This window comes from Gymnoscopelus braueri (assembly GCF_963280865.1).
Source record: "Gymnoscopelus braueri genome assembly, chromosome: 23".
Classification (NCBI taxonomy): domain Eukaryota; kingdom Metazoa; phylum Chordata; class Actinopteri; order Myctophiformes; family Myctophidae; genus Gymnoscopelus; species Gymnoscopelus braueri.
In genome coordinates this window covers 31,222,859-31,294,947 of record NC_137625.1, presented here as the reverse complement: position 1 = coordinate 31,294,947, position 72,089 = coordinate 31,222,859, and the positions used below count along the sequence as shown (strand labels likewise).

The window sequence follows — 72,089 nt, the reverse complement described above, 5'->3', positions numbered from 1 at the left end:
TTCTGCGTGAGCCTCGGTCGTTTACTACTGTAAACTGTTCTACTTGATTTAGCTTCATATTATATCATCGATCTACTTTGTTTTCTTCGGAAGACTTTCATTTCGTCGTCTTTTGTCTGAGGTGAGTAATATTACTTTATTTATACACTTTTGTTTCGCTTTTTTTGGTTTATAACTCTTGATAGCCTTGGATCACACGACGGTCATGGATGAACTTCAACCTGGTGTTTGCACTTTCTCCCTTTTTGGACCCTACATCTACTTCAACGTTCAGATTTCAAACAAAGTTTTTACCCCATGGCCACGGATGTTATAATTATGTATGGGCCCTCAGAAGTAGCCGTATCTTCCGTATTGTTCAATAAAAAAACATTTTAATCCGATCGCTGGCCATTTTCTCATAGTTGGCACACTCTATCAGAGTGCAGTACACCTACCAACCGATGGGGCCGCGTAGTTGAAAGCATGCGGACATGCTGAGAAAATGGCCACCGATCGGATTAAAATGCTTTTTATTGAACAATACTGAAGATACGGTTACTTCTGAGGGCCCGAACAGAATTGGCACATCCGTGGCCATGAGTTAAGAACTTTATATTTGAAATGTGAACGTTTATGTACATGTACGGGCCGTGCAATCGCCAGGTTAAGTTTGTTTCAGGCCCCAGGACTCTGGGTGACTTTGATTTCATAAAATCATGTCACAATTTTGACCTGTCCATAACAATTCATTATATAACGCAGAATGCAGCTTTTAATCAACATTGCATTTGTATATATTTTGTCTGTTAACATTGAGCTTGTAGATCTGCTAAAACTAACTTTAAGCAGCGATCGTTGCTCTGAAACTGGGTTAAAAACAACAAGGATTCGTAAGCTAGGCTAACTGACGCTAACGGCTATAAACGTGTGCTTACTACTTCCGCATGGCAGTGACGTCACACACAGCTCCTTGGAGCTTTGTTTGTGTCTGTCTCGACACAGACAGTTGGCAGGATAGATAGACAAATTGTACGTGTACTTCTATCCACTACATTTCAGAGGCAAATATTGAACTTTTGATCCACTACAATTATTTGAAAACTTTAGTTACTCTGTAGATTTTGATTATTATTTAAAAAACATTGGCTACATTAACAACTTAAGCCCTACTTAAACTTTTGGCTAAACTTTGGCGAAAATGGCAGATCTACAAGCTCACAATGCTATGCGTTGTGAGCTTGTAGATCTGCTATTTAACAATTAGCTCTAAAATTGGCAGCCATCTGTAGCCATGTGATAACAAGGCATTATAATAGCAGATCTACAAGCTCACTGTAAACGTGTAGGCTTATTTTAAATAGCCAATCTACAAGCTCACTTGTCAGCTTGTATACCACTTGTGAGCTTGTAGATCTGCTATTGTTTATTGATATGCATGTACTTTCATAACTTTGTGTCTAAAATATTGTATCACCTTTTTTTTTACAGCTCTGGCTGTGTGGACCCAGGTGACAGGCACACCATCCCAGACCTACTGCAAGGTGTGTAACATCCTGATCCTATTTTAGAAGTAACTATCTAATGTTGGCTTATTGACATTGTCTTGGGGTCAAATACTAGGTTATGGGGGTCTGTGGTCTAATGCATAGGCTAAAACATTGAAGCTCTTTGACATTACAATAGTTTGAGAACCACTGTTCCATGTGACAAGTATGTGTTGCTTCAAGTTTCTATGGAGTTGTCAGCTGACTGAAAGGTGATAATAGGGGTGATTAGAGGTGTGGTTAGGGGTTGAATAAATTACCCATTTTCTGAGCTTGTAGATCTGCTATTGTCCCTATATTGACATGCTCACGCCCTTGTGTCTGTCTATCTGTGTACATTTGCCGTGTGAGTACTGTACAGTGTTGCATTGCTGATTTGGTATGTTGGCAAATGGCATAGATAGACAAATATTGTACTTGTAATCCACTACAATTATTTGAAAACTTTAGTTACTTTGTAGATTTGGATTATTGTTTAAAAAACATAGGCTACATTAACCACTTCAGCCCTATTTAAACTTTGGCAGAAAATGGCAGATCTACAAGCTCACAATGCAACATATTGTGAGCTTGTAGATCTGCTATTTTCCAATTCTCTCCTAAATTGGCAGACATCTGTAGCCATGTGATAACAAGGCATTATACATATTTGAAAATAGCATATCTACAAGCTCACTGTGAGTTTAATGTTTGGAAAATAGCAGATCTACAAGCTCACTGTAAGCTTGGTGCCTTGTTTAAACTAGAACTTCGGCCGCGCTGCGCGCGGCCTCAGCTCTATCGCCCGCGCCCACATAGCACCCGCGCCCACACAGCGATCTGTGCGCCCGCCCTGCACCCCTCCTCCTCCCCCAATGTGCAGTATTGAGAGCCCTGACGTCACAACATTTGGAGTGATGGCCACTGCACTCTGGTTGGTTGGAATACACCTAGGGCCCAGGTACAGCTGAGATGAGAGAGGAGATGTGCATGTTAGACACAATATGACTCTGAGCAGGCATCACAGTGTTTAAATTGCATCTGGTGAAGAAGAGACTTTATTTTCCTATGTAGGTAGTATTGTGTAAATACTGTATGCTTTATTGCGACGATGACACACACACACACGATCCGATGGATGTGGGAGGGCTATTTTTTTTTTTTTTTTCATAGAGCTGGTGGCGTAGTTGTCTCGCGCAATGTGGCAACCTGGTCTGACTTATAGGCGTTTGTACGTGTTTTCATTAGAGCTGGGTTCTTATGTGTGTAGCAAAATCAGTGTAAATGTCCAGTAATGTGCAACTACTACCACTGCTTTTGTATTTGAAACGTTACATTTCTCTAAATATTATAAAGTGTCAGGACAGCCTAATACAAATATAATGTATGTAAAGGCTAGTTAGGCTACTTTTTTTGGACTGTCTTGGTGATTATCTGGCACAGTAGTTGTGAATTAACAAAGTGGACATTTAGACTGAATGTTTCCTTTCCGTTGTCCGTCAACAGCACAGTAGTCTGTGCCTTGACTTCAGTACACTGACTCTCTCCCCCCCGGCCCCCCCCCCCCCCCCCTTGTGCTTCAACTACACGGCAAAAGGCCGTGCGTGGTTTCTGCGGAGGGTGTTATGCAGGAATGTGTGACCCTGTACAATCTGGTCAAAATGGCCACTGTTTGTGTGTTTTTGCGACACGTTGTGGACATACTGACCTACCAACGGATATGTGTTAGAATGAATTCGATGTTTCGGTGGAGGGTGTTATACAGAAAAGTGTGACCCTGTTCAAACTGGTCAAAATGGCCACTGTGTTTTTGCGACGCGCGACACACACACACACACACACACACACACACACACACACACACACACACACACACACACACAGTTTCTTGACGTTGCGTGTGCGTTCGCTCAGCATAGTTTTTCTGCGTGCCATGGCTGCGTGCAAAGTTTTGTGTAGTGTGTCTCTCTCTCTCTGTCCCCCTCTCTGTCTGTCTGTCTCTCTGTCCCTACCTCACTCGCGGCTGTGACCGCTGTAGAGGAAAACTTTCGTGTTGTCTCTTTGTGTCTCTGTCCCTCTCTCCATGTCCATGTGTGTCTATCTGAAGCTTGTAGATCTGTTGTCCAAAAGATGGTGTGGATTTCTCCCCTCACTCGCTCGCGGTTGTGACCGCTGCGCTGTGTTGATGGACTGTGTGCTCTGCAGGGGGAGGGGCTGCTGGCAGTACATCTGATCTACAAGGCAACAGCGTGTCGACGAGCGAAGCGTTGTTGGCTTGTAGATCTGAGGGGGGGGAGGGGGTGAGCTGCATAGACCAAGGCAGCGCTTGTTTCTGTGTGCTCTGCAGGGGAACGAAGGTGCTGAGGTTTTGTGGCAGATGATGATGATTGGCTGTTAAAAGAACCCTCCGGAAGTAAATTGCAGCTGGCGAAGTGATTTGCATAAGTATTGGGGCATAATGCGTTTCATATAATTGTGCATCCTGCAAGTACAGTAACGGTGTGGGAAGCAGGTATGCAGGGAGGCAGAATATTGAGGAATTTTTGTGAAAAGTTTGGAGTTAGTTGGGCCATGGGTCTGCTTGGATGCCCTCCACATGCAATCATTTCGTCTCCATGAGTTTGCTTGTCAATTATAGTGGGAGGATAGCCGATCGACAAGCTCACTTGTCAGCTTGTAGATATAACTTGTGAGCTTGTAGATCTGCTATTCACTATATTTATATAGTGACAAATATATATTTGTGTCTAAAATACAGTATTTTTGCTTGAAATTTTCAGCTGTGGCGTGGCTGTACACCGGACCTGATATCTTGGCCAATACAGCTGTGGACTGAGGGGACCATCCCAGACTGCACTACTGCAAGGTTTGTTTAACCTAACATGACACATATGCAAATCAAAGGGTTTTAGATCTAACTATCTAATATTAGCATATGGAAATTGTCTTGGTGTCAGTCCATTGTCCGTTTTTAAGGAGGCATTGCCAATATATATACTCTGAAGTGTGCCACTGCTGCCAGCAAAAACAGTGATTTTACTGTACCTTTGAAAAATCACGGAATCATCTCTGTGACTGCCGTCCTCACGGAGATCTGCACATTACATGCAGAGGGTTATCAAGATTCCCACAGGGGTCCCCAAATTATTTTGTTGGTCCCCAGATTATTAGCTTAATTGAAACACATTTTCTTTCTTTTTAAATGCCAACTATAACCTATTATTTTAGCTTATTTTGCACACTTTATTGTCTCCACCAGGCCGGAATGCATGGCTGAGACTATGTTTTGCACTCTGTCCGTCCGTCCGTGTGTGTGTATGTCATTCTGTCTGTGGACAGCCGATCTCTGGTACCGTTGGCTTGATGGTAGTGAAACTGTGCACACACGCTCCCTGTATGCTAGAGCAGAATTCTGCCCCAAATTAGTCACATGGGGCTCCTGGTTGTGCCACCAGGAGGCCGATTTTAGCAAAACACACTTTTGACCGTGCTCTACACATGTTGGCCAAACATCACGCTAATCGGTACACAGTATCTCTATTGTCATTAAACGAAACGGGTCTTTCAGATTTTTTATATTCCATCCTGATTGGCTGAGATTGGCTTCCAAAGTTTGCAGGAGTGCTCCGTTTTGAACAAAATGCCTCAAATCATAAACACGGCGTGCAATTTCTTTGACATTTTGCACGCACATTCCCACTAGGCAGAGGAAGAATTGCCACTTGAAAAATGTCAAGTCAGCCTCATGGTGGCGCTATAGCAGGTCGATTCATGTTTTTAAATATAACTGCACTGATCTGTGTAAAACTTTGTATGCACACTCCATAGAGGCCAAGAAAAAGCCTTTGCCCTGCATTTTTCACATCTGCCATAAGCGCAATCAGGTGACTGACTTCTGTAAAACTATTATTTTTCATATTCCATCCTGATTGGCTAAGACTGACATCTAAAGTGTGCAGGAGTGGCCTATTTTGAACAGATAACGCAAATCCTTATAGCACTGTCTTATTGCGGTGAAACTTTGCACGCACATTCGCACTACTTTGAGATACAAATGCCACCCTCTTAAAGGAGAATACCGGACAAATTAAGTGTTGTCTTTGATGTCTCGTTACTCACCTACCGACGTGAAAAGTGGCGTTCTTTTTTTCCATAGATTCCCCTGTCGTCATTTTTTAAACCCCCTCCGTTGTCATAATGGGAGCGCGTGGGTTAGGGAGATTCGTCTATTATAACCGATGCAAAGTTGTTTTTTTCTCTACTGCTAGTCATTGTGGAGTCTCATGATAGTCAAACATGCGCTGAAACTTCCTGCGAGCCCACCGTTAATGGCGAACGACTTAACACTGGTTGCTTGTTTCCAGAACCTGGCAACACGAGTTGCCAGGTTCTGGAAAGAAACAAGCATCCAGTGTCCGGTATTCTCCTTTAACATTGCCTTATTATAGCTCCATCAGGAGGCAGATTTTTGCAAAACAATAGTTTTTATATTAGCCCCACTAATGTTGTCCAAACGTCACGCAAATCGGTACACATTATCTTTATAGTCAAGTGATCAACTCTCCAGTTTTTCATATTCATCCTGATTGACGAATTCCAAACATTGCTGGCCCACAATAACTTACCTGACCTGGTGGAGACCTGTGCTGGGCCCGAGCACTGCACAGTAGTGCAAAGCCCTATTGAAACTCCAATGATTATTATTCCCCCAAATGAATTGGGAAAATGAGGGCCTAAACGTACACAAAAAGTTGTGCAACTTTGCACACACATCACAAGTAAAGAAAAATTACGTATTTTAATCGTTTCAAAAAGGGGCGTGGCCTATTGGCTCAATAGCGCCCCCTACAAAAGTTCATGCTTCAAGCCCGACAATACGGCGCTCACCTACATGCATGAAAATTGCAACCAAACAGGAAGTCGGCCATTTTTAATTGATAGAGTTTTTGTTTTTTCACGGGTTGTACTTTAACAAACTCGGATCCGCCTCAAATTTGCTCGGAGTACACAAAAGACGGTAACGATGAAAAGTTATCAAAAGCTTGAGTTTTCATAAAACGCCAAACAGGAAGTGAAAATAGCCGATCTACAATTCCTATTGGCTGGCCTTTAAACAGCCATAACTTCGGTTCGCAGCATGCTACCGAGTTCAAATTTGGTATGTGGACTAAGACCACCAATAGGGACGAGCTGTAATTTCTGAAGCCCCACCCCCTCTGTCTTCCTATTGGCTGGCCTTTAAACAGCCATAACTCGAGTTTGCAGCATACTACCCAGTACAAATTTGGTATGTGGACTTAGACCACCAATAGGGATGATCTGTAATTTTTGAAGCCCCGCCCCCACTGTCTTCCTATTGGCTGGGCTTTATACAGCCATAACTCCAGTTCTCAGCATCGAATACCTACGAAATTTGCTAGGTACACTTAGGTGGCCAATAGGGACAGGCTGAAATTGCTTAAGCCCCGCCCCCTCTGTGTCCCTATTGGCTGAGTTTTAAACAGCCATAACTCTGGTTCCCAGCATCGAAAACCTACAAAACTTCCTAGGTACACTTTGACGGCCAATAGAAACAGGCTGAATTTGCTCAAGTAATTTAGCCTAACTTTTCAGCTGATTGCCTTACAGGCTTGTATCTTAGACAGAACGTCGAGGGCCCGGCCATCGCTGCTTGCAGCTTTAATTCTAGTTACATTCTGTTTCCACACATTTTAAAAAGGTCACGACTATGTCATGACTATATAGGATCCAATTTAGTCAAAGCTGTCAGCCATTCTTATTAAAAAAATTCTAATGAAATAAAACAAAATGGTCACACCATTACTCTACAGATAAATGGTAACATTAGTGTTTGCAACAGTAAACTTATGAATTAATGCATTATTTTCCCATACTGCTATACCTAATATAAACTATGCTGATAATATGAGTGCCGTACTTCAATTCTATGGTGTACTCATCATATACATAATCTTTGGTATACATATATTCTTATGTAATACTTTCTCTCTTTAGTTATACTTTTCAAAATGTTTTGGTTAATTTTGTATAAAATCTTGAATAGTTAAAGTTCAACAAGGGAATGTAAGCTATTACAAAACTCAAGTCTGTTATAGCCATAATGGCATTAATTGTAGATGGATATGAATAAAATAAGCCCCATACATACAAATGCAGCTGCTATATTGTTAACATACCAATAATGCACATTATGAAAGATGAAAAAACTCAACAGTCAGAGAAATGACTTCATATATACCGATACTTGATCATAGACAAAGATTTTCATAAAAAAATTGCCCTTTAAACAGCCATAACTCCAGTTCCGAGCATGCTTAAATTAACGCCCCAAACTTGGTAGGTGCTATAACAGTGTAAAACACTTCAAATGGCCATGCTTCAGTGACCAATGCTCTTAGCAGCGTAACATAGGACTAGGTTTGAAGGCTGCGCAGCGGCCTGAAAATCTACTGTCATAAAATGGCACACACGGTTTTTACACAAGAATATAACGGTAGAAAAAAATAATCTAACAAGTAATTATATTGTAAAACTAGCGCTAGTCTGAAATTGTTCTCTTTTTTTATTCTAGTGTTCATCAGATCGAAACAGCTCCTCTGGTGACTTTTTAACGGTAAGTAAGTTGATTCTTGATGCTTGAGTGATTTGTGACTAATGCTACACTAGTTTTGAAGGTTGTGTTTTGGTAAAGAGTGTACATTTTCATAAAAGTTCAGATCTAAAACTTGGTGACATCATGCCTCGTCGTGGGAAAAAATCTATCGCTAAAAAGAAATGCTGGGATGCTAAGTTGGCCCATACAGATTCACCAAACAGTTGCACAGAGGTCGATGAAGGGACACAAGAGACATTTAGTCCAGCCATGGAGCCTTTGGTAGAAACAGCTCAGCAACATGCACAGTTTGATGTTGAAGAACAAGAAAACATTGGCGAGGCCATGGACCTTTCCAACAATGACCCGGTACTGCAAGCATGCACCTTGCACCCCTCTGTGAAAGCTGTGCAGGCATCCAAAAGCCAAGATCATCATGCATTTTCAGATATGTCAAAGAATCGGCAGTGTACATGCATGGCTCTGACATTTCTGGCACACCAACATGAAGGTCTTGACTTCAAGATGGATGATCTTGACAAGATACTGGACATGGGAGTCTGTATAAAAGAACAATAGCACAACTAAAAAGACAAAAGCTGTTTAGGTTATCCCTGCTGACAATGGAGGAAACGCCCCTCAAGGTGGAAACCAAACACAATACGTACTCTGTGACAAAAGGTAACATAGATATGGGATATATGAGAGCTGAGGGAGAGCCTCACCAACGGCATTGGTGGCTGAAGCTTCAGGAAAGACTTCAATGTCTGTCTGAAGATGTCAAATATGCACTCCTAACAGTATCACCACACACCATTGCCGTTTTTAGGGACGGGTCTGGAAGATATGGACTGTTTGACTCTCATCAAAGAAGTGCTGATGGCCTACCTTTGTCTGGAGGAAAATCTGTAATGATGACCTTCTCTCAGTTGGATGATCTGTGGGCTAAGATTGACCAGGTAATTGACTTCTCACATTCACGGAATATTGACAAAATGCAGTTTGACTTCATGCCAGTGACATTCAAACAGACAAATGCACGGTCACCCCATCTGTCAACAACACAAGTTACTCCTGACAACCTGCATCAAAAAGAGCCTGTCGATCTAACTAGCCAGGATGGAACAAACACTGGACCTCCAATGACCACACATTCTCTGCAGGCAGGCCATGCACCATCAACAAAGGTAAGTTCAGACACTAAAGATTATGGAGCCAACAAAGTGAATAAACAACGGAAACAGAAAATGATGAGGAGACAAATAAAGGATCAACTGCAATCTGATAACAAGGACAAACATTGGACTACGAGGAAGGAATACATGAACAAATACATTGCCATGAGATGTATAACAAATGCAAAATTCAAGGAACAGCAAAACAAATTCAAGAAGGCATGTGCCAACAGGAGAATCAGTCAAGATGTAGTGTTCAGTTGGATGAAAAAGGCATATGGCAACAGGAGGTACAATAAAGATGAGAAGTTCAGACGACAGCATCAGGTGAAGCAGAAAGAATATGAGAAAATGAGGAGGAAAGATGAGGAATTTAGAGAGAAGAAACAGGCTTATGACAACAGGAGGTACAATAGAGATGAGGTGTTAAGAGGGAAAAAGAAGGCTTATGTAAACAAGAGGTTCAGAGAAGATGAGGAGTTCGGGGAAAAGGTTAGGGAACACATGAAGTCCTACATGGCCTGCAGATGCAAAACGGACCCATTCTTCAAGATGCGCCGTGACATCCGACGTTCAATGAGAATAAGAAATAGATACAAGGACTTATGTGATGAACTGCGCAAACGGAGCATTGCTGTAAAAGCGATGAAAGATTTAGATACTGCGAGGATAGATTTAGCTCCCGCACCCCAACAGAATGAGCTACTACAAGGCGCTATAGCGAGTTTCCAGAAAGTCATAAAACATGGACCAACTTTTGTGTGCACAACGTGCCATCGGACTCTTTTCGCTGGTCAAGTGAATGTTTGTCATCGGTCAAATTACACGATCAAACCCGCCGTGGTTGCTGCCTGCTTAACAGGCAAATACCTTCATTCGTGTGATGATCAATGTGGAGGGCCGGAAGATTGCACTGTACCCGAAGAAAGGCGAAAAGAGTGGATTTGTCAATGCTGTCACAAAAGTGTAGTAGCAGGAAGAATGCCACGCTTGGCTGTCGCAAACAACCTGGAACTTGCACCCATTCCTCCAGAGCTCCGCCAACTCAATGTGCTGGAAAGACAATTATCGGCAATAGACATACCATTTGCCAAGATTCTCACACTTCCTAAAGGCAAACAGAGTGCTATATATGGTGCTGTGGTGTGCGTGCCAGCAGACGTGGAAACCACAGTAAACACCCTACCCAGAAGGCTCGACTCATCCCGTTTGTACAGGGTGAAACTGAAGAGACGTCTGCGGTACAAAGGCCATCATTTGTTTCACACTGTCAATATGACCAATGTCTTACTGGGCTTGAGGAAACTCATCGAGACACACCCCGACTACAAAAACATCACAATCCGAGATGATGAGAGCATCAACGATGAAAATGTGGAGGGCCAGCTTGAAGACCTACCCACTGTTGAACTTGAAGACCTACCCACTGTTGAACAGACAGGCACAGACGAAGTCATGGACAGTTGTGACGACGCCGAAATGATGGAAGTAGCCGATGCGACTGAATCTCTCGACCCGTCACAGAGAGTGGATCAACATCCACCCACTGCCCAAGATGAGCAAGATGCGCTGAGACCTGGACATGGCCTGGACAGTTGCTTGGAACCGGATGACATTGGACAAGAGACAATGACATACGGAGATGGCATATTCTGCATCGCCCCAGCTGAAGGAAACAGGCCTGTCAGCTATAGCACAGCCCCTAACCTCGAAGCAAGGGCCTTCCCTACATTGTTTCCAACTGGAGAAAACACGTTGGATCGTAAGAGAAAGCTCAAACTGACACCAAGCAGGTACTTCAACGCAAGGCTTTTCAATGTTGATGATCGTTTTGCGAGAGACCAAAGCTATCTCTTTTTTGCCCAGTTTGTTACAGAGACCCACTTGGCAAAAAACACCATCTCAATTCAATTGAGGAAGGGCAAACCCTTTACCAAGGATGGTCGCAGGATCTCCAACAAGATGTTGCAGGACAAGCATGAAGTTGAGAGACTGGTCAGAAACCGGGATGCAACAAGGTTCATGCAACCCCTGAGGGGGACGCCAGCCTACTGGCAGAAGACCATGTATGATTTATTTGCCATGGTCCGTCAGTTAGGCCCACCTACCTTCTTTTTGACCTTAAGTGCTGCAGAATTCAGATGGCCAGAGGTCATAACGGCAATAAAAGCACAGCAAGGCCAAATTGTGGATTTTGACAAGCTGGACTGGAATGAGAAGTGCGACATCCTCAGAAGCAACGCAGTGACTACCATGCGAATGTTTGACAAGCGAGTTCGTTCTGCGTATACAAAACTGCTGTTGTCTGATGCTTGTCTGATGCTCGCCCTATCGGTCACGTCATAGATTATTTCCATAGAATAGAGTATCAAAACCGGGGTTCGCCGCATGTTCACGCCTTAATGTGGGTAGCCGACGCCCCCAAACTTGGAGAAGACTCGGACGAGAAGATATGCGAATTTGCGGACCGCTACATTTCGTGCCAGCTGCCTGATCCAAACGAAAATCCTGTGCTTCACCGAATTGTCCAAGAAGTTCAGATGCACAGCAAAAACCACACAAAGTCCTGTAAGAAAGGTAACAAGACATGTAGGTTTGGATTCCCCAAGGCACCAGTAGACACAACCTGGTTAACTAACCCAACGCCAGTTGATCCAATGGAGGAAGTCATGGATGAAGAAGAAAGGGGCGCAACAGGAGGAAATGAAGGAGCAAACGAAAGTGCAAAGAAGAGTACAGAAGGCATAGGCAAACAACAGAGGGCAAGAGCACAAGCTGCTTTGGCCAAACTCAAACCTCTGTATGATCTACTTCTGGACTTGCCATCAGAACTGACCGACCTCTCAGAGTTGCTGGCAAAGTGCAATTTGACTCACGAAGAGTACGACAGCTATCTTGAAGACTTGAGGAATGTCCAAGTCCTCTTGATGAAGCGTGGAGTCAAGGACTGCTATGTGAACAACTACAACCCAGTTTTGCTGGAGGCCTGGAATGCCAACATGGATATCCAGTTTGTCCTGGACCACTTTGTTTGCATCTCATACATGCTGTCCTACATATCCAAGGCCGAACATGAGATGGGTGAGCTTCTGAAACAAGTAGTCGAAGGCATAGACCCCACAAAAGTGACCGAAAGGGGTGCAATGAACGAACTTGTTCACGCATATGTGAAAAACAGACAGGTTAGCTCTCAGGAGGCAGTGGCCCGAACTTGCAGCTTGCAATTGAAGAAATGCTCCCGCGAAGTTGTCTTCCTCCCGACGGATGACAATGCAATGAAAATGAGCCTCCCGCTCAGCTTGCTGCAGAAAAGACCAGCCGATTCGAACCAAGTGTGGATGTCAGGGCTTCTTGACAAATACAACGCCAGACCCAAAACACTGGTGTTTGACAACATGTGTCTAGCAGAATTTGCATCCGAGTACAGGATTGTGTATGGTAGCGAAGCAAAAAAGCCAGATTGCCTGAAGCTGTCTGACAACATGGGAACCATTAAGAAGCGCTCGACGGATGGCCGACCCGCAGTTATCAGATACGCGAAATTCTCGGAACAGAAGGACCCCGAGAAATACTTCGGCAACTTGCTGAAGGCTTACCTTCCGCATCGCTATCAGAGCACACTGAAAACCGCAATCTTCCCCACCTACAAGGAGTTCTACGACTCTGCGTCTGTGAAAATACCTGGACAAAAATGGACATGCCGCGCAAATGCCATTGTTGATGAGAACAAAATGAGGTATGAAAAACACAGCAAATCGATGGAAGAAGCATTAGAGGAATTCATGAAGCATGGCCCTGCGGAAGATGCGTGGGCCAACATTGCCCCAGAAAATGAGCTTGAGAGGATGGAATGTCTTGCCGAACAAGATCAAGATCCACAGGCAGACGACGAACGAGACGACGTCCCAGAGTTCAGTTGTCAAGAGGTGGGTACAATTGTTGGTCACAGGGTATCGGCTCCGCAAATGAGCCTCGATTATCTGCGTTCAATGTGTCGAAACCTCAACCGGACTCAAGCCTCCATCTTTCACTCTGTACGTGAATGGTGCTTCAAGAGCGTACTCGACCAGAAACCCGAACCCTTCTTCTTCTTTGTCACTGGGGGTGCTGGGACTGGCAAATCACACCTGATCAAGTGCATCTACGGTGAGGCAACAAGGATTCTCCGTCGACTCCCCAGACTGTTTGAAGAGACGGATGCATCCATGCCCACAGTGCTGCTGTCTGCGTTTACAGGAACTGCGGCATACAACATCGCGGGAAACACACTGCATTCCCTGTTGAAGTTGCCAAGAAAACTGAAACCACCCTACATAGGACTGGGAAACAAATTGGATGACGTGAGGGCAAAGCTGGGAAATGCGGAGATCATCGTCATAGATGAGGTGTCGATGATTTCAAAGGCTATGTTTATCTACATCCACTGGAGACTGCAGGAGATTAAAGGCAGTAAGAGGCCATTCGGCGGCATGTCGGTACTTGTAGTAGGCGACTTTTACCAGCTCCCTCCAACGTCAAGTGGGAAACCGCTCTGTGTGCTCGAGGAAGGCCAACCGGACCTTCTGCTCGAACACTTTCAGATGATCACGTTGACCGAGATCATGCGACAGAAAGATGATCTGCCCTACGCAGAGCTTCTGAATAGGTTGAGAGTCAAAGCGAAGAAGGATCCGCTGAGTGACACAGACAAAGCACTCCTTGCTCAGAGAGTGACTGTGCGTGACCGTTGTCCTAAGGATGTTGTGCACATCTTCGCAACCAACAAAGAGGTGTCCGAACACAACGCCAAATCTTTGTCTGCGCTCCACAGCCACATCGTCAACATACCCGCGGAAGACTACAAGCAAGTCCATAACCACAAGACTCGCCTTGCCAGTCCCTGTACAGGAGAGCAGAACGATCTTCTTGACAACTTGCAGGTTGCAGAAGGCGCCCCAATCGTGATCATCAGGAACATAGATGTGGAGGATGGCCTTGTGAACGGGACATTTGGCAAGATGGCTAGTGTAGAGATGCACGTAAACGAGGACGGGAGTAGAGTAGCCAAGCTTTGGCTTGTAGTAGACAAGCCTGAAGCAGGACAGAAATACCGGAAAACTACACCTGGCAGTACACAAGTGTACGTCGAGAGATATGAGGAACACCTGAGCAATAACACGCTTCGTAGGCAATTTCCCATCAAGTTGGCATATGCTTGCACAGCTCACAAAGTCCAAGGCATGACTACACAATCTGCTGTGGTTTCCTTGAAACGGATCTTCCAACCAGGCATGGCCTACGTTGCCCTCAGTAGGACAACGTCATTGCAAGGATTGCACATCATTGACTTCGATGCAAAGAAAATCTATGCTGATCCTGCAATCACAGCTGCCCTGGAATCCATGAAGACCGCCTCACTGGACAGTGTTATGCCACTGTTGAAGTATCGAGAGACGACAGGCCAGGCGCAAACACTCGCGATTGTCCATCACAACACGCAAAGTTTACCGGCACACATTCAGGACATCAAAAAACATCACGAACTGACCCATGCAGATGTCCTGTGCTTGACCGAGACGCATCTCACCGGCTCCTTTGTGGCTGACAGTCTCCAATTGGATGGATACACCATGTTCAGCCGCAACAAGCACATCTCGTACACCAGCCGTCCTGAACGTGCAGAACAGAATGGCGGTGGCGTCGCTGTGTATGTGAAGGACCATTTCCAGGCATGTGAAAAGCGTTACCTACACAATGTGACAAACCTCGAGTTTGTGGTCGTCAAGATAGAGTCCCCTGTCAAGCTTCTGATCGCTGCAGTGTACAGACCACCACGTTACGATGACCCGTTCATGGAAAATCTGAAGGCGCTTCTGGACTCCTTAGAAGTGATGGACCACCATCCCATCGTAGTCTGTGGTGATTTCAACGAAAATCTACTGGCCAGTGTAGGTACTCCGATAGCGATGCTGCTCGAGTCCAGAGGATACACACAACTGATCAAGGAGAAGACTACTGACAAAAACACGCTGTTGGATCACATTTACATCTCAAGACCAGAGCAATGTCTACAGTCTGGAGTACTACGTACGTACTACAGCTACCATGATCCTGTGTATTGCGTATTATCCTCCGATCAGGACTAGTGCACAGCCTGCAAGACAAGCTTGCAAACACTGGAACCATGTAGACCTTAGTTTCAAGGACATCGTGCTCTTTCCCACCAAACGCATTCTGACCTGCTCTTATATATCACATCTGCCGCACTCAATAACAAAAGGATTACGAACAATGGAACCTCTTGATCACCAACCCTGTCATTGGATATATCACTGGAACATGTGAATCAGCTGCCCAAATAGTGGTCACCAGAGATGATCGTTTGACGGTATGAACTATTCATAGCCAACGCTACATCATTCTCTGGTGCCACTCCAGCGCAAAGTCTCATCTGCCACACTAAATAACAAACGGATTGCGAACAATGGAACCTCTTGATCACCAACCCTGTCATTGGATATATCACTGGAACATGTGAATCAGCTGCCCAAGTAGTGACCGGGCCTCATCGTAGCCGCACCTATACTTTGGAATCTCCCATTACGCAGCAGCCAAATCTCACCTTTTTTCTCTTGTCACTAGTATTATTCATATTGTAGCATTGTTTTGTCTTTTTTCATAACTACTGATTGTGAAGCATTTGTTTGAAAAGAACACTAACACTTGTTTCCCTGTTTTTCAGAAGCCGTCCAGCACTGATATTTGTTTTGCCTTTAACCTTTTTCTACATTTCAGGAATGTTCTTTGTGAATAATTGTCATATTTCTAATTGTCATTTATGTTGTGGCTCGTGAACCGGTAGTACCCATTTTCTATAAACACAATATTGGCCATCCCTGAATTTAATAACAAACTCACACATAAAATGATCAATTCTAAAAAATGCATAACAAACTATTTTGGATTGTATACTGCCTTTTCATGACCCACTACCTTATATTTACATGTGCATGTTGTAAATGTTTTAACTCACCATTTGTTTTTAGGGCTGTAAGACTGTAACACTTATTAGGACTAAATTATTTTTTAATAAATGTTGTCAAAAAATTTAATTTTATTCAAACAGCCAATATACAAGCATTAAAATAGGACTTAATTTCTTAATTAAACTAATAAATGTAATCCCAAAATAATTATGGAAAATGTTACACATTGATTCATTGATAAATACAAAATTAGATATCTACAAAATACACTTTGAGATAATTCACTTAATCAATATAGTTGCAGCCCTAAAAGTTTTACTTATTTTTCAGAATGTTACATTTATTAGTTTGTTTAATATATTTACCAGGAGCTTGCTTGATCGCCTTTTTTAACAAAGGGGTCGGTGCAAGAATTTTTTTCCCCGTGCACTCCTAAATTGGCTGAAATAGGAGGCGGGTTTTTTGCTTCACCCTGGAAAATATTGAAATTACTTAAAGGTTAGAATATAATTTTGGACAATAACAGTAATAGTAGTAATAATAATAACCATTATAGCATCAATAATATATCTGTCAATAATAAACTGTTTACAGGCATTGTAATAGTTATCATAAAATATAATTGTTTAATTGTCACTAATAACTCATATTAACCTATATATAGAATCATAAAATATGACCATAATTACATATATAATCATAATAACTATAGTAAAAATAATTGATAGGACATTATACCAAATATATTAATGGTGTTGCTTACAGTAAAGGTACCAATAATACAATTGTGTTAATAAATACTTTAAACTATATCTGCTCTGCTTTGTCTCTACTTATTTTTCTTTTTGCCTTGTGTTTGAAAAGTGAATCTATATGTTTGGTAATGTATTTAGTCACATGTATTTAACATTTACAATGAATACAGATGTGTTTTTTTTTAAATTTTATTACTATTCACAATCAGAAGGGTTCTTCACTACTAAAGCTGAACAAAAAGTGAAACTTTGGAATGTAACATGTCATTAATGCCTAAACCCATACACATATGAACATAATATACACAAGTTGTTCGTTTAACTGACAATAATTCTTGCCTTCTATAATTTGGTGTTTTAAGCTTGTAATTGAAAGTGTCAGACTATAATCTCTGCCTGCTGGACAAAATGGACTTCAATCCCTCTACTGTGTGTAAAATTGTGAAGCAATCTACATGGACATTAGAGCTTATCCAAAACTCCTGCCTGGTGATGACAAGTCTGTCACAATGTAGGCTAAACAATAGTTTTTCATTGTGGTATTGACACCTTAAGTAACACTGATGTGCCTGCTGCTGGGGAGTATCTATCTTACAATATACAAAATGGTATGGCTACTAGCCAGGTCGACAAGTATCGTAATGGTTCCACATGTATTATATGGTGAGACATTCACAAGTACATTACAAGGTATTTAATATCTATTATCAGGCTGGGGAAAAAAAGGTGCTGAATCTTATACTAAAAACATGACATAATATAAGTGTGGGGAAAACGTGAAATGTCTTCTGAGTATTTACAACTTGTTTGCAAATCGCAGATATGCCATTTACTCTATATACACAGGGTATTTTCTCCTCACAATGTCTCAGATCAGAACAATAAGGTAAAAACAATGGCAAGTCTGCTTTAATAATTTATTTTGAGACCTATAACACCATCTGTTCCACTGGGGACTGAACTGTGAACTACTATGTGACGATGGATTCCTTGGACCCCCATGGCCACAACCCAGAACTCTGCGTCGGCGCAACCACACTTTGCAATTGCCCTGAATTGCGACGCGTCTAGTTAGTGTGGTTGCCCTAACAGGGCAACCAGACTATAGTACTTGATGAACTTTATTTCTAGATAAACAATACTTTAGACCGCTTCTCCTCCCACAGTTTTTATCCCCCAATGTTGTGCCATATCTCAAAATGACCGGCTTCACCGGGAATCGTGTGCTTGTATTTTGCTAAGAGATTGGTTGCATAGTTTTATTGATATTGATTTATTAGTGCATTAAATTTCCCCATCCGCTTTAATGGAAAAGTGAAAAAACTCAAATTCAAGTATTTTTTTCTCAAAGACCGTAAGGGCTAGAGTTACAAGATTTGGTGGGTAGGTTCAATATTTAGTGCAAAATTATTGGAAAAATAATTACACCAATCGGCCTCATGGTGGCGCTATAACATTCCCCTTTACGTTTTGGCCTATAACTCTTGAACCGTAGGTCGTAAAATCAAAAAATATATTGATTTATTAGTGCATTAAATTTCCCCATCCACTTTAATGGGAATTGCAAAAACTCCCATTCAAGTATTTTTTTCTCGGAAACCATAAGGGCTACAGTTACAAGACTTAGAGGGGAGGTTAATAGTTTATTGCAAAATTATTTAAAAAATAATCACACCAGTCGGCCACATGGTGGCGCTATAACAGCCCCCTTTACGTTTTGGCCTATAACTCTTGAACCGTAGGTCGTAAAATCAAAAAATAATTTTCCCCTGGATTCCTTGGGTCATGATGCAACTCCCCATATAGGCCACGCCCATTTGCGTCAAGATACATTTTCCGCCATTTTGAATTTTCTTCAAAACACACTTTTTACTCCTTTTCCTACAAATTTTGTCCAAATCTCACACAAATCGGTACAGGTCATCTATGGACCCATGCGATAAATATATCCGAACGGCATTTTGATAGTCTTTACCGTTCGTCCATAATTGGCTTCCAAACTTAGTGGGAGGGGCCCGTTTTACCAAAAATGCCAAAAATCACGAACAAAACGCCCAATCGATCCCAAATTTAAATAACATGTCGAGGGTGGTTTACTCAACAAATCACCAAAAGCATTTCCACTTTGATCCATAGGGGGCGCCACAACTGCGCAAAACGTAACCGTTTGATGCAAAAACATGATTTTTGGGGGGATCACTCCTCTCAAAATGAAAAGCAGGTGATCTCAGGAGTTACAGGACGATGTCATTGGCCTGCTACATTTGTGGGAGGGGCCTATTTATATAGTGGGAGGGGCCTATTTCTTAAAATCAAAACGCCATGTATCACGAACGCAGGATCCAATCAGCACCAAATTCGAATGGCACGTCGCGCGGCTTCCGACGGTATTCCTCCAAGCGTATTCCTCAAGTCCCGGCGGCGGCGACCTGCGACCGGCGTCGGCGCAACCACACTTTGCAATTTCCCATAATTGCGACGCGTCTAGTTAGTGTGGTTGCCCGAATGGGCAACCAGACTATTGTTTTACAGAAACTTTATTCTCTCTAGATAAACAATATTTCAAACCGCATCTTCTCCCACAGTTTATTTTTCCCAATTTCGTGCCATATGTCAAAATGACCGGCTTCATCGGGAATCGTGCACTTGTATTTTGCTAAGAGATTGGTTGCATAGTTTTATTGATATTGATTTATTAGTGCATTAAATGTCCCCATCCACTTTAATGGAAAAGTGAAAAAACTCAAATTCAAGTATTTTTTTCTCAGAAACCGTAAGAGCTAGAGTTACCAGATTTGGAGGGGAGGTTCATAATTTAGTCCAAAATAATTGAAAAGATAATTACACTAATCGGCCAGATGGTGGCGCTATAACAGACCCCTTTACGTTTTGGCCCATAACTCTTGAACCGTAGGTCGTAAAATGAAAAAATCTTTACCCCTGGATTCCTTGGGTCATGACGCAGCTCCCCATATAGACCACGCCCATTTGCGTCAGGATAGATTTTCCGCCATTTTGAATTTTCTTCAAAACACACTTTTTGCACCTTTTCCTACAGATTTTGTCCAAATCTCACAAAAATCTGTACACATGATCTCTGGACCCATGCGATAATCTGGATGAAACAGAATTTTGATAGTCCATACCGTTCGTCCGTAAATGGCTTCCAAAGTTAGCGGGAGGGGCCCGTTTTACAAAAAAGCCCACAAATCACGAACAAAACGTCCAGTCAATCCCAAATTTGAATCACATGTCAAGTGAGCTTTACTCAACAAATCCCCAAAAGCATTTCCACTTTGACCCATAGGGGGCGCCACAAATGCGCAAAATGTAACCGTTTGACACAAAAACATGATTTTTGGGGGGATCAGTTCTCTCAAAAAGAAAAGCAAGTGATCTCAGGAGTGACATGAAGATGTCATTGGCCCGCTACATTTGTGGGAGGGGCCTGTTTCTTTAGTGGGAGGGGCCTATTTCCTCAAATCAAAACGGCACGCGTCACGAACGCGGGATCCGATCGGCACCGAATTCGAATCGCACGTCGCGCGTCCTCCGACGGTAATCCTCCCGGCGTAATCCTCGCATCCCGGCGGCCGCCCGCGACCGGCGTCGGCGCAACCACACTCTGCAATTGCCCTGAATTGCGACGCGTCTAGTATTAACATTGTTCTTGAACAATGTTAATAAACAATATTTCAAACTGCATCTCCTCCCACAGTTTTTATTCCCCAATTTCGTGCCATATGTCAAAATGACCGTCTTGACTGGGAATCGTGCGCTTGTATTTTGCTAAGAGATTGGTTAAATAGTTTAATTGATATTGATTTATTAGTGCATTAAATTTCCCCATCCGCTTCAATGAAAAAGTGAAAAAAATCAAATTCAAGTCATTTTTTCTCAGAAACCGTAAGAGCTAGAGTTACCAGATTTGGAGGGGAGGTTCATAATTTAGGCCAAAATTATTGAAAAAATAATTACACTAATCGGCCACATGGTGGCGCTATAACAGCCCCCTTTATGTTTTGGCCTATAACTCTTGAACCGTAGGTCGTAAAATCAAAATGTATTTTTCCCTAGATTCCTTGGGTCATGACGCAACTCCCCATATAGGCCACGCCCATTTGCGTCAGGATAGATTTTCTGCCATTTTGAATTTTCTTCAAAACACACTTTTAGCTCCTCCTCCCACATATTTTCTCCAAATTTCACAAAAATCAGTACACATGATCTCTGGACCCATTCGATAATCTGGACCGAAACAGAATTTTGATAGTCCATACCGTTCGTCCGTAAATGGCTTCCAAAGTTAGCGTGAGGGGCCCGTTTTACAAAAAAGCCCACAAATCACAAACAAAACGTCATGTCAAGTGTGGTTTACTCAACAAATCCCCAAAAGAATTTCCACTTTGATCCATAGGGGGCACCACAAATGCTCAAAATGTAACCGTTTGATGCAAAAACCTTATTTTGGGGGGATCAATCCTCTCAAAATGAAACGCAAGTGATCTCAGGAGTGACGTGACAATTTAATTGGCACAGCCTCCGACGGTATTCCTCCCAGCGTATATCTCGAGTCCCGGCGGCAGCGACCCGCGACTAGCGTCGGTGCAACCACACTCTGCAATTGCCCTGAATTGCGACGCGTCTAGTTAGTGTGGTTGCCCTAACAGGGCAACCAGACTATAGTTCTTGATGAACTTTATTTCATGTTCTAGATAAACAATACTTTAGACCGCATCTCCTCCCACAGTTTTTATCCCCCAATGTTGTGCCATATCTCAAAATGACCGTCTTGACCTGGAATCGTGCGCTTGTATTTTGCTAAGAGATTGGTGAAATAGTTTAATTGATATTGATTTATTAGTGCATTAAATTTCCCCATCCGCTTTAATGTAAAAGTGAAAAAACTCAAATTCAAGTATTTTTTTCTCTGAAACCGTAAGAGCTAGAGTTACCAGATTTGGTGGGGAGGTTCATAATTTAGTCCGAAATTATTGAAAAAATAATTACACTAATCGGCCACATGGTGGCGCTATAACAGCGCCCTTTACGTTTTGGCCTATAACTCTTGAACCGTAGGTCGTAAAATCAAAATTTCTTTTCACCTGAATTCCTTGGGTCACGACGCATCTCCCCATATAGGCCACGCCCATTTGCGTCTGGATAGATTTTTTGATATTGATTTATCAAAAAATATTTCCCCATCCACTTTAATGGGAATTGCAAAAACTCCCATTCAAGTATTTTTTTCTCGGTAACCATAAGGGCTACAGTTACATGACTTGGAGGGGAGGTTAATAGATTATTGCAAAATTATTAAAAAGAAAATCACACCAGTCGGCCACATGGTGGCGCTATAACAGCCCACTTTACCTTTTGGCCTATAACTCTTGAACCGTAGGTCGTAAAATCAAAATTTATTTTTCCCTAGATTCCTTGGGTCATGACGCAACTCCCCATATAGGCCACGCCCATTTGCGTCTGGATAGATTTTCCGCCATTTTGAATTTTCTTCAAAACACACTTTTTGCTCCTTTTCCTACAAATTTTGTCCAAATCTCACACAAATCGGTACAGGTCATCTATGGACCCATGCGATAAACATATCCAAACGGCATTTTGATAGTCCTTACCGTTCGTCCGTAATTGGCTTCCAAAGTTAGTGGGAGGGGCCCGTTTTACAAAAAAAATCCAAAATCACGAACAAAACGTCCAATCGATCCCAAATTTGAATCACATGTCGAGGGTGGTTTACTCAACAAATCCACAGAAGCATTTCCACTTTGATCCATAGGGGGCGCCACAAATGCGCAAAATGTCACCGTATGATGCAAAAACATGATTTTTACACAGACGGAGGGGGCGAAGGACATACGGATGGACGGACAGACAGGGTGCAAAACATAGTCTCGGTCATGCCTTTTGGCCTGGCCCAGACAACAACAAAGCATCATGCTGTGTAAAGAAAAAAAAATCCTAATTCAGGTGCCCACTCGTCCAGGTGCCCAGTTGTCCACGTGCCCACGTGTCGCTAGTGCCCTCCTGTCCCTAGTGCCAAGATGGTTTTGGTGCCCAGTTATCCCTAGTGCCTGATGCGTTGTAAGCTTGTAGATCTGCTATTTTCTAATGATACATTTTGAATACATTTTATGCATTTGAAAACTTAAAATAATTACTACTTTTACTTCTGGTACTTAAAGTATATTTTGATGCCGATACTTTTGTACTTTTACTCAAGTAAATTTTCATTACCAGACACAGTGTTTCTACAATTGCATTATTGATATAATTGATTAATTGATATTCATTGTAAAATAAATATTATTATATATAAATTAGGAATGTATATTATGTACATTACATGTACATTACATTATATTATTATAATGTACTGGCTTCTCTGTTTTTTTTCTTATTATTATTATTATCATTATTATCATTATTATTATTATTATTGCTGTTATATATTTTGCTAACTTCTTTTTAATTTTTAAATTAGTCAAATTACGTTTGCATTGAAATCAACCAATGACGTTTGCATTGAAAACAACCAACAGCTGCATATCCGGTTTAGAAGGGATACGGAAATGGTTTACCTAAGTGTGTGTGTGTGTGTGTGTGTGTGTGTGTGTGTGTGTGTGTGTGTGTGTGTGTGTGTGTGTGTGTGTGTGTGTGTGTGTGTGTGTGCGCACGCATGCGTGTTCTTGCGTGTTCTTGCGTGTGCGCATGCGCGCGCGTGTCTGAGTGTGTGTGTGTGTGTGTGTGTGTGTGTGTGTGTGTGTGTGTGTCTGTGTCCTCGGTGTTGGAAACACTGGTGACGCGAGGTTCGTGGGGGGGGAGGGGGGAGGGGGTGCGAGAGGGCTTGCCCGGGCTTGTTCTGATCATAGAGTTACCTCTTGCCTGAGCAGACCAATCACAGCTCTTGCTAAGTTTGACCCTCCCCTTAGACTCACAGCACTAACATGCCGCCCTCTCACAAATCAAAATTCTGCGTGAGCCTCGGTCGTTTACTATTGTAAACTGTTCTACTTGATTTAGCTTCATTTTATATCATCGATCTACTTTGTTTTCTTCGGAAGACTTTCATTTCGTCGTCTTTTGTCTGAGGTGAGTAATATTACTTTATATATACACTTTCGTTTCGTTTTTTTTTGTTTATAACTCTGATGGCCTTGGATCACACGACGGTCATGGATGAACTTCAACCTGGTGTTTGCACTTTCTCCCTTTTTGGACCCTACATCTACTTCAACGTTCAGATTTCAAACAAAGTTTTTACCCCATGGCCATGGATGTTATAATTATGTATGGGCCCTCAGAAGTAGCCGTATCTTCCGTATTGTTCAATAAAAAAACATTTTAATCCGATCGCTGGCCATTTTCTCATAGTTGGCATACTCTATCAGAGTGCAGTACACCTACCAACCGATGGGGCCGCGTAGTTGAAAGCATGCGGACATGCTGAGAAAATGGCCACCGATCGGATAAAAATGCTTTTTATTGAACAATACTGAAGATACGGTTACTTCTGAGGGCCCGAACAGAATTGGCACATCCGTGGCCATGAGTTAAGAACTTAATATTTGAAATGTGAACGTTTATGTACATGTACAACCTGTGCAATGTGCATGTACAACCGTAACCTGTGCAATCGCCAGGTTACGTTTGTTTCAGGCCCCAGGACTCTGGGTGACTTTGTTTTCATACAATCATGTCACAATTTTGACCTGTCCATAACAATTCATTATATCACGCAGAATGCTTTTAATCAACATTGCATTTGTATATATTTTGTCTGTTAACATTGAGCTTGTAGATCTGCTAAAACTAACTTTAAGCAGCGACCGTCGCTCTGAAACTGGGTTAAAAACAACAAGGATTCGTAAGCTAGGCTAACTGATGCTAACGGCTATAAACGTGTGCTTACTACTTCCGCATGGCAGTGACATCACCCACAGCTCCTTGGAGCTTTGTTTGTGTCTGTCTCGACACAGACAGTTGGCAGGATAGATAGACAAATTGTATGTGTACTTCTATCCACTATTGTATCCACTACATTTCAGAGGCAAATATTGAACTTTTGATCCACTACAATTATTTGAAAACTTTAGTTACTCTGTAGATTTTGATTATTATTTAAAAAACATTGGCTACATTAACAACTTAAGCCCTACTTAAACTTTTGGCTAAACTTTGGCGAAAATGGCAGATCTACAAGCTCACAATGCTATGCGTTGTGAGCTTGTAGATCTGCTATTTAACAATTAGCTCTAAAATTGGCAGCCATCTGTAGCCATGTGATAACAAGGCATTATAATAGCAGATCTACAAGCTCACTGTAAACGTGTAGGCTTATTTTAAATAGCCAATCTACAAGCTCACTTGTCAGCTTGTATACCACTTGTGAGCTTGTAGATCTGCTATTGTTTATTGATATGCATGTACTTTCATAACTTTGTGTCTAACATATTGTATCCCCTTTTTTTTTTTACAGCTCTGGCTGTTTGGACCCAGGTGACAGGCACACCATCCCAGACCTACTGCAAGGTGTGTAACATGCTGATCCTATTTTAGATAATATATAATAATAGATAATATATAAGAAATACTAGGTTATGGGGGTCTGTGGTCTAATGCATAGGCTAAAACATTGAAGCTCTTTGACATTACAATAGTTTGAGAACCACTGTTCCATGTGACAAGTATGTGTTGCTTCAAGTTTCTATGGAGTTGTCAGCTGACTGAAAGGTGATAATAGGGGTGATTAGAGGTGTGGTTAGGGGTTGAATAAATTACCCATTTTCTGAGCTTGTAGATCTGCTATTGTCCCTATATTGACATGCTCACTCCCTTGTGTCTGTCTATCTGTGTACATTTGCCGTGTGAGTACTGTACAGTGTTGCATTGCTGATTTGGTATGTTGGCAAATGGCATAGATAGACAAATATTGTACTTGTAATCCACTACAATTATTTGAAAACTTTAGTTACTTTGTAGATTTGGATTATTGTTTAAAAAACATAGGCTACATTAACCACTTCAGCCCTATTTAAACTTTGGCAGAAAATGGCAGATCTACAAGCTCACAATGCAACATGTTGTGAGCTTGTAGATCTGCTATTTTCCAATTATCTCCTGAATTGGCAGACATCTGTAGCCATGTGATAACAAGGCATTATACATATTTGAAAATAGCATATCTACAAGCTCACTGTGAGTTTAATGTTTGGAAAATAGCAGATCTACAAGCTCACAATGCAACATGTTGTGAGCTTGTAGATCTGCTATTTAACAATTATCTCTAAAATTTGTAGCCATGTGATAACAAGGCAGTATAGATATTTGAAAATAGCAGATCTACAAGCTCACTGTAAACTTGTAGCCTTATTTTAAATAGCCGATGTACAAGCTCACTTGTCAACTTGTAGATCTGTTATTTTTACTCTTATTGTGTGCCACTCTTGTATGATGAAGTCAGTTTGCATAGAAAAATACTGTACTTGTACTAATATCCACTACAGCTCAGAGGCAAATATTGTACTTTTAATCAACTACAATTGTTAGAAAACTTTAGTTACTTTGTAGATTTTGGTTATTGTTTAAAAAACATAGGCTACATTAACCACTTCAGCCCCATTTACACTTTGACTATTTGAAAATGGCAGATCTACAAGCTCACAATGCTAGACATTGTGAGCTTGTAGATCTGCTATTTAACAATTATCTCTAAAATTGGCAGACTCTGTAGCCATGTGATAACAAGGCATTATACATATTTGAAAATAGGAGATCTACAAGCTCACTGTAAACGTGTAGCCTTTTTTAAATAGCTTATCTACAAGCTCACTTGTAGATCACTTGTGAGCTTGTAGATCTGCTATTGTCTATTGATATGCATGTACTTTCATAAGTCTGTGTCTAAAATATTGTATTTTTTTTTTAGAGCTCTGGCTGTGGACCCAGGTGACAGACAGACCATCCCAGACCTACTGCAAGGTGTGTAACATCCTGATCCTATTTTAGATGTAACTATATAATGTTGGCTTATTGACATTGACTTGGGGTCAAATAGTAGGTTATGGGGGTCTGTGGTCTAGTGCATAGGCTAAAAATGGAAGCTCTTTGACATTACAATAGTTTGAGAACCACTGGTATCCAGGTGACAAGTGTGTGTTGCTTCTAGTTTCTATAGAGTTGTCAGCTGACTGAAAGGTGATTAGAGGTGTTGTTAGGGGTTGAATAAATTGTGTGTGTGTGTGGTCAAACATGGTCACACCACTTAACCTTTATTTAAAATAGCAGATCTACAAACTGATTTTTTGAGCTTGTAGATCTGCTATTGTCCCTATATTGACATGCTCATGCCTTGTGCTCAGACTGTGTCTGTCTAATCTATCTGTGTACATTTGCGGTGTGAGTTTGTAATGTTTGGAAAATAGCAGATCTACAAGCTCACTGTAAGCTTGTTGCTTCATTTTAAATGGCCGATCTACATAGCTCATTGTAGATCACTTATGAGCTTGTAGATCTGCTATTGTCTATTGATATGCATGTACAGGTGACAAGTATGTGTTGCTTCAAGTTTCTATAGAGTTGTCAGCTGACTGAAAGGTGATAATAGGGGGGTGATTAGAGGTGTGGTTAGGGGTTGAATAAATGACCCATTGTCGATGCCCTTTAACAGGCCCTGTGTCTCATCTGTGTCTGTCTTATCCATATGTGGCCAATTTTTCAGCACACTGACTTGTCTGGTTCAATTTTCAAGATCTATCTTGTGTGTGTGTGTGTGTGTGTGTGTGTGTGTGTGTGTGTGTGTTCACACATGGTCACACCACTTAACCTTTATTTAAAATAGCAGATTTACAAGCTGATTTTCTGAGCTTGTAGATCTGCTATTGTCCCTATATTGACATGCTCATGCCTTGTGCTCAGACTATGTCTGTCTAATCTATCTGTGTACATTTGCGGTGTGAGTACTGTACAGTGTTGCATTGCTGATTTGGTATGTTGGCAGTGATAGACAAATATTGTACTTGTAATCCACTACAATTTTTTATCAATCATGAGTTACTTTGTAGATTGTTGTTTAAAAAACATAGGCTACACTAACCACTTCAGCCCTATTTAAACTTTGGCTATTTGAAAATGGCAGATCTACAAGTTTTTAACTGTAGAGAGTGTATAAATGTAACCCTTGGATACAATATAAATGTCCATTTGGTTACATGTGAACACACTCAGAGTTACTAGGTTATGGGGGTCAGTGGTCTAATGCATATCATTTTAGGGGTCCTTCACATGGAAAAGTGGAGCACCAAGGCACGTTGGAAGCTTGTAGATCTGCTATTTTTACTCTTATTGTGTGACACTCTTGAATGTTGAAGTAGGGCAGTGGTTCTCAAGCTTGTTAATTTCAAGGACTTTATAATGTTGATGTACAGGCCGTAAATGGATAAAGTGCAAACACCAGGTTGAAGTCATGTTTCAGCAGCCCTATTTAAACTTAGCCTATTCGATCTAATGTTGGCTTATTGACATTGACATGGCATGAAATACTAGGTTATGGGGGTCTGTGGCTAAAAAATGGAAGCTCTTTGACATTACCATAGTTTGAGAACCACTGGTATCCAGGTGACAAGTATGTGTTGCTTCAAGTTTCTATAGTTGTCAGCTGACTGAAAGGTGATAATAGGGGGGTGATAAGAGGTGTGGCTAGGGGTTGAATAAATTACCCATAGTTGATGTCCATTAACAGGCCCTGATTGTGTCTCATTAATGTCTGTCTTATCCATATGTGGCCAATGTTTCAGCACAATATGACTTGTCTGTTTCAAATTTCAAGATCTATATTGGCACTGTTTCTTTGCTATTGTCCAGTTTATAGAAAGCTATATGCTGATAGCCATCATTGCTTTGTGTTTGTTTAGTAACAGGGAACACCCCGTCTCTGCAGGTCCTTTTTAAACAGAAAATAAAGGGTTGGTTGGCAATTTCATCCAATCATAATCAATAACTTGATTGTATAGGCTGTGTCCTGTATGAGTTCTCCCTCCTGATTGGATGAAATTGGTCTCTCAAAATCACAATTTTCGTTTTAAAGGCAGTTACTCTGTCATCCAGAAGGAGTATACTAGCAGTAGCACCCCTACTTAAGTAAGACTGTTTGCATTCTGGTACAGTGGTGTAGTTAATTGGTATGGTTGCTGTGTTTTCACGTCGTGGATGCAATATATCATTTAGTATATTCATTTCCATTTGAAAGTATGCTTTAATAAGTACCTGACAAACAAACATGCCCACTTGTGTGTGCCTAAGTGTCTTTGGGTCAATCCAGGGCCAGTGTTTAAGGAGGCATTGCCAATATCGATAGCTTGATTTACATTTATATTGTGATAAGTGATAGGCCTGCCTGAATTTTGTATTAACCCTTTAAGACCGGGATTGCTCTCGTTTTAGATTGATTTGGCCATTCAAAAATAGCAGATATACAAGCTCATAGTGCAGCACCAAGTGAGCTTGTAGATCTATTTTTGAAAAATCTTGAAAGTTTGCAAACATTTTTAACTCTGATCGTGCTTCTGGGGGTCCCTGGAACAACATATTTTGACAAAGTTCTATGGCAAAATACATATCATTTTGGGGGTCCTTTGCAAACATTTTTAACTCCCATATGTGCTTCTGGGGGTCCCTGGTACAACATATTTTGACATAAAGTTCTGCGGCCAAATGCATATCATTTTGGAGGTCCTTGACATGTAAAAGTGGAGCACCAACACACGTTGGCAGCTTGTAGATCTGCTATTTTTACTCTTATTGTATGCCAATCTTGTATGATGAAGTAGGGCAGTGGTTCTCAAACTTGTTAATTTCAAGGACTTTTATGTAGATGTACAATGGATAAAGTGCAAACACACAGTTGAAGTCATGTTTCATAGCTAGCTCTGTAAGCTACATCATTGTTTTTCATAACATCGTGTCACAATCCACCTATTTGTAACAATTCATTATATAACACAAAATGCAACCTTGCATTTGTTATATATATTCTGTGAAAAATTGTGATTAATAAACACAAACCACTAGCCACTAACAGGAGAAAGTAGGGCTGAGATGAGGTGGGTGTGTGGGTGACATATGGTCACACCACTTATTTAAAATAGCAGATCTACAAGCTGATTTTCTGAGCTTGTACATCTGCTATTATCCCTATATTGACATGCTCACGCCCTTGTGCTCAGACTGTGTCTGTCTATCTGTGTACATTTGCGGTGTGAGTACTGTACAGTGTTGCATTGCTGATTTGGTATGTTGGCAGTTGGCATAGATGGACAAATATTGTACTTGTAATCCACTACAATTATTTTAAAACTTTGCTACTTCTAGATTTTGATTATTGTTTAAAAAACATAGGCTTCATTAACCACTTCAGCCATATTTAAACTTTGGCTATTTGAAAATTGCAGATCTACAAGCTCACAATGCGATTACATCTGCTATTTTCCAATTATCTCACAAATTGGCAGACATCTGTAGCCATGTCATAACAAGGCATTATACATATTTGAAAATAGCAGATCTACAAGCTCACTGTAAACTTTTAGCCTTATTTTAGATAGCCGATCTACAAGCTCACTTGTCAGATTGTAGATCACTTGTGAGCTTGTAGATCTACCAATGTCACTATATGCATTTACTTTTATCAATTTGTCTAAAATACAGTGTTTTTGATTGGAATTTTCAGCTGTGGCGTGGCTGTACACCGGACCTGATATCTTGGCCAACACAGCTGTGCACTGAGGGGACCATCCCAGACTGCACTACTGCAAGGTTTGTTTAACATAACATGACACATGTGCAACTGCAAATCAAAGCCTTTTAGATAACTATCTAATGTTGGCATATGGATATTGTCTTGGGGTCAATCCATTCTGTTTTTAAGGAATCATTGCCAATATATTTACTCTATGTAGCTTAAAGGAGTAGTTCATCCCCAAAATAACTTTTTTTCTATGGATTACTCACCCCATGACTGGGGAGTGAATGGAGCCTTGAATTCATGGATATTTTTTTGTTGTAGTCGCATTCCTTCCTTTATTATTTGATTATAATAAATTTGTCCCCATTGATTCCGGTAGGAGACACAAATGCATTTGTGTCTCCTACCGGAATCAATGGGGACAAATTTATTATAATCAAATTATTGGCTTAGGAATGTGACAAAAACTAAAAAATATCTATGAATTCAAGGCTCCATGGGGTGAGTAATCAATAGAAAAAAAGTTATTTTGGGGGTGAACTACCCCTTTAACTCTTTGACTGCCATATCAATAGTGTGCCAGTGCTGCCAGCAAAAACGGTGATTTTACTGTACCTTTTGAAAAATCATGGAATAATCTCTGACTGCCGTCCTCACAGAGATCGGCGCATTACATGCATGGGGTTATCAAGATTCCCAGAGGGGTCCCCAAATTATTTTGTTGGTCCCCATATTATTAGCTTACTTGAACACATTTTCTTTATTTTTTAAATGTCAACTCCTATTATTTTAGCTTATTTTGCACACTTTAGTGTCTCCGCCAGGCCGGAAGGCATGGCTGAGACTGTTTTGCACCCTGTCCGTCCGTGTGTGTGTGTCATTCTGTCTGTGGACGGTCAATCTCTGGTACCGTTGGCTTGAACGGTACCACAGTTTCACTGTGTGTGCACAGTGAAACTGTACACATACTCTCTCTGGATGCCTGAGCAGAATTCTGTCCCAAATTAGTCACATGGGCCTCTAATTGTCCCACCAGGAGGCCGATTTTTGCAAAACACACTTTTGACCGTGCTCCTACACGTGTTGTCCAAACATGACGCTAATCCGTACACAGTCACTATTGTCATTAAACAAACTGGTATTTCAGATTTGTCATATTCCATCCTGATTGGCTAAGATTGCCGTCCAAAGTTTGCAGGAGTGCTCCGTTTTGAACTAAATGCCTCAAATCATGAACACGGCGTGCAATTTCTGTGACATTTTGCAAGCACATACCCAGGCAGAGGAAGAAATGCCACTTGAAAAATGTCACGTCAACCTCATGGTGGCGCTAAAGCAGGTCGATTCATGTTTTACCTATAACTGCACCGATCTGTGTAAAAATTTGTATGCACACTCCCTAGTGGCCAAGAAAAAGCCTTTGCCCTGCATTTTTCACATCTGCCTTTTATAGCGCCATCAGGTGGCTGACTTGTGTAAAACGTATTTTTGATATTACTCATTCAGATTTGATCCAAATTGCACGCAAATAGTCATGTGATCAAGACGGACCTGTTGGACCTTTCATATTCCATCTTGATTAGCTAAGATTGACATCTAAAGTGTGCAGGAGCGGCCTATTTTTAACAGAATACCGCAAATCATTATAGCACCGTCTGATTGCGGTGAAACTTTGCACGCACATTCGCACTACTTTGAGATACAAGCGCCACCCTCTTAACATTGCCCTATTATAGCTCCATCAGGAGGCCGATTTTTGCAAAACAATTGTTTTTAAATTAGCCCCACAAATGTTGTCCAAACATCACGCAAATCGGTACACATTATCTTCATAGTCAAGTGATCAAAAATAAATCTGTCCAGTTTTTCATATTCATCCTGATTGACGAATTCCAAACATTGCTGGCCCACAATAACCTGCTCCCTGGTGGGATCTGTGCTCCTGAGGAGCACTTTCTCTAGTTACATTCTGTTTCCACACATTTTAAAAAGGTCATGACTATATAGGATCCAATTTAGTCTAAGCTGTCAGCCATTCTTAATCTAAAAATTCAAATGGAATAAAACAAAATGGTTACACCATTACTCTACAGATAAATGGTAACATTAGTGTTTGCAACAGTAAACTTATGAATTAATGCATTATTTTCCCACACTGCTATACCTAATATAAACTATGCAGATGATATGCGTACTTCAATTCTATGGTGTTCTCATCATATACATAATCTTTGGTATACATATTCTTATGTAATACTTTCTCTCTTTAGTTATACTTTTCCAAATGCTTTGGTCAATATTGTGTAAAATCCTGAATAGTTAAAGTTCAACAAGGGAATGTCAGCTTTGTCTGTTATAGCCATAATGGCATGAATGGTAGATGGATATAAATAACCTTACATAAATAACCACCATACATACACATGCAGCTGTTAGATTGCTATCACACCAATAATGCACATTATGGAAAGATGAAAGAACTCAACGCAGTCAGAGAAATGACTTCATATATACCGATACTTGATCATAGACAAAGATTTTCATCAAAAATGTGCCCTTTAAACAGCCATAACTCCAGTTCCGAATATGCTTAACGCTCCAAACTTGGTATGTGCAATAGCAGTGTATAACACTTCAAATGGCCATGCTTCAGTGACCCATGTTCATAGCAGTGCAACATAGGACTAGGTTTGAAGGCTGTGCAGCGGCCTGAAAATCTACTGTCATAAAATGTAATTATATTGTAAAACTATAGCGCTAGTCTGAAAATGTTCTCTTTTTTTCTCTAGTGTTCATCAGATCGGAACAGCTCCTCTGGTGACTTTTTAACGGTAAGTAAGTTGATTCTAGAGGCCTAGAGTGATTTGTGACTAATGCTACACTAGTATTGAAGGTTGTTTTTTGGTAGAGAGTGTACATTTTAATAAAAGTTCAGATCTAAAACTTGGTGACATCATGCCTTATCGTGGGAAGAAATCTATCGCTAAAAAGAAATTCTGGGATGCTAAATTGGCCCATACAGATTCACCAAACCGTTGCACAGAGGTCGATGAAGGGGCACAAAACACATTTAGTCCATGGCCAGCCATGGAGCCTGTGGTAGAAACAGCTCAGCAACATGCACAGTCTGATGTTGATGAACAAGACAACATTGTCGAGGCCATGGACCTTTCCAACAATGACCAAGCATGCACCGTGCCACCCTCTGTCAAATCTGTGCAGGCATCCAAAAGCCAAAATCATCATAAGTTTTCCCAAATGTCAAAGAATCGGCAGTGTACATGCATGGGTCTGACATTTTTGGCACACCAACATGAAGGTCTTGACTTGAAGATGGATGATCTTGACAAGATACTGGACAAGGGAGACAGTCTGTATAAAAGAACAATAGAAACACTAAAAAGACAAAAGCTGTTTAAGTCATGCCAGCTGACAATGGAGGAAGTACCTCTCAAGGTGGAAACGGAACACAATACGTACTCCGTGAAAAAATCTAGCGTGGACATGGGATATATGAGAGCTGAGGGAGAGCCCTACCGACGGCATTGGTGGCTGAAGCTTCAGGAAAGACTTAAGTGTCTGTCTGAGAATGTCAAATATGCACTCCTAACAGTATCACCACACACCATTGCTGTTTTTAGAGACAGGTCTGGAAGATATGGACTGTTTGACTCTCATCAGAGAAGTGCTGATGGCCTACCTTTGCCTGGAGGAAAAGCTGTAATGATGACCTTCACTCAGTTGGATGATCTGTTCGCTAAGATTGACCAGCTAATTGACTTCTCACACTCATCAAACAAGATTGACAAAATGCAGTTTGACTTCATGCCAGTGACATTTGAACAGACAAATGCTAGGTCACCCCATCTGTCAACAACACAAGTTCATGCTGACAACCTGCATCAAAAACTGCCTGTCGATCTAACTAGCCAGGATGAAACAAACACTGTACCCCCAGTCACGAAGCATTCTCTGCACACAGACAATGCACCATCATCACAAGTGATGTCACCCACTACAAGTGAAAACATCAACAAAATGAGTAAAGCACGGAAAAAGAAAATAACGGAGAGACAAAGAAAGGATAAACTACAATCTGATACCAAGGAAAAACCTAGGACTATGAACAAATACATTGCCATGAGATGTATAACAAATGAAAAATTCAAGAAACAGCAAAACAAATTCAAGAAGGCATATTTCAACAGGAGATTCAGTGAAGATGAGGAGTTTAGAGAGAAGAACAAGGCATATAGGAAAAGGAGATTACATGAAGAGGAGTTTAGAGAGAACAAGAAGGCTTATGAGAACAAGAGGTACAAAGAAGATGAGGTGTTTAGAGGGAAGCGGAAGGCTTATGGGACCAAGAGGTTCAAAGGAGTTGAGTTCAGCGAAAAGGTTAGGGAACACATGAAGTCCTACATGGCCCGCAGATGCAAAACGGTCCCATTCTTCAAGATGCGCGTTGACATCCGACGTTCAATAAGAATAAGAAATAGATACAAGGACTTATGTGATATCCTGCGCAAACGGGGCATTGCTGTAAAAGCGAGTAAAGATTTAGATACTGTGAGGATAGATGTAGCTCCCGCACCCCAACAGAATGGGCTACTACAAGGCGCTATAGCGAGTTTCCATAAAGTCATAAAACATGGACCAACTTTTGTGTGCACAACGTGCCATCGGACTCTTTTCGCTGGTCAAGTGAATGTTTGTCATCGGTCAAATTACACGATCAAACCCGCCGTGGTTGCTGCCTGCTTAACAGGCAAATACCTTCATTCGTGTGATGATCAATGTGGAGGGCCGGAAGATTGCACTGTACCCGAAGAAAGGCGAAAAGAGTGGATTTGTCAATGCTGTCACAAAAGTGTAGTAGCAGGAAGAATGCCACGCTTGGCTGTCGCAAACAACCTGGAACTTGCACCCATTCCTCCAGAGCTCCGCCAACTCAATGTGCTGGAAAGACAATTATCGGCAATAGACATACCATTTGCCAAGATTCTCACACTTCCTAAAGGCAAACAGAGTGCTATATATGGTGCTGTGGTGTGCGTGCCAGCAGACGTGGAAACCACAGTAAACACCCTACCCAGAAGGCTCGACTCATCCCGTTTGTACAGGGTGAAACTGAAGAGACGTCTGCGGTACAAAGGCCATCATTTGTTTCACACTGTCAATATGACCAATGTCTTACTGGGCTTGAGGAAACTCATCGAGACACACCCCGACTACAAAAACATCACAATCCGAGATGATGAGAGCATCAACGATGAAAATGTGGAGGGCCAGCTTGAAGACCTACCCACTGTTGAACTTGAAGACCTACCCACTGTTGAACAGACAGGCACAGACGAAGTCATGGACAGTTGTGACGACGCCGAAATGATGGAAGTAGCCGATGCGACTGAATCTCTCGACCCGTCACAGAGAGTGGATCAACATCCACCCACTGCCCAAGATGAGCAAGATGCGCTGAGACCTGGACATGGCCTGGACAGTTGCTTGGAACCGGATGACATTGGACAAGAGACAATGACATACGGAGATGGCATATTCTGCATCGCCCCAGCTGAAGGAAACAGGCCTGTCAGCTATAGCACAGCCCCTAACCTCGAAGCAAGGGCCTTCCCTACATTGTTTCCAACTGGAGAAAACACGTTGGATCGTAAGAGAAAGCTCAAACTGACACCAAGCAGGTACTTCAACGCAAGGCTTTTCAATGTTGATGATCGTTTTGCGAGAGACCAAAGCTATCTCTTTTTTGCCCAGTTTGTTACAGAGACCCACTTGGCAAAAAACACCATCTCAATTCAATTGAGGAAGGGCAAACCCTTTACCAAGGATGGTCGCAGGATCTCCAACAAGATGTTGCAGGACAAGCATGAAGTTGAGAGACTGGTCAGAAACCGGGATGCAACAAGGTTCATGCAACCCCTGAGGGGGACGCCAGCCTACTGGCAGAAGACCATGTATGATTTATTTGCCATGGTCCGTCAGTTAGGCCCACCTACCTTCTTTTTGACCTTAAGTGCTGCAGAATTCAGATGGCCAGAGGTCATAACGGCAATAAAAGCACAGCAAGGCCAAATTGTGGATTTTGACAAGCTGGACTGGAATGAGAAGTGCGACATCCTCAGAAGCAACGCAGTGACTACCATGCGAATGTTTGACAAGCGAGTTCGTTCTGCGTATACAAAACTGCTGTTGTCTGATGCTCGCCCTATCGGTCACGTCATAGATTATTTCCATAGAATAGAGTATCAAAACCGGGGTTCGCCGCATGTTCACGCCTTAATGTGGGTAGCCGACGCCCCCAAACTTGGAGAAGACTCGGACGAGAAGATATGCGAATTTGCGGACCGCTACATTTCGTGCCAGCTGCCTGATCCAAACGAAAATCCTGTGCTTCACCGAATTGTCCAAGAAGTTCAGATGCACAGCAAAAACCACACAAAGTCCTGTAAGAAAGGTAACAAGACATGCAGGTTTGGATTCCCCAAGGCACCAGTGGACACAACCTGGTTAACTAACCCAACGCCAGTTGATCCAATGGAGGAAGTCATGGATGAAGAAGAAAGGGGCGCAACAGGAGGAAATGAAGGAGCAAACGAAAGTGCAAAGAAGAGTACAGAAGGCATAGGCAAACAACAGAGGGCAAGAGCACAAGCTGCTTTGGCCAAACTCAAACCTCTGTATGATCTACTTCTGGACTTGCCATCAGAACTGACCGACCTCTCAGAGTTGCTGGCAAAGTGCAATTTGACTCACGAAGAGTACGACAGCTATCTTGAAGACTTGAGGAATGTCCAGGTCCTCTTGATGAAGCGTGGAGTCAAGGACTGCTATGTGAACAACTACAACCCAGTTTTGCTGGAGGCCTGGAATGCCAACATGGATATCCAGTTTGTCCTGGACCACTTTGTTTGCATCTCATACATGCTGTCCTACATATCCAAGGCCGAACATGAGATGGGTGAGCTTCTGAAACAAGTAGTCGAAGGCATAGACCCCACAAAAGTGACCGAAAGGGGTGCAATGAACGAACTTGTTCACGCATATGTGAAAAACAGACAGGTTAGCTCTCAGGAGGCAGTGGCCCGAACTTGCAGCTTGCAATTGAAGAAATGCTCCCGCGAAGTTGTCTTCCTCCCGACGGATGACAATGCAATGAAAATGAGCCTCCCGCTCAGCTTGCTGCAGAAAAGACCAGCCGATTCGAACCAAGTGTGGATGTCAGGGCTTCTTGACAAATACAACGCCAGACCCAAAACACTGGTGTTTGACAACATGTGTCTAGCAGAATTTGCATCCGAGTACAGGATTGTGTACGGTAGCGAAGCAAAAAAGCCAGATTGCCTGAAGCTGTCTGACAACATGGGAACCATTAAGAAGCGCTCGACGGATGGCCGACCCGCAGTTATCAGATACGCGAAATTCTCGGAACAGAAGGACCCCGAGAAATACTTCGGCAACTTGCTGAAGGCTTACCTTCCGCATCGCTATCAGAGCACACTGAAAACCGCAATCTTCCCCACCTACAAGGAGTTCTACGACTCTGCGTCTGTGAAAATACCTGGACAAAAATGGACATGCCGCGCAAATGCCATTGTTGATGAGAACAAAATGAGGTATGAAAAACACAGCAAATCGATGGAAGAAGCATCAGAGGAATTCATGAAGCATGGACCTGCGGAAGATGCGTGGGCCAACATTGCCCCAGAAAATGAGCTTGAGAGGATGGAATGTCTTGCCGAACAAGATCAAGATCCACAGGCAGACGACGAACGAGACGACGTCCCAGAGTTCAGTTGTCAAGAGGTGGGTACAATTGTTGGTCACAGGGTATCGGCTCCGCAAATGAGCCTCGATTATCTGCGTTCAATGTGTCGAAACCTCAACCGGACTCAAGCCTCCATCTTTCACTCTGTACGTGAATGGTGCTTCAAGAGCGTACTCGACCAGAAACCCGAACCCTTCTTCTTCTTTGTCACTGGGGGTGCTGGGACTGGCAAATCACACCTGATCAAGTGCATCTACGGTGAGGCAACAAGGATTCTCCGTCGACTCCCCAGACTGTTTGAAGAGACGGATGCATCCATGCCCACAGTGCTGCTGTCTGCGTTTACAGGAACTGCGGCATACAACATCGCGGGAAACACACTGCATTCCCTGTTGAAGTTGCCAAGAAAACTGAAACCACCCTACATAGGACTGGGAAACAAATTGGATGACGTGAGGGCAAAGCTGGGAAATGCGGAGATCATCGTCATAGATGAGGTGTCGATGATTTCAAAGGCTATGTTTATCTACATCCACTGGAGACTGCAGGAGATTAAAGGCAGTAAGAGGCCATTCGGCGGCATGTCGGTACTTGTAGTAGGCGACTTTTACCAGCTCCCTCCAACGTCAAGTGGGAAACCGCTCTGTGTGCTCGAGGAAGGCCAACCGGACCTTCTGCTCGAACACTTTCAGATGATCACGTTGACCGAGATCATGCGACAGAAAGATGATCTGCCCTACGCAGAGCTTCTGAATAGGTTGAGAGTCAAAGCGAAGAAGGATCCGCTGAGTGACACAGACAAAGCACTCCTTGCTCAGAGAGTGACTGTGCGTGACCGTTGTCCTAAGGATGTTGTGCACATCTTCGCAACCAACAAAGAGGTGTCCGAACACAACGCCAAATCTTTGTCTGCGCTCCACAGCCACATCGTCAACATACCCGCGGAAGACTACAAGCAAGTCCATAACCACAAGACTCGCCTTGCCAGTCCCTGTACAGGAGAGCAGAACGATCTTCTTGACAACTTGCAGGTTGCAGAAGGCGCCCCAATCGTGATCATCAGGAACATAGATGTGGAGGATGGCCTTGTGAACGGGACATTTGGCAAGATGGCTAGTGTAGAGATGCACGTAAACGAGGACGGGAGTAGAGTAGCCAAGCTTTGGCTTGTAGTAGACAAGCCTGAAGCAGGACAGAAATACCGGAAAACTACACCTGGCAGTACACAAGTGTACGTCGAGAGATATGAGGAACACCTGAGCAATAACACGCTTCGTAGGCAATTTCCCATCAAGTTGGCATATGCTTGCACAGCTCACAAAGTCCAAGGCATGACTACACAATCTGCTGTGGTTTCCTTGAAACGGATCTTCCAACCAGGCATGGCCTACGTTGCCCTCAGTAGGACAACGTCATTGCAAGGATTGCACATCATTGACTTCGATGCGAAGAAAATCTATGCTGATCCTGCAATCACAGCTGCCCTGGAATCCATGAAGACCGCCTCACTGGACAGTGTTATGCCACTGTTGAAGTATCGAGAGACGACAGGCCAGGCGCAAACACTCGCGATTGTCCATCACAACACGCAAAGTTTACCGGCACACATTCAGGACATCAAAAAACATCACGAACTGACCCATGCAGATGTCCTGTGCTTGACCGAGACGCATCTCACCGGCTCCTTTGTGGCTGACAGTCTCCAATTGGATGGATACACCATGTTCAGCCGCAACAAGCACATCTCGTACACCAGCCGTCCTGAACGTGCAGAACAGAATGGCGGTGGCGTCGCTGTGTATGTGAAGGACCATTTCCAGGCATGTGAAAAGCGTTACCTACACAATGTGACAAACCTCGAGTTTGTGGTCGTCAAGATAGAGTCCCCTGTCAAGCTTCTGATCGCTGCAGTGTACAGACCACCACGTTACGATGACCCGTTCATGGAAAATCTGAAGGCGCTTCTGGACTCCTTAGAAGTGATGGACCACCATCCCATCGTAGTCTGTGGTGATTTCAACGAAAATCTACTGGCCAGTGTAGGTACTCCGATAGCGATGCTGCTCGAGTCCAGAGGATACACACAACTGATCAAGGAGAAGACTACTGACAAAAACACGCTGTTGGATCACATTTACATCTCAAGACCAGAGCAATGTCTACAGTCTGGAGTACTACGTACGTACTACAGCTACCATGATCCTGTGTATTGCGTATTATCCTCCGATCAGGACTAGTGCACAGCCTGCAAGACAAGCTTGCAAACACTGGAACCATGTAGACCTTAGTTTCAAGGACATCGTGCTCTTTCCCACCAAACGCATTCTGACCTGCTCTTATATATCACATCTGCCGCACTCAATAACAAAAGGATTGCGAACAATGGAACCTCTTGATCACCAACCCTGTCATTGGATATATCACTGGAACATGTGAATGAGCTGCCCAAATAGTGGTCACCAGAGATGATCGTTTGACGGTATGAACTATTCATAGCCAACGCTACATCATTCTCTGGTGCCACTCCAGCGCAAAGTCTCATCTGCCACACTAAATAACAAACGGATTGCGAACAATGGAACCTCTTGATCACCAACCCTGTCATTGGATATATCACTGGAACATGTGAATCAGCTGCCCAAGTAGTGACCGGGCCTCATCGTAGCCGCACCTATACTTTGGAATCTCCCATTACGCAGCAGCCAAATCTCACCTTTTTTCTCTTGTCGCTAGTATTATTCATATTGTAGCATTGTTTTGTCTTTTTTCATAATTACTGATTGTGAAGCATTTGTTTGAAAAGAACACTAACACTTGTTTCCCTGTTTTTCAGAAGCCGTCCAGCACTGATATTGTTTTTGCCTTTAACCTTTTTCTACATTTCAGGAATGTTCTTTGTGAATAATTGTCATATTTCTAATTGTCATTTATGTTGTGGCTCGTGAACCGGTAGTACCCAATTTCTATAAACACAATATTGGCCATCCCTGAATTTAATAACAAACTCACACATAAAATAATCAATTCTAAAAAATGCATAACAAACTATTTTGGATTGTATACTGCCTTTTCATGACCCACTACCTTATATTTACATGTGCATGTTGTAAATGTTTTAACTCACCATTTGTTTTTAGGGCTGTAAGACTGTAACACTTATTAGGACTAAATTATTTTTTAATAAATGTTGTCAAAAAATTGAATTTTATTCAAACAGCCAATATACAAGCATTAAAATAGGACTTAATTTCTTAATTAAACTAATAAATGTAATCCCAAAATAATTATGGAAAATGTTACACATTGATTCATTGATAAATACAAAATTAGATATCTACAAAATACACTTTGAGATAATTCACTTAATCAATATAGTTGCAGCCCTAAAAGTTTTACTTATTTTTCAGAATGTTACATTTCTTAGTTTGTTTAATATATTTACCAGGAGCTTGCTTGATCGCCTTTTTTAACAAAGGGGTCGGTGCAAGAATTTTTTCCCCGTGCACTCCTAAATTGGCTGAAATAGGAGGCGGGTTTTTTGCTTCACCCTGGAAAATATTGAAATTACTTAAAGGTTAGAATATAATTTTGGACAATAACAGTAATAATAGTAATAATAATAACCATTATAGCATCAATAATATATCTGTCAATAATAATAAACTGTTTACAGGCATTGTAATAGTTATCATAAAATATAATTTGTTTAATTGTCACTAATAACTCATATTAACCTATATATAGAATCATAAAATATGACCATAATTACATATATAATCATAATAACTATAGTAAAAATAATTGATAGGACATTATACCAAATATATTAATGGTGTTGCTTACAGTAAAGGTACCAATAATACAATTGTGTTAATAAATACTTTAAACTATATCTGCTCTGCTTTGTCTCTACTTATTTTTCTTTTTGCCATGTGTTTGAAAAGTGAATCTATATGTTTGGTAATGTATTTAGTCACATGTATTTAACATTTACTATCAATACAGATGTGTTTTTTTTTAAATTGCTATTCACAATCAGGGTTCTTTACCACTTAAGCTGAACAAAAAGTGGAAACTTTGGAATAAATACAACAACTCATTAATGTGTAAGCACATACATGAACAGAATATACTAAAGTTGTTTGTTTAACTGCCGAAGATTCTTGCCTTATAGAATCTGGTGCTTGAATGAATTTTACACACTTAGTCATTTATGGTTCGATGCTTGCAAGATTCAAAGCTTGTAATTGAAAGCGTTGTGTGAGACTATCAAATCTGCCTGCTGGATGGAATGGACGTCAATCCCAGTACTATGTGGAAGATGGTGAGGCAATCAACATGGACATTAGGGTTTATCCTAAAATCCTGCCAGGGGATGACAAATCTCTCACAATGTAGCCTGAACATGGTATTGACACCATTCAGTAATAATGATGAGCCTGAAATGCTGAAGTGTATCTATAATACAATGAATATACAAAATGGTATGGCTTCAACCCAGCTCCTAACCAGGTTGACATTAATCAACAATGATTCCAGTATTAGAAGGTGTGACATTCCCAAGAACATTACAAGGTACTTATAATATCTATCATCAGGCTGGAAGAAAAAAATGTGCTCAATCTTGTACTCACTTGACATGACAAAAGTGTGGGGAAAACAATCTTCTGTATACATATTGTCTTGTTTGCAAATAGTATATATTCCAGATACTCTACATACACAGGTACTTTTCTCCTCAGAATATCTCAGGTCAGAACAATAAGGTTACAAGATGGCATGTTTGCTTTAATAATGTATTTTGAGGTCTACTAAACCAGCAGTTCCACTGGAGACTGTATAATTGCATATGTATTAACAAACTGGATTATAATTAAAACCAAAACGTTCTATTTAACACCATTAAAATTATTGGCCCACATCAGCGCTGCCAACACTCCTGGATCCTGCAAGAATCTCCTGGTTTTGACCACGTCTCCAGACACTCTCCTGGATCATAATTTCTTCTGTTTTTCTCCAGGATTTGTTATCAATGTCTCAAAATTCACCAGAACACAAGAAATTACATCTATGTTCAAAAGTCTTCGGGGGTGTGGTCAGTGCATGCCATCCAGTGTTGCTATGCTCATATGGGATGTGATTGCACTGTATTTTAATGATGTGACGCGCACGTCGCTTAACACCTACACTATAGGTCACACAATGGACCATTGATATGCATCTAGGCTAATTCCTATGTTAATGTGCCTGGCGTGAGTCAGGAGCCTTTGTAAGCTTTGTTGAAGTGTGAATTTAAAGTAGTTTTAAATCTATGCATGTGCGTGCTCCTGGTCAAATAGGTTCTTGCACGCCGTGCAAGGCCGTCCAGTGACATTGCACCCCTGATGCCATCATACAGAGATATTGACTTTTAAGTTAATATCACATACCACATAGCGCATCAATATTGTTATATATCTACCAATAGTACTGTACTAAACCAACTACTAATAGTACTATTACCATACCAGATATTAATGTACTTTTTAATTGCATATCCAATTTGCATACCTACGACTGCCCGGCTTTGTCTGTTATCGCTCAATAAGATCGAACTTTTATAGTACACGTGTTTAATCTATCTGTCTGTCTGTCAATGGATGGATGGAACTGAAATATGAGTAGATACAGATTACACAATGGACAACTATGATCAGATGTGTTTTAGGAAGCATTGGCGCAGCGTTCAGCAGTTGGTATTAAATAGAGTTGAATTCAAACCTTTACTTAAAAGGATAGTTCACCCCCAAAATCACTTTTTTTCTATCGATGAGTCACCCCATGGATGGAGATCTGTTTGTTTTTGATGCATTCCCAAGTCAATAATTTGATGACTGGCAGGTAGGAGACACAAAGAGTCTCCTTTGAGTCTCCTACCGGATAAATTAGCATCTTTCCACTGGTCATCAAATTATTGGCTTAGGAATGCGACAAAAACAAAAAAATATCCACGAATTCAAGTCTCCATGGGGTGACTGACTAATAGATAGAAAATAAGTTATTTTTGGGGTTATTACCCTTTAATACCACAGTGACCTCTGCTGTCGAAGTGAATATTTTTCATATAATATCTGCCAAGACAACTAATAATCACAACTACTGCTAGTACTATACACTAATTAGTAATAAAATTAACAACATACTATAATTGATATTACATTATACCACACATTGGTTAAATGTATCAAGAAAAAATGCATTGTTTTAAGTATAACGTTTGTAAACTATGACTGCTGTACTTTGTCTATTCTTCTATTTAACATGTCTATGAAATCTGTGAACAGTATGTGTTTGTGAGCTATATCTGTTTGTTTGATAAATCTATTTGGGTTAACATTTGTATTGAATACTAATGGGTACTTTGACTGTGTAATTACCATGTACAATAATAGTTTTTCAGACACTTACACGAAAGTAAAAGTAGAAAGGGGTACTATCAAATGATTAATGCTAAAAACCTACATGAGTATACTATGGCTGATTCAACAGAAGGCTTCCTTGAACAATCGCTTGATTCATTTATTCAATAATATACACACATCTCAATAATCATCAATTTCGAAGAAATATATAGATTGCATAATTCATATTAACACTAGGAAAACGGGTGAAATCATGGGGAGATAACAATATATACATAGATAAAAAAAATCATTATCCTATCGCCTGAAGTTGAAACTGGCTAAGCAAGTAACAGGTAACAATCTAAATACACATTATAGATAGATTGGCACAGATATCAACACGTTTTAACAAAGGCAGTTGAATGATTCGATCATTTGCTTAATACCACAGAGACCTCTACTGGTGAAGAGAAATACTGCACTGACTACAAATTGAGCGATTGAGACACCCAGAAGAACATTTACTTCCTCATTTGGGTGCCCAAATGAAAGACTTGAGCACTGAGCAGGCGCACTGACGTTACAGACGACAGAAGCATGCGCAGTAGCGTTTTAAATGCAGAAATGACGCATTCTTAGATTTGACCACCAGGCAAGAGCCGCACATAGAGGACCGCTTCCCTGGTCTATCGTGGCACAGGGGGCTTGATCTATCCCCTAGGTTTGTGAAGACATTTCAATGTAGGCGGAGGTGGTAGCGATCGACGCAAGGAGGGGGGAGGGGCTTTCGCAAACGATAATGGAGATGGTGCTGGGTACGGTGCGGTAAATGATTTACTTGAGTAAAAGTACAAAAGTATTGATATCAAATGTACTTAAAGTACCAAAAGTAAAAGTACTAAATTGTTTGAAAATAGCAGATCTACAAGCTTCTACAAGCTTGTAGATCTGCTATTTTCAAATAGCCTATATAGGTATAAAAAAGTAGTAGTAATGTAATGATTTAAATCTGCAACGTCACTAGTAACTAAAATATCTAAATAATTGTAGTGGAGTAAAAGTACAATATTTGACTCTGAGATATAGTGGAGTAGAAGTAAAAGTATAGACAATTGGAAACACACCGCAAAAATTGTACTTAAGTAAATTGTACTTAGTTACTTTACACCACTGCTTGTTATAGAATGGATTTCAGCAATAACTTAACTTATACTAACATTATAATACCAGAATCAATCTTAAATGAATTTGTCACATCACATTACAAGTAATGTATTGGTTAAATGTATCAATAAAAAATGTATTGTTTGAAGTATAAAGTTTGTAAACTATGACTGCGGTGCTTTGTTTTTTCTTGTTCTATTTACCATGTCTATATAATCGATGATCTAGCAAAGTACCGTATCCATTAGTCCTTATAGCTCAATAAAAAAAATGCTTCATGGTTTTTATAGTGTATTCCTGCAATAACTTATGACTGTTTTTATACTAACGTTAAAATACACGAATCAATCTTTATTGTCACATCACATTACAAGTAATGTATTGGTTAAATGTAACAATAAAAATGTTTTAAGTGTAAAGTTGGTAAACTATGACTGCGGTGCTTTGTCTATTCATCTTCTATTCAACATGTCTATAAAATCTATGAACTGCTTGTGTTTTTGAGCTCTATCTGTATGTTTGATAAATCTATTTGTGTTAACATTTTTATTGAATACTAATGGCTACTTTGACTGTGTAATTACAATGTTTTCAATGTAAAATGAAAGTTATATTAATATTATATAAGTTATCCACACACTTAGACGAAACTAAAAGTAGAAATGGGTATCAAATAATTAATGTTTAATACATGCTTATAATAATATTCTCATATACTAATAATGCTTATAATAGACCAATTATTTGTTTACTAACATTGAGACTGGACGCACAGGTGATTGTTTCACGCAATCAATTCCCAACCTGTTGTTTTGGGGTGTACTGGTTTCAGCACACCCCAACCCTCTCTTGTGTGTTGGCTAGTGAGGCGCGTACTAGCGAGACCTGGTAAAATGGGTTTCATTGCGCGCATAATGGTTGCACGCATACTGGTTCTTATCAATGTGACGTCGTCTGTTAAGGTGTCTATAAGATAATACAGCTAGTCCATAGGGTTATAATATATCCAGAGAACGGACAGCCCCGAACCCACAGATTCATTTCAATGAAAGTTGCTCACAATTGCATGAAGCACCCGAAACTACTTCTACTTCCTATAATGACTAGAGAAGTGTTGCTATCCCAGATTTGACCACCAGGTGACGGCAGCTTCACTGCTTTACCGGTTCTGGGGGCTTGAGCTACTCAGTTAGCTCCGTTATGTTTCTTATGGTAGATAAGTGTGTTTCCTTCATTAAAGAAAATAAATGCTTTACATGTTTGAAAGTGCACTGTTATTGACAAATATGCTTTTTAAGAAACCCATAAAAGTCCCCCCACAAACACACGTATTATTCTTATTCTTATATCTTATGCTAGATGTGCTCCCATTTCTGCTCAACATTATAACAGGGCCTTTTATTTAAAGGGATATATTTTTACCACTATAGACTATAATGTCTTTAGCATGAGTGTTTAGCAAAATGTCATGATTCCCAACTCATACCCCATCAACCAAGACAGAACATGAAGATTATATTATTGAGCATTGGAACACACATTGTATTTATTTTTAATATAACAAAATGATTATAATGATTTCACGTACTATATTCAGAATCTCAGTTTATCAGTTTTTAGAGCATCTTATGTTATGGGGACAGAGCATAGAGTAATATAATAATAAAATATAATATAAGGGACAGCACCCTCTATGTATCGTCCACCAGACTGCAGATTTTCCCTTCAGATATCTTCCCAGATCTCGCGAGAGTGTGTTGTGCGGATAGAGAAAAGTCGTAAACAAAGTTGATTTTCTCCTAATTTGTGTCTCTGAAAAAAAAACTATTTTTGTATGAAAATCTTGTACATATTATGTGTCTTATGACGATCGGGTCCAATATTTTGTTCAGTAACCATGGAGTTAAAAATTGTTTAGAAGCTGTGTTCATATTCACTCTTCCATTGGAAACAACAGCCTCAAAGCTGCTTCCTGTCTTGCTTGGACGACGCCCACCGACCTCACGTCCCGTGACATTAAAATGCAACCAATGGCATTTGAACAGATTGACCTAGATACTGACGTATGAGATTGGCGCAAAGATTTGAAAATCCCAATTGGCAACCGTTACCTGGGCAGCAGATCAAACTACACGTTCGCCATATGCCAGCAGCTGCAAGAAACACCGATAGCAACACAGTAGCGACTTCTTGTTGAACGTAAGTAGACTTCAATAAATATGCTACATAAACATAGGCTATACTACATTTCCAAACAATAAAGACAAGATGGACGAAATAAACATGGGTCGAAACATTATCTGTTCTGACATGTTTTCTCCCTCATAAATAACATTACCTCAACAACTCACTGCGATTTGGAGTAACAGAATTCACGCATTATAAGTAGCCCAAACGTTCTTCATTAGCCTAACTCTCAACCTAACAATATTGAAAACTATTTCAACAAAAGCTACTACAACAAAACACCACATTTACATATTTTTTATAATGGCCACATTTCATATTCAAACGGCACTCGAAAACATTTAAAATTCGTCACAACTTCCCAAAAAACATTCGACCTAAACACGTTTGTGATAAATTGTTTAGTATCAATGCATGACATTGTTGTACCAACTTATCATAATCTAATTCTTTTCAGTATAGGCTGGTTGCTATATTAAGATTACGATCCTATGCAATGTCATTTACCACAATTTAGTGGTTTACATAATGTAACCGTTAATACAAACTAAGACCTACTTATCCATTGTGTATACACCTATAAATGCACACAATATATATATACCGCATTATTTGTGTCCAATGAATTACATGGTATTACTAACTCTAAAGCAGGGGTCTTCAACAGGGGGTCCGGGACCCCTAGGGGGGAGTTACTACAGGGGGTCCCCCAAATCTTTGTGTGAAATGATTATTTGTTATTACATTAACCACTTGAACTCTAGTGTCCCTTTTCTGAGGAGAACTTTAGCCAAAAATAGCAGATCTACAAGCTCGGCTATTTTTGGCAAATAGTTATACAGTAGGTGTGTAGAGGGGAAAAATTGCAGCAAAAGTTGATCTGAAACACAATTTTATACAATATAGAGGGGGTCCCTGTTACCTCTCTCTCACAGCTAAGTGGTCTTTGGCCTGAAAACGTTGAAGAGCCCTGATCTAAAGTCATTACAACACAATGTGAGCTGCATCACTTAACTATAAGATTTCATGAAGTTGGTAAAATATGAAAGTAACCATTACACCTCTAAATAATTTTACATACTCTTGACATGGTAAACTGACTTGTACTTCTATGTCTCATAGATACCATTATGGATGGCCTAACATCTGTTCCATCTACATCTGTTCAAAGGCAGAATCCAGAAAGGAGTAAGTATGGAAAAAATCAAACTATCTTTCATGTACATTATTTAAATACACAGAAAACAATCTACTCAAACATATGACCATAACAACCGTAAAACACGGTGGTTAATGTTTATTGATCTATCCAGGTAACAATTCTAGAACAATAATTATATATAAAGATTGAATCATGTTATTTCTTCTAATCATATTGCAAATGCCTACCATCATTGTCTGAACAGCTAAATCTATCTGGATTGGGGGGTCGAGTTTAGTGACTAGGGCCTATCCTTGAACTATCAAAATCCAGTTAACTATTCCAAAACAATTTTCGTATATTATATTACAGATTGAATCATGTTATTTATACTAATCATATTGCAAATGTCTACCATCATTGTCTTAACAGCTAAATCTATCTGGATTGTGGGGTCCAGTCTAGTGGCCAGGGCCTTCCCCAGAGCCCAACAGACCTTGGGGAAAAACCTACGCCTCCAGGCAGCCATAACATGGTTTGGAAGAGGAGGAATGGTTTGGCGAGACGTCCTCCCAAAAATTCATAGTATCCTCGCCACCCAAACCCCTCCTGACATCATAGTCCTCCACGTTGGAGGTAATGACCTGGCCAAAACAGCACGGTTAACACTTTTGCAACAAATGAAAAAGGACATGATGTGCATTAAAAATACCTGCCCCAACACCAAGATCATCTTCTCAGGCATAGCAGCAAGACAGCGGTGGAGAGGTGCCAGAAACATCATGAAAGTGAACAAAGCCCGTGTCTGGATCAATTCGCAGATAAACAAATTTATATCGCAGATTGATGGTGCCATGATTCCCCACAATAACATCACATGCAAAGATGAACGGCTATTCCTGCCTGATGGTGTACACTTCACACATTTGGGAAACGACCTGTTCATTGGTGACCTGCATTATGGCCTTAAACAATGCTTGCATTAATAAAGATGTCTACACTAAAACTTCTCTTTCTTAAAATGCCATGATCAATACTTCAAAAAGGTTTATACATTGTGTCAATATGGTAACTTTAAAAGGTCTGCATACATTTTAGATGACAACCAAATAAATGCATCAATTTGACATAATAGAAACAAGCAAATAACACTGTAACTATGAAACTTAGGCAAGATTTATTGACTATTGACTAATCCACAATGCTTAGACTAACATTTTAAGGTAGTTACTATTGCATGAAATCATTCCAATCATTCCATAACTATTGACTACAGTGATAAGACAAACATAAGATGCTCTACTATTGCATCAAATAGATACATGAATAGATATCAATGAACAGCCTAAAACTGAAACAGATACTCTGATACATCTTGAACAACACATCTGTCTTGTAAACTATGTCCTAAAACAGATTTTTACTGTTGTGTGAGTCATGTTTTTGACACTTGGTGGCAGTAGAGAGCCAGCAACATTCCACGTGAAGCTAAGGTTATAATTACGAAATAACTTGGTACACACATAAACAAAGAATATGTTTTTTTATGTCTCATAATTAATAATGAACGGAGACATGATGTAATATCAACATTCAACAGACTTGATTGATATGGGATGTGGGATCCATTGTTCAACCTATATGATAAACTCTTTAGAGTGTTTAGTTTGTTAAAATAGATATGTCATGGACATATTTTCTCAATACATATGGATGAAACTCACATGCAGCTCAGGTGATGTTAATAACACTAATGACATGAATCGTAATGAAAAAAATAAAGTGTGAGATAATGGTGTGGACATGAATGCATATAGTGGTTACTACAGATAAATAAAATGAGTCACAGTGCATAATAATATCATTGGGGCTCCTTTGACCATAATAACAACTCAATTCTATATTTAATATCATTTTAAATGTATTTAACATTCTTATTATTACAGTTTAATATTATATAGACTCTGTATCGTTGCACTCAGACACCTATTCCTTAAACAATAGTTATTTAACATAACAATGCAACTTGTTAGTAGTAATGTTCCATAGTGTTTAATGAATACAGTCTATTCATATTTTAATCGATCTCTTACACGCCTCTAATCTTGGCGTGATGAGGCATGTGACACGAACAACCTATAAGATTCAAACAGACTATCCAATGAACAGGTAGCCTTGACTGACACACCCGCAAGCAATTATTTTCAAAACCCAACCACCAACTCCACTCCACCCGCCTTCATTCATTCCAACAAGGAAACAGACAACAGAGGACATCACACAGAGACAATGGACTCTCCCAATAAGAACAAAATCCGAGACAAATTTGAGCTGTTAACAGTAAGTTTAAACATTTAAACCTATTAACGTTAATTCAAAAATAATTTTGTATTTAAGGGAAACGAAGCTGACCGTTAAAACCATGCCTTAACCGTGTGTTTTGAATGCGGTGACTAATTATTATTATTGTGATGTTTTTTTGTTTCAGTACGCCTGTAACGATCCCATGGTCGAAAAAGAGGCACTACAGCCCGAACTGGAAGAGTTGGGGACCATGGCCGTAAACTATGCTAACCAACTGGGCCGTCAGACGGTCCAGTTGGTTAGCAACATAGAGAAGATGGCAGAGAAAAACAGGAACCTGGCCAGAAACATCAGCCATCTTCAAAAACGCAAGCCTCATCCTGAGAAGACCAGCTGTGAGGCATGTGAGGCGTTCTTTGGTGAAGGTAAGATATTCTTATAATTCATTCATAGCCTATCTCTTAATATATTTTTTTCTATCATTACCGTGCAATCCCAAACTTAACATTATTATTTAAATTCTGTTTCGCCAACTACAGAGTTTGAGGAAGAAGTGTGCCCACGGCCTGCTGCAGCCTCGCCTGGACCACAGAAGATTAAGGAACAGCCACCAGCAGCCCTTCCACCGGCAATAAGGGCACCAGAACCTGAACCACCTAAGAAAGCCCTTCCACCGGCAATAAAGGAACCAGAAGCACCTGTTCGCAAAGCAAAAAATAAAAAAAATTAACCTTCCTAAGGTACAAGATTTGTTGTCCAATTCATAGTAGACTACATTTTGATGCATAAAATGAGTAATAGCTAAATGTACCTTTATATTACAATAGATGCACTTCAGTATAATGTCATGCATGTCATTAACGTAATTTCATGAGGAATTTAAATCGGTTACAAGAACTCAACAGTAATATAAATGTACATTTAAAGATGACAATGTGACCATAATTATGACTTTGCAAACAGAATAGGCAGCATTCATATGTAGATGGTTCAATTTGTAGATAAAGGATAAATGGTTACTTAAAAATGCTGGGTTAATTTAATAATTCAACCATTGGGTTGAGACTATTGGGTCAGTTTACAATCCAAACATTGGATTAAAAAAATGTCAAAATATTATACCATCCGTTAAGCTAGAAATGCCCCGTTCACAGCCACAACATCAAACAAAATGAATTGTTTTCATAACCCAACTGATGGTATAGTCCAGTGGTTTTCAACCTTTTTCACGCCAAGGACCCCTACATTCAAAAATAGCAGATCTACAAGCTCATAGTGCTGCACTTGAACAGCCAACACTAAGTGGTTAAAATTATTGTGACGCTATGTTAACTAATTTGGCTGAGGACCCCGTAATACCCCTGGAAGGGCCACTGGTTCTGGTATAGTCTATTGGGTTCGAGTCAAACCATAGCATGGGTTACTGGTACACCATTTAATTGGATGGAAGTGACCAGGCTTGTGTCTTCCTGCATGCTCCCGTGGTCTCGCCGGACTGAAGCAGAACAAACCATAGGACTGCAGCTACTCTACAGCAGCTTCTGATCAGAGACTACATGGGACCTGTTTTGGATGTGGCTGGTTTATTTTATGGTGAGATGGAACATATAGGACAAGGGTCTAGTTACCCCGCGTTTGACATTACTATAAGATAATGCATTTTCTCTGAAGATGCCTGTATTATGGGAGAATGAATGTACTACGAGCCAACTGACGTTACCCATTATGGTAGCTAAAGCTAACGTTAGCACCGGTTAGCACGGCACTGGTCTAAACATCAGACCCACTAGTTACTGTATACGTTACCAATCCAATGTATGTTGTCGTCTATATGAAGCGCAATGATTCAAAGTAATATTTCATGGTAAGGTGATAATGCTATCATATTAGCTATAGCTGTTGGTTAACGTGGTCAGGGACTTGTTTACGTTCCTCACGTTGGGTTAAAGCCAAAATAGCAGACCTATAAGCTCACAACGCGTCGCGTACATGGCGCATTGTGAGCTTGTAGATCTGCTATTTTTGAGTCCAACGTAATGCAATGCAGTATAAACAAAGCGTTTGCTTGGCGTGTTTAAGCTATCTAGCTAAAAATGTGCAAGTAATAAAAACAATGTGACAACATGTTGCGATGAAATGTTTAATCTCTAGCTAAATCTTGCTTTGTGTCAAAGCTAGTGAGAAATGGCTATAACAACCATTTGTTTCTCCAATATAGGACTGTGCATTCTACTGAATGTACACTGATTATTGACATTTATATCATAAAACCTCATAACCACAATCCCTTTGAAACATTTAAAACTGGTAAAGCCTATTTAATGAAAAATTAAAGAGCAGGTTGGAGACTACATTTTATAAATATTAATCATATTTTCTGTAATCAGTGGTTCTCAAACCTTTTCATGTCAAGGACCCCAAAAATAAGAGCCCCATCTAATATTTATTTTGGGCCAGGAACCCCAATACAAAATTGTTTTAGACAATGCTTTGAAATGTAGATCGACAAATAGCCATATACTGTAAGTTTAAAGTGGTTAAACTGATTTTAATGCTTTTTTACTAGGGACCCAGTGAAACCCACTCAATGATTCCTTGGGGTCCCTGGACCCCATTTTGAGGACCACTGTCTTAAGGAAAATACTACTAATAATCACATAGCTGCATCTAAATTAATTTATTGTAAATCAACTGGCCACTGTTTGTATAATGGAACCCTGATGTCAGCCACAGCAAATTGTACAGCAGAGAGTGATGTGACAAGGGTATATTGGCCATTTAGAATGCTAGCCATTTCTACCCGTTTCAAATCTGGGGGCCTGTAAAAACTGTTTGTCTCTTTTTTTATAATTTGCAGAGCGACGGATTGATACGGAGTACTCCTTTCTCCTGGACCAAAAGAAGTTGCTTGAGGTACAGTAGAGTAGGCCTTGAAAAAATGGTTTATGTGCGTTTCAAATGTTGAAGGTCTTTAGGTCCTGACATAAGAGCATTTTTGAAAGGCATTTGTTTTCCTTCACTGTGGCTCCAACCACATAAATCGACGCAGTTGACATTGATGCACACATCCCTATTTTGAGCAGATATCTGGGGCCAACTGTATCAGGCCCATCAGAGTTTGAATGGACAACTGTGGCAGTGGTTTTCAAAATTTTAAACGTCATGGATGCTTACACTGACACACATTAGACCATCACATTTTTCTCAAGATTTTTGCTTATAAATAATTTATTGCTGAAAGTGTATGCAACCCATGAGACCAAAACAACCATATATTCTGACATTGTCCTAATTATGGAAGAAATTATAGTGAAAATAAATGACCTCTTCTGTGGTCACTGGACACCACTTTGAGATCCACTTCTCTGTAAATCCACTAATATCCACCAATTACCCTGTGTACAGTTAAGTTACAAGTTCACTGTTGCATTTGAAATAAATGTTACATATTTTCATTTTAGAAACCAACAAGGAGATATAAAGCTACAGCTGCTGCCAGTCCTGTTCCCAACTGAACAGTACAAAATTGGGAGAGGAGTTTTCCGCCCCAGCAGCCTGGAGTGTCACAAGGCCATCATCAGCATCCAGCCTGTGAGTTAATTCAACAATTTGAATATTCTGCTAGGTAGAATTGACTGTTTTGATTCATTTGCTTATCATGCAGGCACCTTATTGTAATATAGCCTAATATGTAATTAGGGATAAGATATGAATAGCTATTTGCAGTGACATTATTTTAATGCTGTTCAAGGGCAGGCATGTGTGTTCCACCTAGATGTGCACTTTGGCCTCATACTTACTTAATTTGGATTTGAGCACTACTGGGGTATTGACTCGGCCCAGACTCCATATACCTTTGGAGTTAAATCTAACCAGTTCTATCAACTTGTAATAATCTTGCTCTTTTTTCTCTTTTTTCTTTTCTTCCTCAGCCCGGAACAATCCATGTTGCAGTACCTGACAACAGCACCCAAAGAGCACCCATATGTTCTCATGCTAGGGGAGAAGCAACAGTGGTCCCAAGCTTTTGTCATAACAAATAGGACAGCCTTGGAACACCCATCACTTTTGGGTGCGGTTGTAAGTGTTTCAAGGCATTTTATGTCTTTGATCACCACTACCCGAAACCATGTTACAAGTTTTGGAAGTTCATTCAAACGGTCATCTTTTCATATTGATGGCACACATGGGTCGGTCATATTGATGGCACAAGTTTTATGAGCAAACGATAAAAGAACTATAGATAGTCTAATATTAAGTAAAGAGGATGTAGACGGAAGATTCAACACATACTCAAGGAACAGTTCACTCACTTCTAGATAGCCAAACCGGATTGAGAACTTAATCATGTTATTGTTTTTGTTTTTTTTGCAAGTGTCGATGTGCCAACACAGCTGTGCCCAAGGCCACCATTGGAAGTTCATTCAAACGGTCATCTATTACATGCCTCTAGCAAGCGAGTCAAATGCAAAGAAATAAATGCGGTCTCATCTTACTGTGATGTAGGCTTCCAAGATTAAACCCAGTCCACTCCCCTGTTCAATGGTTCATCCTGATGTTAAAGAATATGACCTTTTTATATCGGGCAACAGATATAGGCCTATTCATAGTAAAATCATGAATAGAAGAAATGCAATGGTACGATTTAATCATTGGCAAGGTGTTTCAAATTATTTTGCTTGTTTATGTTGAGCCAGACCACCGTTTCTCACTCCAGGCTCATTTTCTTACCCATCTGTAACCATGACTGGATTTATAGGCCTATACCTTCTGCTGCAAATCCCTGTTCAGAGTGACACTCAGTTAGGCTTCCAGAGTGTTGTTTGGGAACATTGTAATTAAGTAAGCACAAAATGCACAAATGTCGTTTTAAATCTTATGCACTTATAATTGAAGCTCTCACAAACACAACTGCACTGTTTTAATATTTTCAATGTGATTGTGCAGCAGTTGTGAGGAAGTCGACAGTGAATTTGAATGTTATGGTGTTATTGATATGTTTGATATACAATTTCATGCATTTATTGTAATTGAAAGTTCAAAGTAAAACATGTTTGCATATAAATAAAACATTGGACGATATGTGATTGTTTTGTTGAATCATGTAATATAACTATTTTATTTAATCTGTTAATGTTAAATAAATAATTAACAATATTTTGGGTCATATTAACCAAACAGCATAATTAAATCGTATTGTAATTCTACTCCACTGCAAAAACATTTAGTTACTAGTTACTTTGTCGTTTAGGTTCTTACAAAATATACATTAACCACCTCATCTCTAAATACATTTCAGACATCTGAAGTTATCCGATCAACAACCTTGTATATGCTTTAAAAAATAAAAAAAATTAGACATTTGTAAACTTGTGAAATTAATAATAGAGCATAATGTGTACTAGATACATTTTTACTTCTCCATTACTGGAGTACTTCTTTCAAAACCTTTACTTATAGTACGCTCAACCTCAAAGACAAACATTGTATTTTTACCCCACTAAATTTTTTTCCTACACTAAACACCCGCCACTTCACAAGTAATCCGCGCCAACTCAACGACCAATGAAGATTCATTTCCTGGTTCCTGGCAAGGTATATAGAAACAGGGTAAGGACATCTATATTTTAGGAATCCTGCAATTCCAGTCAGCAGATTCGTCGCACCATGGGAGCCAGAATAACTGCATCTTTGAGTTCTGTGAAATAGATTGGAGTTAATGAGAGCCCGGTGGGCTAGCTCAATAACAAAATATATAAATAATATATAATATTATAGAACGTGCGTAAATGACGTTTGCTATGTATGTAATGGTGTCTGCCCTGGCCCTTGGCTGACTCTACCTTATTTTCTAATTACCGTGTTTCATGGTTTCCTTCTACCAGTTGTGACTGTCCCGCACATTGAAGCTTTGGCCACACATTCACCACAACACCGAGAAACAACACACAACACTAAACACTGACTACTGAAAATGACTTCCACATCACCTGTAAAAATACCTCTTGGAGCAACGGCTGAAGCCAAAGAGATACGGGACAAAATGCAACTTCTCAATGTAAGTTGTATCATTTAACCAACACATGTTGATGGCACAAGTTTTATGAGCAAACGATAAAAGAACTATAGATAGCCTACTATTAAGTAAAGAAAATGATTAGACGGAAAATTCAACACATACTCAAGGAACAGATCATTCACTTCTAAATAGACATACCGGATTGAGAACTTAATCATGTTATATTTTTGTTTTTGTTGCTAGTATCGATGTGCCAACACAGAGGTGCCCAAAACCACAATAGCACCACAGATTGTTGCCGCAGGGAAAGAAATAATGGGGAAGATAGAGGAACTGGAGGAGGCCAGAGATGGCAAGAAGACACGTTTGTCCGAGCTGGGGCGGATAAATGCACAGCTTCTGAAAAAGAAGAAGGACCTGGAGCAACTGCATGCTGAACCGGATTCTGGCACCTGCCAGACATGTGCCAAATTGTTCACCAATGGTGAGTGTAATATATAGGCCTACTCGAGATGTATTCATGTAGTTTGTTGAATCTGATCACTGGGTACCTGTAAACCACGCAATGAATAACCTGTCATTTCCCATCTACTTGAACCACTTGCAGAGCCAAGACCTGTGGCGGAACCAAAGAAGCCAGAAGAGGAGGAGGGGGGGAAATAAAAATAAATGTTGTATTTGTTTGTGGGCCAATGTTGTTGTTTGTTCAATGTAAATAAAGTTTGAATTTAATTGGATTGTTGCTTATTATTAGCCTAACACCCACACTTTGACCATGATAATAATATTGGATATGTTCATTTGTATAGTAGCCAAAGTAGTACGATTAACATCTGATAGACGTTTGTAAACTCTAATGGGAAGAATACTTTGTCCACCTCTGCTCATATATAATTCGAAAAGCCCCTTAAATGAATAAGACTACAGGCAGCCATAACTTTGAACACAAGCCTAGTGATGAACCCGGGATAATTAATAATCATTATACTTGGCAAACGAATACTATTAGCCGCATGAACTGCCACTAAGAAACACATTTCAAAAATTAGTTTGAACCGAATATTAATTTAAAAAAACATAAATCCCTGTTCAATGAAATTCTATGACACATAGAAACTATTGAAAATGCATAAATCTGTATATCCTAATATTATCACCCAGCCTGAATTATTTTTTGGATTTCAGGTGGGAAAAAGACACAAATTCAACACAAAATATTACAATGTATACGCTCTAATGTACTGATTAATAATGCCTTATGCATTATTAAATGAAATTTGTAAGATTCACTTATAGGACCAACAATTTTAGAATAGGATTTATTATAAGTGTTTCTGATTTGATGGACTAATGTTAACAAATGTCATATGTTTATGCAGCTAATTTAATTGAGGCAGAAGCAAGAAATTAAATGTCAATAATATATCAAACACATTAAACATCTTATCTTATCTATCTTACTAAACAAACTCAATTACTACATTAATTATACACTCAACAGTGGAGTCTTAACCCCACTCACATCAGAAAAAATTGCCATTTCAAGGAAATTCGCGATGTGACACTCACAGAGCCCAACCAGGCAAATGACAAGATAATTGTTAAACGATCACACCCGTTTGCGGAACACGCCCATCAAGGACCTGGTTAAAAGAGCGCTTTCTCTCTCCACACCACACGACTTTCAGCAGCAAAATGGCAGCATCAAACAGAAGAACAGCAGGCCTAATACCCGCAGAGATCGCAGAGGTGCGCCGCAGCTTTCTGAATATACGTGTAAGTCCCACCACATAAAAGTTCACTTTAATCAGTAGCAACAATAGCCTTATAAGTTTACTACAATTTACTGTGATTAACGTTACGTAAAACCTCCGCTAACGCTTACTAAATTTAATTTGATTCCCTACAACAAATAGACGAGCAACATGCAAATAAAGTGCATTCATGTGCTTGCTAAATCCGTAGCAGGTGACTTGTCGGTGATTGCTGGTTCCACTACACAACATGTCCCAGCGGTGTGTGTACGTGTATGTGTGTGTATATATAAATGTTATGTATAATATGTTTTAATTGATTCTGTTTCTGTTTTCAGCATGTGGTAGAAAATGGAACCCGGGACGAGATGGCGGGGGTGATCAGAAAGGCGCAGCTGGAAGCAGAGGCCCAAATTACCAGGCTGCAGGCACAACAGTGCCACCAGGAGGAGAGAAACTGGAGCCTTAAACACGAGGTGGAACGACTCGAGACGAAGATGGCTCTGCTCGGTCTAAAAAACCAAGTACTCAAAATGGAAAAAGCAGAATTACGAAAGGGTAAGATATGCCTCAAATTCTCACTTTAAAAATCGGAATTTGATACACTTCTGAACTATCACATTCAACAAATATACAATTACATGCTAAGGGCACGCTCCCACCACACTTTTATTTTACCTATGGGGCGGAATCTGGCGATGCTTTGTCAATGCAAATGCGTGTATTCATGGTCTGGCGGATTTATTCTAAAAATCCACGCATTTGCATTGACAAAGCATTGGCAGATTCCGCTCCATGGGTAAAATAAAAGTGCGGTGGGAGCGCGCAATTACACTGAATAGGCTACTACAACCCTATTCCAAATAATACGATACAATACAGTGTAAGCTTAGCTATAGGCCTACTATATGTGAAATGTTTTCTATGCAATGAATCTACCTAACTAATAATACCTTTCATGTCTTTCAGAAAATGTAGCTGCTGCCATGGGGGACCCCTTGCCCGGACTCGAAGAAGACTATACCTATTCTAAATAAAATGTTGAAAAATATCATGGCTTGTCATTATCAACAAACGAACACACTACACCTATTGATGAATTAGTTATATATATATCAACAATTGTTTAATGCTCAAACTACTGTAAACATGTTATCTTCTAAAGATGTTTAATACTTCGCTATATACTCAAATGACATTCAGACTCATTTATGCAAGATGTCAGATTACATATAATTATTTGCCTCTGAGATGTATAGTGGAATAGAAAACACTTGGCTACAGAAAATAGGAAAAACTCATGAAAAAATACCTCAAAATTGTACTTGACTAAATTAATTAGTTACTTCACACCACAGCCTATTAACAAATCCTCTGGACCAGGTTTATGAGTAATAATAATTATTCAAGTTGAGATAGTATTTTGGGGGAAAACGATAAAAAAAAAAAAAAGTAGCCTAGAGTGATAGACAGAATCACTCAAGTATTGGGATCGAGTATAGCCAACAGTGAATATTATACTATGCACTGATATTCACATGATCTAGCGAAAGTGCTCTTTATACAAATTAAAGTGTTATAATTAACACTGGAAATGGTATAATTATTACACAAACAAATACACACAAGTGATGAAACATAAGTTATAAATGTCGACATTTATTAATATGCTTACAATGCAAAATATTATAATGCAATGTTCCAAAATGGCCTCATTTACTGTAAGAAGAATGCAGCTTACCAGATAGAATTCTTGATTACTTTATTTGCATTTTTTTTTAAATGGGCACAGAAAGGTACAGTTCCTTATAACTATCAAGAACACCTCAAACCCAAGACATTCTGGCTTGTTTCCATTGGATCCTTTATACTCAATTTGTTTAATCATTTAAATAATGAGAAATATACATTTGGTTACAATAGCTAGGTGGCCGTATACGCAAAACATGATCTAAACAGATACAGATCAAAAGGACAAATATATACACCCAAACGGGGGGGGGGGGGGGGGGTTTAATACACAATACAGTAGAGTGAAAAAATATACGGAGACTTTGAGGGGATCGGAACTTGTCAAAAACTATTACAAAACAATGCAACATCATCCCCTGATTACATGCCAGGCCAAACCCTGGTCAAAGTTGTCATTATCCTCTAAAAAATAACGGGAGAAGGCAATAGTTGCCCCCTACTTATAATCAATACAATCGAAGGGTTATGCGAACACAATATTATTACCTGACCCAACCCCAAGAGCGAATGGAAAACAATAACACCACCCCACTCTACTGGCCAAAGCGGGCTTTGCAAGCGCGGGGAATTACTTGGACGAACAGAAGAGCGCGCAGCTATAGCCTACTTTGTGAACGCGAACAAGGCAATATGTGTTAGATTTTGTTTTCTACAGGACGAAGCGGTTTTTGGTTGACCAGGTACATTATACAGGACATGTACCACCACCCTATATCAAAACATAACTGATGTAATAATTTGCACAAAACAATATCACCGAAAACCACGTACTAATTAGACAACATCGTGTAACTCCTACTGCGTTGTGGAGCTAAAATCTTTCTTTAAAAACAAAAATATACTACTAGGGGTTACCCCAAGAGCCCCGGTTGCCCCTGTCGTGATCGGTATGAGCCCCCTGGCAAATAAAACTATTTTTAACTAACGGTGTGAGTCGTGTGACTGAGGTAACAGGTTACTTAGAGCCTAAACTATCTCTATCTATTTAATCTCTCAAGAACTGATTCTGCTACATGACTAAGAAAAAACAGCAGAGGACGCTGTTCTTCCTTTGTATTTGGCCACGGGTTCCCAGATGGCTATCCATTTGATATTCAGTTCTAAAGGTGCATTACTTAAAAGGCTCATATTAACTGCTAGAGGCATAAATGCGCCAACTATCACCCAGTGACACGAATAAAATAGTAGCAATATAAAACATTCCCTTAAACCAACAATATAAAGTGGTAATGCAGGGTTATATTTACTTACAGGACTCAACCATGATTTACAGATAACCCCAACCTAGAACAAATGGGTTATATTATATTTTAATAGAATTACCACAAGCTGGTCACGGCATACTTTTTTTTATAACAGGATGCATTTCCCCCCCATTGATGGTATAATTACCTCGATTTTTAAACATCACACTGTTCACTCAAATTCTGTTCATATACCTTCATCGCCCTTACCTCAGCCTTTGGCCATTACACCTCTCCACTCTTCTGTGCCAATAATACTTATACCTCATGTGAAAAAAGAGTTTCTAATATGGCTTGTATTGGGAACCCTGGACATTAATATACTGTATACATGTATGGACCATTTTTTAAAATAACCTTATGGACACATTTATAAACAAATCTTTACACTTATCATTTATACGTGTAAAGATATGTTTATAAATGTTTCCTTTAGTAAAGGAAACAATACAATATTCTAGCAACATATTCAGATGTAATTGTATTACTATATACCATAGAGATGTATGGTCCCAGGATATTTACTCTAATTCCCAGCCATTTGTATTTTGGGTTTTCATTCACAATTACTCGTTAGTTTAAATCCACCAAAAGCCTGAATCTAAAGCAGTAGTCCTATACATAAAACAAATTAGACAATTGCCAAATGCACAGTTATCTCAGTTTATATGACCCATAGTAATATGGACTATTTATCATTTAACTACAATGCAACCTTTATTATAATGTATTAGTTGTCAAATACATTTTTAAAAACATATAATAATGTAATCATTACGTTATTGTAAAAGCAAGTTTACTTATACAGAAGGAACATAACACTTTAATAAAGTAAAAAACTCTAAGCAACATGATTACTATGGTGTATGTGAGAAAGACAACAACCACACACACACACACACACACACACACACACACACAAGGTGGATTACACTTTATTTCATAAGGCAATACATTTAAAACATAAGGCCGGCATCAACAGTAGAAGCCAAATAGACCCAAAAGACAGGATTTCAATAAACAACAGTATATAACTAAAAACAAGCATTTCACAAATATAATTAAATAAATATAAAAAATAATGTATTGCAAGGAATATAACACACAAAGTCAAATGATAAATGCCTAATATAACTTCTATATTCACATAAGGAAATCCTATAATGCCATACTCAAAAAGCCTATACATCTAGCCAATAACAGACCTGTACAATCTCACAACATTATATCCTACCCGGTTACCCCTGATTACTATAGCCTACTTGTACCCAACACGTATTCCTCGGACCACAAAAGCCGCGAACCGTGACCCGGGTCGACGCAACCACACTTTGCAATTGCCCTGAATTGCGACGCGTCTAGTTAGTGTGGTTGCCCTAACAGGGCAACCAGACTATTGTTCTAGGGACACTTTATTTCATGTTCTAGATAAACAATACTTTAGACCGCATCTCCTCCCACAGTTTTTATCCCCCAATGTCGTGCCATATGTCAAAATGACCGTCTTGACCGGGAATCGTGCGCTTGTATTTTGCTAAGAGATTGGTTAAATAGTTTAATTGATATTGATTTATTAGTGCATTAAATTTCCCCATCCGCTTTAATGGAAAAGTGAAAAAACTCAAATTCAAGTATTTTTTTCTCAGAAACCGTAAGAGCTAGAGTTACCAGATTTGGAGGGGAGGTTCATAATTTAGTCCGAAATTATTGAAAAAATAATCACACCAATCGGCCACATGGTGGCGCTATAACAGCGTCCTTTACATTTTGGCCTATAACTCTTGAACCGTAGGTCGTAAAATCAAAATGTCCTTTCCCCTGGATTCCTTGGGTCACGACGCATCTCCCCATATAGGCCACGCCCATTTGCGTCAGGATAGATTTTCCGCCATTTTGAATTTACTTCAAAACACACTTTTTGATCCTTTTCCTTCAAATTTTGTCCAAATCTCACACAAATCGGTACACATGATCTCTGGGCCCATGCGATAAACATATCCAAACGGCATTTTGATAGTCCTTACCGTTCGTCCGTAAATGGCTTCCAAAGTTAGTGGGAGGGGCCCGTTTTACCAAAAATGCTAGAAATCACGAACGAAACGTCCGGTCAATCCCAAATTTGAATCAAATGTCGAGGGTGGTTTACTCAACGAATCCCCAAAATAATTTCCACTTTGACCCATAGGGGGCGCCAAAAATGCACAAAACGTAACCGTTTGATGCAAAAACATGATTTTTGGGGGGTTCAATCCTCTCTAAATGAAAAGCAAGTGATCTCAGGAGTGACGTGACAATGTAATTGGCGCAGCCTCCGACGATATTCCTCCCAGCGTATTCCTAGAGCCCGGCGGCCGGGACCCGCGACTCGCGTCGGCGCAACCACACTTTGCAATTGCCCTGAATTGCGACGCGTCTAGTTAGTGTGGTTGCCCTAACAGGGCAACCAGACTATAGTTCTAGGGACACTTTATTCTCATTCCGGATAAACAATACTTTGAACCGCATCTCCTCCCACAGTTTTTATTCCCCAATTTAGTGCCATATGTCAAAATGACCGTCTTGACCTGGAATCGTGCGCTTGTATTTTGCTAAGAGATTGGTTGAATAGTTTAATTGATATTGATTTATTAGTGCATTAAATTTCCCCATCCGCTTTAATGTAAAAGTGAAAAAACTCAAATTCAAGTATTTTTTTCTCAGAAACCGTAAGAGCTAGAGTTACCAGATTTGGAGGGGAGGTTCATAATTTAGTCCGAAATTATTGAAAAAAGAATTACACTAATCGACCACATGGTGGCGCTATAACAGCGCCCTTTACGTTTTGGCCTATAACTCTTGAACCGTAGGTCGTAAAATCAAAATGTCTTTTTCCCTGGATTCCTTGGGTCACTACGCATCTCCCCATATAGGCCACGCCCATTTGCGTCTGGATAGATTTTCCGCCATTTTGAATTTTCTTCAAAACACACTTTTTGCACCTTTTCCTACAGATTTTTTCCAAATCTCACAAAAATCGGTACACGTGATCTATGGACTCATGCGATAAACCTATCCAAACGGCATTTTGATAGTCCTTACCGTTCGTCCGTAATTGGCTTCCAAAGTTAGTGGGAGGAGCCTGTTTTACCAAAAATGCCAAAAATCACGAACGAAACGTCCAATCGATCCCAATTTTAAATCATATGTCGAGGGTGGTTTACTCAACGAATCCCCAAAAGCATTTCCACTTTGACCCATAGGGGGTGCCACAACTGTGCAAAACGTAACCGTTTGATGCAAAAACATGATATTTGGGCGGATCACTCCTCTTAAATTGAAAAGCATGTGATCTCAGGAGTGATATGACGATGTCATTGGCCCGCAACATTTGTGGGAGGGGCTTATTTATTTTCGTGGGAGGGGCCTATTTCTTCAAATCAAAACGCCATGTATCACGAACACAGGATCCAATCAGCACCAAATTCGAATGGCACGTCACGCGGCCTCCGATGGTATTCCTCCAAGCATATTCCTCAAGTCCGGGCGGCGGCGACCTGCGACCGGCGTCGGCGCAACCACACTTTGCAATTTCCCAGAATTGCGACCCGTCTAGTTATTATTATTGTAGATAAACAATAGTTTAGATCGTCTCTCCTCCCACAGTTTATTTTTCCCAATTTAGTGCCATATGTCAAAATGACCGGCCTCACCGGGAATCGTGTGCTTGTATAAGGCTAAGAGATTGGTTGCATAGTTTTATTGATATTGATTTATTAGTGCATTAAATTTCCCCATCCACTTTAATGGAAAAGTGCAAAAACTCAAATTCAAGTATTTTTTTCTGAGAAACCGTAAGAGCTAGAGTTACCAGATTTGGAGGGGAGGTTCCTAATTTAGTCCGAAATTATTGATATAATAATTACACTAATCGGCCACATGGTGGCGCTATAACAGCCCCCTTTACGTTTTGGCCTATAACTCTTGAACCGTAGGTCGTAAAATCAAAATGTCTTTTCCCCTGGATTCCTTGGGTCACGACGCATCTCCCCATATAGGCCACGCCCATTTGCGTCAGGATAGATTTTCCGCCATTTTGAATTTTCTTCAAAACACACTTTTAGCTCCTCCTCCCATATATTTTGTCCAAATTTAACAAAAATCGGTACACATGATCTCTGGGCCCATGCGATAAACATATCCAAACGGCATTTTGATAGTCCTTACCGTTCGTCCGTAAATGGCTTCCAAAGTTAGTGGGAGGGGCCCGTTTTACCAAAAATGCTACAAATCACGAACGAAACGTCCGGTCAATCCCAAATTTGAATCACATGTCGAGGGTGGTTTACTCAACGAATCCCCAAAATAATTTCCACTTTGACCCATAGAGGGCGCCACAAATGCCCAAAACGTAACCGTTTTATGCAAAAACATGATTTTTGGGGGATCAATCCTCTCAAAATGAAAAGCAAGTGATCTCAGGAGTGACGTGACAATGTAATTGCCGCAGCCTCCGACGGTATTCCTCCCAGCGTATTACTCGGGTCCCGGCGGCACCGACCCGCGAATCGCGTCGGCGCAACCACACTTTGCAATTTCCCAGAATTGCGACCCGTCTAGTTATTATTATGCTAGATAAACAATAGTTTAGATCGTCTCTCCTCCCACAGTTTATTTTTCCCAATTTAGTGCCATATGTCAAAATGACCGGCCTCACCGGGAATCGTGCGCTTGTATAAGGCTAAGAGATTGGTTGCATAGTTTTATTGATATTGATTTATTAGTGCATTAAATTTCCCCATCCACTTTAATAGAAAAGTGCAAAAACTCAAATTCAAGTATTTTTTTCTCAGAAACCGTAAGAGCTAGAGTTACCAGATTTGGAGGGGAGGTTCCTAATTTAGTCCGAAATTATTGATATAATAATTACACTAATCGGCCACATGGTGGCGCTATAACAGCCCCCTTTACGTTTTGGCCTATAACTCTTGAACCGTAGGTCGTAAAATCAAAATTTCTTTTTCCCTAGATTCCTTGGGTCATGACGCATCTCCCCATATAGGCCACGCCCATTTGCGTCAGGATAGATATTCCGCCATTTTGAATTTTCTTCAAAACACACTTTTAGCTCCTCCTCCCATATATTTTGTCCAAATCTAACAAAAATCGGTACACATGATCTTTGGACCCATGCGATAATCTGGACCGAAACAGAATTTTGATAGTCCATACCGTTCGTCCGTAAATGTCTTCCAAAGTTAGCGGAAGGGGCCCGTTTTACAAAAAAGGCCACAAATCACGAACGAAACGTCCAGTCAATCCCAAATTTGAATCACATGTCGAGGGTGGTTTACTCAACGAAACTCCAAAAGCATTTCCACTTTGATCCATAGGGGGCGCCACAAATGCACAAAATGCAACCGTTTGATGCAAAAACATTGTTATTTTTGGACCAATCCACTCCATTAGGCTACACATGATCTCTGATGACATGTGACAATGTAATTGGCTTGCACAATTAGTGGGAGGGTCCTACAAAAAATCTAAAAGCCTGTGACTTAATTTGGACAAATAAATAATTTGTATTTTATAATTCAATGATTTTTATTATTTAATTGATATTTATTTTTAATTAAATGTTTTTTTGTTTTGTTTAGGAAACATTTGACATTTCCTGGGAGGAATCTACCTGCCTTTTGTGGTTTATTATAATAATACGTATTTTAAATTATCATTATTATTATTATTATTATTATTATTATTATTATTATTATTATTATTATTATTGCTGTTGTTGTTTCGTTATTTTACTTTTTAGTAATAAAAAACTAAATAACTGCATAGAAATATTTCAGTAAAATTTCTTTTTTAAGATTAATGTAAGGATCATTTTCAGAGGTTAGAAAATATTTTTCTTCTCATTAACTCCCTGGGAGGAATCTACCTGCCTTTTGTGGTTTATTATAATAATTATTATTTTAAATTATTATTATTATTATTATTACCCTTATTATTATTATTATTACCCTTATTATTATTATTATTGCTGTTGTTGTTTCGTTTTTTTACTTTTTGGTTATAAAAAAAACTAAATAACTACATAGAAATATTTCAGTAAAATTATTTTTTTAAGATTAATGTAAGGATCATTTTCAGAGGTTAGAACATATTTTTCTTCTCATTAACTCCTTTTAGTCTTTTTTTTAATTTTCATTAGTCTAACTTCTTTTTTTTTAACTTTTACTTTACTTTTATGCCGCAGTTCCATTATTGATGATGTAACGACGCTTAACGTTGCCATGTCCGCTTATTATAAGCGAATTGTGGCTACTTTTCTCTCAAGTTGCTTGTAAATATTTGTGGTTGTGACTTTTTGGCATTGTTTCTTAAAGTGCAGTTTCTTATCGCAAGGAGTTGTGAGCTTGTTGATCGGCTTTTTTCAAATAGCCTAGTTTTTAAAGGGCGAAGGGCTCGCTTCTTTTGGGCTTGTTTTCATAGACCTGGTTGCTTGTTTCTGTCGCAAAACCTGGCAACCCTGTGAAACTATGGGTGCGTTCGAAAACACAGCACTGAGCGCACTGGCCAATACAAACTAATAGGCGAGTGTGCTCCGGTGCGTAATTTTCGAACGCGCCCTACATGTTGAGGCAAGCCGCCCTCTTTGCCCCTCCTTCTTCTCAGAACTTCGTTTGGCCGGTTGGAGACATCGAGAGGAATTGCAAACTATTTAACTTCATTTACCTTTATCTTATCACTGATCTACATATTTTCTTCGGAGGAGTTTCATTTCGTCGTCTTTTGTGGGAGGTGAGTAATAATATAATTCTTATTTGTTATATTATATAGTACATTCCGTCTATTAGCTGACGCTAGTCAAATGCTAACTTTCCAAGCTAACTGCAACCTTGTGTTTGCACTTTTCCCCGTTTTGTTCCGTACGTCTACTTCAACGTTCACATTTCAAACAAAGATTTTACCCCATGGCCACGGATGTTATAATTATGTATGGGTCCTCAGAAGTAGCCGTATCTTCCGTATTGTTCAATAAAAAAACATTTTAAACCGATCGGTGGCCATTTTCTCATCGTTAGCACACTCTATCAGAGTGCAGTACACCTACTAACCGATGGGATCGCGCAGTTGAAAGCATATGGCGGACATGCTGAGAAAATGGCCACCGATCGGATTAAAATGCTTTTTATAGAACAATACTGAAGATACGCTTATTTCTGAGGGCCCGAACAGAATTGGCACATCCTTGGCCATGAGGTAAGAACTTATATTCAAAATTTGAACGTTTATGTACATGTACGGGCCTTAAATGAATTATGTGCAATCGCCAGGTTAAGTTTGTTTCAGGTCCCAGGACCTGGTTACTTTGTTTTCGTAAAATCTTCAAAACCATCGTTCATTATATAACGCAGAATGCAGCTTTTGATCAACAATGCATTTGTATATATTTTGTCTGTTAACATTGAGCTTGTAGATCTGCTAAAATCTTCAAGCTAACTTTAAGCAGCGACAGTTTCTCTGATACTGGGTTAAAAACAACAAGGATTGGTCAGCTAGGCTAACCGATGCTAACGGCTATAAACGTCTGCTTACTACTTCCGCATGGCAGTGACGTCACTCACAGCTCCTTGAAGCTGTGTTTGTGTCTGTCTCGACACAGACAATTGGCAGGCATAGATAGACAAATTGTACTTGTACTTATATCCACTGTTGTATCCACTACATTTCAGAGGCAAATATTGAACTTTTGATCCACTACAATTATTTGAAAACTTTAGTTACTCTGTAGATTTTTATTATTATTTAAAAAACATTGGCTACATTAACCACTTAAGCCCTACTTACTCTTTAGCTATTTGAAAATGGCAGATCTACAAGCTCACAATGCTACACGTTGTGAGCTTGTAGATCTGGCATTTAACAATTATCTCTATATGTGATAACAAGGCATTATACATATTTGAAAATAGCAGATCTACAAGCTCACTGTAAACTTGCCGATGTACAAGCTTACAATGCAACGTGTTGTGAGCTTTTAGATTTGAAAATAGCAGATCTACAAGCTCACAATGCGACACTTTGTGAGCTTCTAGATCTGCTATTTTACAGTTATCTCCCAAATTGAAAATAGCAGATCTACAAGCTCACTGTAAACGTGTAGGTTTATTTTAAATAGCCAATCTACAAGCTCACTTGACAGCTTGTATATCACTTGTGAGCTTGTAGATCTGCTATTGTCTATTGATATGCATGTACTTTCATAACTTTGTGTCTAAAATATTGTATCCCCTTTTTTACAGCTCTGGCTGTGTGGACCCAGTTGACAGACACACCATCCCAGACCTACTGCAAGGTGTGTAACATCCTATTTTAGACATTGTCTGGGGTCAAATACTAGGTTATGGGGGTCTGTGGTCTAACACATTGGCTAAAAAATGGAAGGTCTTTGACATTACAATAGTTTGAGAACCACTGGTCCAGGTGACAAGTATGTGTTGCTTCAAGTTTCTATAGAGTTGTCAGCTGACTGAAAGGTGATAATAGGGCTAATTAGAGGTGTGGTTAGCTGGGGTTGAATAAATTACCCATTTTCTGAGCTTTTAGATCTGCTATTGTCCCTATATTGACATGCTCACGCCCTTGTGCTCAGACTGTGTCTGTTTATCTGTGTAAATTTGCTGTGTGAGTACTGTACAGTGTTGCATTGCTGATTTGGTATGTCGGCAAATGGCATAGATAGACAATAGACAATTATTGTACTTCTAATCCACTACAACTATTTGAAAACTTTAGTTACTTTGTAGATTTTGATAATTGTTTAAAAAACATAGGCTACATTAACCACTTCCATCCTATTTAAACTTTGGCTATTTGAACATTGCAGATCTACAAGCTCACAATGCATCGTGTTGTGAGCTTGTAGATCTGCTATTTTCCAATGATCTCCCAAATTGTCAGACATCTGTAGCCATGTGATAACAAGGCATTATACATATTTGAAAATAGCCGATCTACAAGCTCACTTGTCAGCTTTTAGGTCTGCTATGCATGATGATGATGTGATTATGTTCTCAAAATAACCAAATGGACCCTGGGGTCTTTATCTCCTAGAGTGTATAAATGCAACCCTTGGATACAATATAAATGGACTCGTAAGGGTCCATTTGGTTACATCTAAATACACAGAGATACTAGGTTATGGGGGTCAGTGGTCTAATGCATTGGCTAAAAATGGAAGGTCTTTGACATTACAATACTTTGAGAACCACTGGTCCAGGTGACAAGTATGTGTTGCTTCAAGCTTCTATAGAGTTGTCAGCTGACTGAAAGGTGATAATAGGGCTGATTGGGGGTTGAATTAATTACCCGTTGTTGGTTTCCATTAACAGGCCTTGATTGTGTTTCATCTATGTCTGTCTTATCCATATGTGGCCAATGTTTCAGCTTAATATGACTTGTCTGTTTCAAATTTCAAGATCTGTCTTGGCACTGTTTATTTGCTATTGTCCATTTTATAGAAAGCTATATGCTGATAGCCATCGTTGCTTTTTGTTTGTTTAGTAACAGGGAACACCCTGTCTCTGCAGGTCCCTTTTGAACA

The 72,089-nt window shown here is 40.1% G+C and overlaps 2 long non-coding RNA genes across 2 annotated transcripts; both read left to right on the top strand.

Moving 5' to 3' along the window:
* Window positions 1–14: 14 nt before the first annotated feature.
* Window positions 15–17,064, top strand: LOC308079983. Its single transcript, XR_013932656.1, has 5 exons — window positions 15–121; window positions 1,471–1,523; window positions 4,286–4,371; window positions 8,098–8,139; window positions 16,015–17,064. It is a non-coding gene; the product is annotated as an uncharacterized lncRNA (long non-coding RNA).
* A 6,949-nt stretch (window positions 17,065–24,013) lies between these two features.
* LOC308079984 lies at window positions 24,014–42,419 on the top strand. The gene is made up of 5 exons (XR_013932657.1): window positions 24,014–24,120; window positions 26,959–27,009; window positions 30,755–30,840; window positions 33,559–33,600; window positions 41,386–42,419. It is a non-coding gene; the product is annotated as an uncharacterized lncRNA (long non-coding RNA).
* Window positions 42,420–72,089: the final 29,670 nt, after the last annotated feature.